Source organism: Bombina bombina, chromosome 5 (genome assembly GCF_027579735.1).
Source record: "Bombina bombina isolate aBomBom1 chromosome 5, aBomBom1.pri, whole genome shotgun sequence".
NCBI classification, from domain to species: Eukaryota; Metazoa; Chordata; class Amphibia; order Anura; family Bombinatoridae; genus Bombina; species Bombina bombina.
Window position 1 is genome coordinate 1,035,423,082 of NC_069503.1, and position 72,089 is coordinate 1,035,495,170.

Consider the following 72,089-nt stretch of genomic DNA (forward strand, 5'->3'; position numbering starts at 1 on the left):
TCAAACACCTAACACCTCATACGTTTGAGCCCTTACAACTCTTTTGTACAATATTATTTTGAATAATATTAGATGGTGTTATTATTAGTGTGTGTGCTTTGTAATGTATTTTTATGTGTTTTGTGAGGCTTTTTTGTTTATGAAACAGTAAACTAGAGCTCTGAGGTCACACTAACCCAATGCTCGTTAAAGGGACATGAAACTTAAATCTTTGCTGAATCAGATAGATTATAACTTTTTTAAACAACTTTCCAATTTACTTCTGTTATCAATTTTGCTTCATTCTCTTTGTATATTTTATTTAAAAAGCAGCAATGGGGGGAGGTAGCTGAACACATTTATAGGCCAATGAAAATGGTAATACAAGTTCAGCCACCAATCAGTAGCTAGCTCCAAGCTTCTATCTAGATATGTGTTTCAACAAAGAACACCAAGAGAATACAGCAAATGAGATAATAAAAGTAAATTGGAAAGTTATATAAAATTGTATGATCTATCTGAATCATGAAAGTAAAATTTTGGGTTTCAAGTCCCTTTAATTTCAATTGCGCACAAGTGATCATTAAAACCTGACGTGCGCAAACAGCCGCAATAAACCCCTTACTGGTCGCATGGAACTGTCAGTACTCTACTCATAATCTAGTTCTTTATATTTGGAAGAAATCAGTATATAAGTTGTAAACCTAATCACAATGACACTCAATAAGTCACAGAAATCACCAGTGAATTTCACTTTTTATATCAATTATTGGGTTTCATACCCTTATTGTATCTATAAGGTGTAACATTTTTGAAGAATCTTGGAAATCTTACCAGAAATGTATGTTGCAGTTTGATTTATAAATATAATGTATTAGCTCCAGAGTATCCATAAAAAATGCAAATGCAAGAGTTTCTAATTAAACCTAAATTGTAAAAAGCATGATCATTATAAACGTGCTAATAGGTAGCTTGGGCAGTAGCCAATAAAAAAAAAATCATTCTAGACTCTAGAAGAGAAAGTTTAACTTCTAAACTATTAAATGTAATATTACAGGTAGCTATATAAAAACTTCCCAAAGTGTCTAAATATAGACCTATGAGAATAGTATGAGGAAGTAATTGATTGTGCCAGGTTGTGTTAGAGATAACTACTGAGACAAAAGAGAAATACAAAAGTCTTTTTTGAGACTACTTTAAGAAGATATTTACATATAGTAGAGGGAAAACAAAGACAACATAATCAAGAAATCTGGTAAATGAACCGAAAATATTTTAGCTCTAAAGTAACTCTGCAAATGTGGGAAGTATGGCCTTGTAAAGCTCCCTTGTCAGAGAAGTGCCCCTAGGTAAGTGCTTTAAGGACAGTATAGTCAAAATTAAACTTTCATAATTCAGATAGGGCATGCAAATTTCAACAACTTTCAAATTTACTTTTAACACTCATTTTGCTTTGTTCTCTTGATATTCTATGTTGAAATCTAAACCTAGGTAGGCGCATATGCTAATTTCTAAGCCCTTGAAGGCCACCTCTTATCTCAGTGCATTTTTACAGTGTTTCACAGCTAGACAGAGCTTGTTCATGTGTGCCATATAGAAAACATTGTGCTCACTTCCGTGGAGTTATGAGTCAGCACTGATTAGTTAAAATGCAAGTCTGTCAAAAGAACTGAGATAAGGGGCAGTCTGCAGAGGCTTAAATACAAGATAATCACAGAAGTAAAAAGTTTATTAATATAATTCTATTGGTTATGCAAAACTGGGGAATGGGTAATAAAGGAATTATCTATCTTTTTAAACAATTAACATTTGCAAGTAGACCATTCCTTTAAAAAATAAAAAATAAAAATGAGTCTCAAGTGATAACATTGATAATAAAACAAAGATTTTTAAAAGAATAAAAGTATAAAATATCAAAATTTCATTGGCCACTAGTAAAAATAAGCACACCTATGATTAGATTACAAGTGTTGTACTAACGTTAGCTTGTACAATTACCATTACACTCACATAAACATTAGTTATAAGGGTTAAAATGCATATGGTATCTGGCCATGTATTTGACTGAAAATCAGAAAATGTCCAGCACTGAGGGTACCGCATGCATACCACAGGGGCACCACAAACCCCTCAATGTGTACAAAAATCCAAAAGCAGCACAACAGACTTTATTTTGAACACACAGGAAAAACAGCAGAGCAACGTTTCGGGAATATATCCCTTTGTCAAGCTGATTTTACAATGAACACAGTGTTAATTTATACAGAGCCCCCACTAGAGGGCACTCACGAGTATACAAAAAAGTTAAAGGGTCACTGAACCTAAAAATTTTCTTTTGTGATTCAGATAGAGCATGCAATTTTAATCAACTTTCTAATGTACTCCTATAATCAATTTTTCTTTGTTCTCTTGCTATATTTATTTGAAAAAGAAAGCATCTAAGTTTTTTTTTCAGACTCTGGACAGCACTTTTTTATTGGTGGATGAATTTATCCACCAATCAGCAAGGACAACCCAGGTTGTTCACCAAAAATGGGCCGGCATCTAAACTTACATTCTTGCAGTTTAAATAAAGATACCAAGAGAATGAAGAAAATTTGATAATAGGAATAAATTAGAAAGTTGCTTAAAATGTCATGCTCTATCTGAATCACGAAAGAAAAAATTTGGTGTATCTATAGTATCCAAAAAACATCAATTCAAATAGCAACACACAATTTGATGGATCTATTTACATAACTTATCCTAAGTAGACATTCCTTTTCCATATACAAAAAATACAATAGAGTACAATAATTCATTTCCTACAATACAATACAATACAATTACAGAAAGAAATTCAAGATATGTTTATACCCCTATATAAATAATCTCAAAAACATCTTAGCATAAAATTACATCTTAGCATAGAATTATACAATATATCAGACCAATGTCTTGAGCTGAGAAATTTATAAAGAAGTATTTTATAAAAACACAGATAAATCTAACTCTCTATTTAACCCAGAAGGTTCTAACGTGCCAAGCTTGTAAATCCAGAATGTTTCACGTTGTTTCAATAAACATTCTCTATCTCCACCACGACGTGGCTTTTGTGCACATTCAATAATCTGAAACCTAAGTTGGTTTATTGCATGACACATTTTAAGAAAATGGTGGGCAACCGGAGCAGTGACTTTTTTGTACGTATATTGCTCTTATGTTCAATTATCCTAACGCGGATACTACAGGTAGTCTCGCCCACGTAGCTCCGCTCACAAGGGCATTTAATTAAATAAATTACAAAAGTAGAGAGACATGTGCGGTATCCCTTAATATTATATTTATGGCCAGTTGTCGGATGATAAAATATTGATCCTTTTATAAGATTACCACAACAAGAGCAGCTTAAACATGAAAAACAATCATTGTTTTTCTTCGTAATATAACTTTGAGTATTTTCTAACCTTTTAGTACCAATATCAGCTCTTACCAAATGTTGTTGAAAATTTGGACTTCTCTTATAAGCAGGCATAGAAGTATTTTTAAACTCTGCAACTTCAGGATTACATTTACCTAACATGTCCCAGTGTTTCCTAATTATTTTTGGATTCTTCCATCATTCTTTTTATCTTTTGAATTCCCTTTCAATATCCCTGTTTTGGGATGTAACAATGACTCTCTAGGGATAGATAAAACAGATTGCTTCTCTTTATCAATAATGGACATGGGATAACCTCGTTCCAGGAACCTAACACTCATTTCATTTAATCTTTATTTAGAAACCATTTCATCAGAAACTATTTTCCGTACCCTCGGGAATTGACTCCTAGGAAGGGCTTTAAATAGGGATGGTGGATGGGCACTATTGTAACACAAAAGGCTGTTACAGTCTGTTTCTTTCCTATACAGATCTACTTGTAAACCAGACTTAGACTGAAAAATTCTTGTGTCCAAAAATGTTATACTTTCTTCACTCCATTCCAACTTAAATCTGATATGATTGGTAGTGGTATTCAAATCATTAACAAAAGCAACCAGGGACCCAACGTCTCCCAACCAAATGCCAAACAAATCGTCGATATAGCGCCACCAGCAGGTGCAATATCTAATAAACAAATCATGAGAAAAAACAAATTTCTCTTCATAAACATTCATAAAAATATTGGCATAATTGGGTGTGACGTTTGATCCCATGGCAGTCCCTTGAATTTGTAAGTAATAATCATCTTCCAACAGGAAGTAATTACAATATAAAATAATTTCAAGTAAATGAATGAAAAAATCTATTTGAATGGAACTATACTTATTGTCACTACTAAGCACCAATTTAACAGCACCCAAACCACTTTCATGGGTTATAGATGTGTACAAACTATCAACATCAAGACTAAAGAGTAAATATTTATCTGTAGGTATATCCAATGTGTCAATTATCTGTAAAAAATCACCTGTATCTTTTATAAATGAAGTGGATAATTCCACATAGGGCCTTAAGATCTTATCCAAAAAGATTGAGAAATTAGTGGTGACAGAGCCATTACTAGAAACAATAGGACGGCCTGGGGGCTTAATAACATCTTTATGAACTTTCGGCAGAGTATACAGAACTGGGGTCCGGGGATGTTCTATATTCACAAACTTAAATACCTTTTTGTCAATTATGTCATTAGATAAAGCTTTACTAGAATGCATTCAATTTCCTTTTTTATCTGAAATACTGGATTATAGGGAAGTGTTTTATAAACATGTGCAGCATTAAGCTGTTCCCTTATTTCATTAATTTAATATGCTCTATCTAAGGCCACAGTGGCTCCGCCCTTATCAGCTTTTTTCAAGATTATATTAGTTTTAGATTTCAGACTATTAAGGGCTTGATTAAAAAATTTTGTGAAGTTAGTACATTTTCTATGTTTCTTATATAGATTGCGCTGCAAAAGTTCAACATCATTGTTAAGAAGACTAATAAAAGTCTCAACACTATGGTTATTTTGTTGAGGGATATAGGATCTTTTGTTGCGCAACCCCAAATCCTTCAATTTAATATTAGATACAACATTAGCCATATTACTACTTTCCTTAATAAAACCCATAGTTTTCAATCTTATACTTCGAAAAAAACGATACAAGTCTTCCTGTAACTGAAAGAAATTACAATCTTTATCAGGGCAGAATGTTAAGCCCTTCTTAAGTATCTCAGTCTCTTCAACTGTGATTTCAGACCCCGAGATATTCAACAAGTTGTCAGTCTCAATGTTAAATGTCACTTTGTTAGTTATAAGTGTAACATGTTTGCAATGCTTCTTACCCCCTCTATGAACCTTCTGTGTCCTTAATGTTTGGACGACCGGAGCTGACGGCTGTTTTTCTCTTTTGCCGGCTTGGTTTTGGCTCCTTCTACACTCACGTCTGTATCCGAGTCCCCTAGGACTGCTCAGACGTTCCAGAGCTGCTACTGCTCTGTACTGGCCCCCGGACACGGTGTCGATGCTTACCGGAAGTGCCCTGTCTGAAGGATCCTTCCGGGTCATGCCGCCATCTGTACACTCTACCCTGAGTGTAATCTGTCTCGTCCCTGACGAATTTGGCTCTCTTCCGTGCCTCGATCACCTTCTTCAAATCAGCAACAGTGTTGTTTATATTCAGCAGCGTTTTATCTGAATCCTCCGGTGGTAAATTATTTTTGATGTCAGACTCCAACTCTGTTATTTTCTCCTTTTGTGCAGCTACCTCCTTATTGAGACAATCAACAGTCAGGACCATAAGGTCCATTGAGCACTTTTTTTAGCATCTGCTCAAATGTATCACAGTAGCCTTTATTTTCAGACATCAAGGTAGGGCGAGCACCTATCCGTAGCCTTCTAGGAATCCTTTTTATATGATGATACTCAACGAGAGTAGCTGCATGCAGGACATAAGCTAACTTTTTCTTGGCAAGTTACTCATACTCCTTGGAGAGCGATTCAGAGGGCACAATTTTCAGAAAATCTCTAGGTCCTTTTGTGAGAGTAGTAATTCTTGCTGCCTCCAAATCAGTGTAGGAAAAAGTTTTAAACCCCTGTGTGTTTTCCATTTTGTATACAGTGTAAATATACACTCCCATTCCCACACAATGCACAGGCAAGTGGTAAATTATATCCAATAATCAGAAAATGTCCAGCACTGAGGGTATATACATATATATATATATATATATATATATATATATATATATATATATATATATATATATATATATATATATATATATATATATATCTTTTACATGAATATTATCATATATATATAGAAATATATATTTAATAATAAAAATGAAAAAAAAATCTATGTGAAGAACATAGGAATGTAAAATATGCATAACACCCTTTAGGTTTTGTGCTTTCAGGCTAACGTGGTATCTGGTTAGCACACATAAAAATGTAGTTATCTTAAGGTGCAGTAATGTAATATTAAATAAAAAATATTATTAATAATTATTAAAATTATTATGGATACTGTAATATATATATATATATATATATATATATATATATATATATATATATATAAAGGCCAAAAAGAGCACTCGCCGTTGCCATGCCGAAGCCACAGGTCAGTGATTAGGATGGCAATAGACAAGAAACAATCGGACCAGCCGGTGGCCAGGCATTTCCTATCCAAAGGACACACAGTTAAAGATCTAAAATACACACTAATAGATCATGTACCCCCACTAACTAGGGGAGGGGATAGAGGAAACTCCTCCTCCATCGAGAAGCCAGATGGACATATGAACTTGGCACCTTAGTTCCAAAGGGACTTAATACACAACTAGATTGGCACTGTTATTTATAGTTGGCCAGCCTCTCTATATTTATTTTACATATAGATATACCACACGCTGATAGGATCCTATAGTCTTTTCTATATACTAACTATTCAAGTACACAGTCTGAATTATAAACCAGAGAGTCTTCTACAGATATAGCAAGTCTAGGTTTCCTCTTATCCATAGACAATGGATATATAATTTCCTTTCCAGTTCTTATAACCTCTAGGAATATTATCATCAGGATAGTGATAGCTGTTACATGTATTCTGTATCAATATACCCTATACAGTTTTTCTAAATTAAGGTTAATATGACTCCTTTCTTTGATAATAGATTTGTCATAGCCAAAAATGTTTTTCTTACTAGTTTTAGGGCTAGTCATATACTATACTATTTTTAGGGTCAGGTATATACTGTGTCTGTCCATCTGATATACTTTGGTTCTTATTTTTAATGTACACACTTACTGTAATTCACACACAAGATATACACAATAAGATTGTAATACACTAAGTTTACAGCAGACTTCACATACCGCATTAATTAAGGTCACTCCCCAAAAACGTTCACAAGGAATGACACGATAACAATGGTGAGTGCTCTCTTTGGCCCTTTTATGCATATTGAGTGGGACGCACCCCGGAGGAATTATGGTATAGCGAGTGCTGGACTTATATATACATATATATATATATATATATATATATTCTATGAATTATTTAGCAAAAAGTTTACTTCTAGCGGTTTATGCTCAAGCAGGATTGCTAAATACTGCTCCACTTGTAATCTAGCCCAATATTTTGATATGTTTTAATATCAATCCTCTGGCTTACTTAGGGACAGATTTGATAAGCAATATCACTTGACCGTGCAAACATTAGCGCACAACTTTGATATAAGTCCATGGTAAATTATGTTAATCAGAATAAGTTTAGCATGTCCAACTTTGCTCTAGCGCAGCCTATTGTTTCAAGCGATATTGCAACCATGCTAACTTGCACTAGTATTACAAGTGGAAAGTTTACACTTGAGCAAAAGTCAAAACTGCACTAGAATATTTAGAACAACTTTAAACCTTAAGTAAAGTGTAACGGTTAAAGTTGCACTAAGCAACAAAGTAGAGGAGGCACACACTGGTCTTTTTCAAAAGTGTGGTTTATTCTGTGTGACATTTCAGAGACACTCTTCCCTTCCTCAGTCTGAGGAAAGGGAGAGTGTCCCTGAAACATCACACGGATTAAACCACACTTTTGAAAAAGACCAGTGGGTGCCTCCTCCACTTTGTTGCATTTAATTGATAGCACCCTGGCAGATGGAAAATTGAGGTGAGAGTGCGCTTTTGGACTTTAAAAAAAAAAAAAAAAAAGTATGTGTACACTTGTGTTCCGTTCCTACTCAAATACCTTGAAACAAGCAATATAATGTTAATCCATTTTTATGTGGTTTAAATGTGTTTTGAATAAAAATGTTACTTTCCTATGTTCTTCACATAGAAAAAAAAATGTTCTTTTTATTTTTATATATATATATATATATATATATATATATATATATATATATATATATATATATATATATATATATATGTGTATACAAGGGTTGATACAGCGCCTATATATCCATTAAAATATGAGTAATGTATGGGAATATGAATAAAAGAGATAAATGATAGATTAAAAAATATTGATAATAAATAAAAAAGATATAAAAATATATAGTAAAATAAATAATACTAAAAAGTAAATAAATTGTGAAACAATGTTCATATAAGTCTTTAGAATGTATACAGTCCGTAATAAATCTTCACATAAAGTTGATATGCAGTAATATATGGTATATAATACCCTTACCAGATATTACCCCAATCTAATGAGGTAAGTATGCCGCACTGGGGGTATATATAGATAGTAGAATCTTCTCCTTGTATCCAGATGTGATGCCTCTTGGGTTTTCGTTAGCCTCCTGGAGTATGCAGGGATGTGTTTCTGGTTGTAAATAGATCCCTTGCACTTCCTTTGGGTTGGTAGTTAGCCTCTTGGAGTACCTTTTCTGTCTTGGTATAAACTTTCTCCAGCGTAAGGATACCCAGGGAGACAAGAAAGGATATATAGTGTAATACAGTTTATTTACAATTAGGCACAGAAATGTAATTCACTCAGCACTCACATTTAACATCCTCAAACTATATGAGGTATGTGTATGGCATATAGGACTCCAATGGGTCCTTCCACAGATAGATATGAGATACAGGTTCCCCAATCTTAGTATAAAACTTTGTAACAAAGTATTATGCAGCTGTTGCTGTTTCCCAAGTGAGGTAGTATTGTATAATACAAGTATCTCATGAAGTAATGCTAGCAAGCTAGCTACAAGGAGTGACAATGTTATTTAAAAACGTCCTCTGAGGAAGAAGGATTTATCTACACAAACCTTTGAAACGCGTCAGGGATACTAATTACTTATATTTTTTTACATGCTTAATTTTAACTGTGCTTTGTCTAAATTGTTTTTAAATAACATTGTCACTCCTTGTAGCTAGCTTGCTAGCATTACTTCATGAGATACTTGTATTATACAATACTACCTCACTTGGGAAACAGCAACAGCTGCATAATACTTCGTTACAAAGTTTTATACTAAGATTGGGGAACCTGTATCTCATATCTATCTGTGGAAGGACCCATTGGAGTCCTATATGCCATACACATACCTCATATAGTTTGAGGATGTTAAATGTGAGTGCTATGTGAATTACATTTCTGTGCCTAATTGTAAATAAACTGTATTACACTATATATCCATTCTTGTCTCCCTGGGTATCCTTACGCTGGAGAAAGTTTATACCAAGACAGAAAAGGTACTCCAAGAGGCTAACTACCAACCCAAAGGAAGTGCAAGGGATCTATTTACAACCAGAAACACATCCCTGCATACTCCAGGAGGCTAACGAAAACCCAAGAGGCATCACATCTGGATACAAGGAGAAGATTCTACTATCTATATATACCCCCAGTGCGGCATACTTACCTCATTAGATTGGGGTAATATCTGGTAAGGGTATTATATACCATCTATTACTGCATATCAACTTTATGTGAAGATTTATTACGGACTGTATACATTCTAAAGACTTATATGAACATTGTTTCACAATTTATTTACTTTTTAGTATTATTTATTTTACTATATATTTTTATATCTTTTTTATTTATTATCAATATTTTTTAATCTATTATTTATCTCTTTTATTCATATTCCCATACATTACCCATATTTTAATGGATATATAGGCGCTGTATTAACCCTTGTATACACATTTACACTTACTGATTGGGGTCATACATCTCAACCAGTACTTGTCTTATATAGCTGCCACTATACCCTACACAATATTGACTAGCGCCAATTATAGAGTATCACTTGTGTCTACCCAGTATACTGAGTGAACACATTTTACTTGCTTCTCTCTCTCTCTCTCTCTCTCTCTCTCTCTTTATATATATATATATATATATATATATATATATATATATGCATCGGGCTGCGGTGGTGCCAATCGTTGGTGGGTGAGAGGGTAAGAAGGGAGGCAGATGGCCGGCCCCTGGAGGGGGTGGGAGTTACATGCGTCTGAGAGGGGCAAGGAGGGGGAAGGCGGGAATGAGGAGGAGGGAGAGGGGGAATCCTGGTTATATTACTGAGGGATGGGATAAGAGGGTGGGAAGTCAATCTGGGATGGGGTGGGGGGTAGAGTATTATTTATGGGGGCAGCTACACTACAGAAGCCTAATTTACAGCAAATGAAACATATTTGATAAAAAATATATGCATATATGTAAAAAAACAATAGATATGAAGTGCTCAGGAGGAGCCATATATAGAAGGAGCACTAGATGTGATCAAACTCAGACATTGAAAAAAATTTGGACAAAAGGTGTGACATGTCATGATTTAGGCAAAAAAATATTATTGTATATGTGAAAAATTAGTCCTGAAATAATAGCCCCAAAAAGGTGAATATATATATATATATTTTTTTTTTCAAATGAATTGTATCCCAAGATGTGTGAATCCAAAGGTGAAGGAGAAGTGGAAAGTGTTTTAAGTCCAGAGTTTGCCGGAATAGCCTGCAAATACCTGTAAGAAGAAAAAATGAACAGATGCACCAAAAACTGTAAAGCTAACGGCGCTAAATACGACATGTGCTCACCACATATATAGAGAAACTCGGGCTGGTTAGTCAAAGGATCAGAGGGTTGACACGTTTCGGCCTTTAGCAAGGCCTTTAACAAGACAATACCAGCTGTTTACTGATTACTAGAATATTTAAAGGCTCCTTGAGCCTATCAGAAATGGGGGTTGTGGCAGAATTTTGGCGCCAGAAATACGTTACAATAAGTGTCAAGGGTAATATTTCCGGTTCAGACCTAGTGTGTACGGAATATGTGTATGTGTCAAAAGGATACTGTTTTCAATTTTGACTAAAGACGTGTGTGTCACTTCCGGAATTATCCCGTAGTGTATAATGTCATGTAACTTAGTGTTATGTGACTTATCACGTGAATGTATCGGTCTGCTCTGCTTCCATCTGGCTTAAGGGCAAATGTGGGGTATAGATGGCTTAACTGAGGAAGTTTATTTAACAGAGGTAATAATAGCAATTATACTATATGATATAAATTACTATATTTAAAAAAAAAAATGTAGTCAGGATGAAAATTAATGTGTGTAGTTATGAACTTGAGCAAATAGATGTTTCTGCTAAATGAAATTGTAATTTATACATAAAGATAAAACACAACATATAGGCAAGCATTGTTACCATAAAAACGAGACATGTATTACCAGATATTAACAGACAAAACATATATAGTGATGTCGCGAACCTAAAATTTTCGGTTCGCGAACGGCGGACTCAAACTTCCGGTATTGTTCGCGAACCCGCGCCATTGAATTCAATAGGCAGGCGAACTTTAAAACCTACAAGAACTCTTTCTGGCCACAATAGTGATGGAAAAGTTGTTTCAAGGGTACTAACAGCTGGACTGTCGCATGCTGGAGGGGGATCCCTGGCAAAACTCCTATGGAAAATTACATAGTTTATGCAGAGTCTGCTTTTAAGCCATAATGGGCCTAAATCAACTAACATTCCCAAAGTGGCTGTCTCAAAACATCCCGGACAGAAGATTGATAGATAGGATAGATAGATATACATAGATTGATAGTTAGATAGAATCGATAGAAGAGAAATAGATAGATTTGTTAGATATATAATTACCCTAATAAAGTCTAATAATTAAACATGCATTCTTGGACCCAACTAGCTTGTGTTAATTAGTACTTTTCTTAGTACTTTAATCCCTGTTCCCCCCCCCCCAATCGGGGGTGTTCTATATGGGCTGCCTGATTACCCTGAAAAAATATAATAATAAGACATGCGGTCTGGTACCTATTTTAACTAGGTTGTGTTTTAAGTACTACCATTCATAGCACTTTAATCTCTGTAACTCCCCCTATTTGGTGAGGTCTATACGGCCTGGATGATTACCCATACAAAATATAATAATAAGACATCTGCTCTTGGTCTGCGACCCATGGTAACTATGTTGTGTTAATTAGTAACGTCCTTCGCATTTTAATAGCTGTTACTCATACTCACCCTATCTGTGGAGGTCTATATGGCCTGCATGATTACCCTTACAAAATATAATAACCAAACATATGCTCTGGAACCCATGGTAAGTAGGTTGTGTTAAGTAGTACTGTTCTTTGCAGTTTAATACCTGTTACAACACCAAATGGTGGCAGGTCTATCTGGCCTTCATGATTAGCTGCACCCAAACCCAAAAAAAAGCCGAGTGGTCTTAGACTAACACCCATGGCTAACTCAGTTGTTTAAATTAGTACTATTCTTAGCACTTTCATCCCTGTCACGGGTGGTCTACATGGCCATCATGATTAGCCGAACAAAATACTACAATCCAACCTTTGCTCAGTCTTCATAGGCCCTTCATTGGCTGTATTTTGATAGTACAGTTCTTATTATTTTTATAGCTGATACAACACCGAATGGTGGCAGCTCTATATGGCCTGCATGATTAGCCGCACCCAATACAAAAATAAATCCAAGCGGTCTTGGATTAACACCCATGGCTAACTCTGTTGTTTCAAGTAGTACTATTCTTAGCACTTTCATCTCATCATCCCTGTTACTTCCAGGACTCTCGGTGGTGGTCTACATGGCCATCATGATTAGCCTAACCAAATACTACAATCCAACCTTGGCTCAGTCTTCCTAAGGCCCTTCATTGGCTGTATTTTGGTAGTACTGTTCTTATTAGTTTAATAGCTGATACAACACCGAATGGTGGCAGCTTTATATGGCCTGCATGAATAGCCGCACCCAAAGCCAAAAAAAAAGCCAAGCGGTTTTGCACTAACACCCATGGCTAACTCTGTTGTTTCAAGTTCTACTATTCTTAGCTCTTTCATCTCATCATCCCTGTTACTTCCAGGACTCTCGGTGGTGGTGGTCTACATGGCCATCATGATTACCCTCACCAAAAATATAACAACAATACGTGCGTGCAGGGAACCAAGTTGCAGGCAGAGATTCTGACCCTGCATTATGGCTGCACCTCTCCCTAAAAGAGGCATGCGTTACAGAGACTGTGGGCATGTATGCAAAGAGCTGGCCTGCCTAAAAAGAGGAGAAAGGCTGTACAGGTTGTTCTCCTTCAGCCGTTTTATACGCTGTCCCACGGCCACGACCCTCAACAACCACAACAGAATGAAAAACCACATATGCCATCCTTTTGAACAACAGAGTACAGGTATGGCATTGATTTTAGTTACACGGCGATATTTATTATGAACCGTGAAATTGAAAACAAAAACATGATTGGACACCAAGTACAGTACAGGTCATTCTCCTTCGGCCTTTTTAGAATAGTGTTCCGGACCCCCAACAAAAACAACAGCAGGAAAGAGGACATATGGCATCCTTTTGAACAATAGATGACAGGTAAGGCATAGATTTTACAAAGCCATAGATAATTTTTTTGCAACTGTGAAATTAAAAAAAACATTGATTGGACACCCAGAACACTTCTTTATCCTTTAGCCTTTTTATAAGAGGCTCCCGGAGCCTCAACTGAAACAACAGCATGAAAGAGGACATATGGCATACTTGTGAACAATTGATTACAGTTAAGGCATTTATTTTATAATCCCAGAGATCATTTATATGACCCGGGAAATAGAAAAAACATTGATTAGACACCCAGTACACTTATTTATCCTCAGGCCTTTTTAATAAGAGGGTCCCGGAGCCTCAACCGAAACAACAGCATGAAAGAGGAGATATGTCATCCTTTTGAATAATAGATTACAGGAAAGGCATTGATTTTAGAATCACAGAGATCATTTATATGACCCGGGAAATAGAAAAAATCATTGATTAGACACCCAGTACACTCATTTATTCTTAGGCCTTTTTAATAAGAGGGTCCAGGAGCCTCAACCGAAACAACAGCATGAAAGAGGAGATATGTCATCCTTTTGAATAATATTTTACAGGAAAGGCATTGATTTTAGAATCCCAGAGATCATTTATATGACCCGGGAAATAGAAAAAAACATTGATTAGACACCCAGTACACTTATTTATCCTCAGGCCTTTTTAATAAGAGGGTCCCGGAGCCTCAACCGAAACAACAGCATGAAAGAGGAGATATGTCATCCTTTTGAATAATAGATTACAGGAAAGGCATTGATTTTAAAATCCCAGAGATCATTTATATGACCCGGGAAATAGAAAAAAACATTGATTAGACACCCAGTACACTCATTTATTCTTAGGCCTTTTTAATAAGAGGGTCCCGGAGCCTCAACCGAAACAACAGCATGAAAGAGGAGATATGTCATCCTTTTTTGAATAATAGATTACAGGAAAGGCATTGTTTTTAGAATCCCAGACATTATTTATATGACCCGGGAAATAGAAAAAAACATTGATTAGACACTCAGTACACTTATTTGTCCTCAGGCCTTTTTAATAAGAGGGTCCCGGAGCCTCAACCGAAACAACAGCATGAAAGAGGAGATATGTCATCCTTTTGAATAATAGATTACAGGAAAGGCATTGATTTTAGAATCACAGAGATCATTTATATGACCCGGGAAATAGAAACAAACATTGATTAGACACCCAGTACACTCATTTATTCTTAGGCCTTTTTAATAAGAGGGTCCCGGAGCCTCAACCGAAACAACAGCATGAAAGAGGAGATATGTCATCCTTTTGAATAATAGATTACAGGAAAGGCATTGTTTTTAGAATCCCAGAGATTATTTATATGACCCGGGAAATAGAAAAAAACATTGATTAGACACTCAGTACACTTATTTTTCCTCAGGCCTTTTTAATAAGAGGGTCCCGGAGCCTCAACCGAAACAACAGCATGAAAGAGGAGATATGTCATCCTTTTGAATAATAGATTACAGGAAAGGCATTGATTTTAGAATCCCAGAGATCATTAGTTGCAACCGTGAAATCTAAAAAAACATAGATTATACACCCAGTACACTTCTTTATCCTTAGGCCTTTTTAGCAGAGGCTCCAGGACCCTCCACAAAACCAGCAGCACGAAAGAGGACATATGGCATCCTTTTGAAAATTAGATTACATGAAAGGCATTGATTTTAGAAACACAGAGATCATTAGTTGCAACCGTGAAATCTAAAAAAACATTGATTAGACACCCAGTACACTTATTTATCCTTAGGCCTTTTTAATAAGAGGCTCCCAGAGCCTCAACAGAAACAACAGCATGAAAGAGTACATATGGCATCCTTGTGAAAAATAGATTACAGGAAAGGCATTGATTTTAGAAACCCGGGGATAATTTGTTTCAACTGTGAAATCTAAAAAAACATAGATTAGACACCCAGTACACTTCTTTATCCTTAGGCCTTTTTAGCAGAGGCTCCAGGACCCTCAACAAAACCAGCAGCAGGAAAGAGGACATATTGCATACTTTTGTGAATTAGATTACAGGAAAGGCATTGATTTTAGAAACACAGAGATCATTTATATTACCCGGGAAATAGAAAAAAAAACATTGATTGGACACCCAGTACACTTCTTTATCCTTAGGCCTTTTTATAAGAGGGTCCCGGAGCCTCAACTGAAACAACAGCATGAAAGAGGACATATGGCATCCTTTTGAAAATAGATTACAGGAAAGGCATTGATTTTAGAAACACAGAGATAATTTGTTACAACCGGGAAATCTAAAAAAACATTGAATAGACACCCAGTACACTTATTTATCCTTAGGCCTTTTTAGCAGAGGCTCCAGGACACTCAACAAAACCAGCAGAAGGAAAGAGGACATATGGCATCCTTTTGAAAAAAAGATTATAGGAAAGGCATTGATTTTAGAAACCCGGAGATAATTTGTTGCAACCGGGAATTTGAATCAAAAAAATGATTCGATGGACACCCAGTACAATTCTTTCTCCTTAGGCCTTTTTATAAGAGGGTCCAGGACCCTCAAACAAAACACCAGCAGGAAAGAGGACATATGGCATCCTTTTGAACAATAGAGTACAGGAAAGGCATTGATTTTAGAAACCCAGAGATAATTTTTTGCAAATGGAAATTTGAATCAAAAAAATGATTTGATGGACACCCAGTGCACTTCTTTCTCCTTAGGCCTTTTTATAAGAGGGTCCAGGACCCTCAAAAAAAAACACCAGCAGGAAAGAGGACGTATGGCATCCTTTAGAACAATAGAGTACAGGTACAGCATTGATTTTACAAACCCAGAGATCATTTTTGTCAAATGTTAAATAGAAAAAAAAATGAGTGGACACCCAGTACACCTCTTTCTCCTTAGGCCTTTTTATAAGAGGGTCCAGGACCCTCAAAAAAAACACCAGCAGGAAAGAGGACGTATGGCATCCTTTTGAACAATAGAGTACAGGAAAGGCATTGATTTTAGAAACCCAGAGATAATTTGTTGCAAATGGAAATTTGAATTAAAAAAAATTATTCGATGGACACCCAGTACACTTCTTTCTCCTTAGGCCTTTTTATAAGAGGGTCCAGGACCCTCAAAAAAAACACCAGCAGGAAAGAGGACGTATGGCATCCTTTTGAACAATAGAGTACAGGAAAGGCATTGATTTTAGAAACCCAGAGATAATTTGTTGCAAATGGAAATTTGAATTAAAAAAAATTATTCGATGGACACCCAGTACACTTCTTTCTCCTTAGGCCTTTTTATAAGAGGGTCCAGGGCCCTCAAAAAAACACCAGCAGGAAAGAGGACGTATGGCATCCTTTTGAACAATAGAGTACAGGTACAGCTTTAATTTTACAAACCCAGAGATAATTTTGGTCAAATGTGAAATAGAAAAAAAAAATGAGTGGACACCCAGTACACCTCTTTCTCCTTAGGCCTTTTTATAAGAGGGTCCAGGACCCTCAAACAAAATACCAGCAGGAAAGAGAACATATGGCATACTTTTGAGCAATAGAGTACTGGTACGGCATTGATTTTAGAAACCCACAGATAATTGTTTGGAAAAGTGAAATAGCCCCAAAAACCATGCTTGGACTCCCACTCCAGGTCATTTTCCTTCAGCTTTTTTATAAGAGGGTCCAGCACCCTCAACATAAACAACTGCAGGAAACAACACCACATATGCCATCCTTTTGCACAAGCGAGTACAGGTATTGCATCCATTTTAGAAACCCAGAGATAATTGAGAGGAACCAGGAACATTTTTCAAAAAATTTGCTGGGGCACCCATTACAGGTCGTTCTCCTTCAGCCTTTTTATACCATGGGCCATGACCCGCAACATCCACAACAGCATGAAACACCACATATGCCACCCTTTTGCACAATAGAGTACAGGTATGGCATAGATGGAACACAGAGATAATTTAGAGCAACCAAGAGACGGATAAAGATGCTTGGTTGGTCCTACTCTTTCAAATTTGTGGCATTTTGCGTTCAATTTAATGGTCCACCAGATATGAGTGGTGTGCTAAGTTGTACAATTCGTAACAGTTTAATCACTAGTGTTATGTGCCTTATTTTTTTTATTTGAGTTTTGTACCCACAGAGCTGCAGCAGAGGCCAGAAAAAATCGGAATGTACAAATGACTGAAAAATTGGGGTATTGTTGTAGCAACTGCTGTAGCAGCGGCCAGAAAAATTGATGTTTGTAAATCATTTATAAAGTGCCCTAAAAGCTTGTGGCTTGAACACTAGTTGTTGGCGGATAAGTCAAGCAAGTCCTCCGGCTTTATAAAAAAAAAAAAAAAGGCCAGCCTGTGTACCAGTTGTAGCCCAAGCCAGCTCATCTCATCATCAGGCCTTTTTAATTCAAATGTATCGCCCAATGTCAGTCCCTTCGGGATCCAGCCCTCATTCATTTTTATCAAAGTGAGATAGTCAAGGCTTTTTTGACCTAGGCGACTTCTATTCTCAGTGACAAATCCTCCTGCTGCACTAAAAGTCCTTTCGGACAGGACACTTGAAGCGGGGCAGGCCAGAAGTTCCATTGCAAATTGGGATAGCTCAGGCCACAAGTCCAGCCTGCACACCCAGTAGTCAAGGGGTCCATCGCTCCTGAGAGTGTCGAGATCCGCAGTTAAAGCTAGGTAGTCTGCTACCTGTCGGTTGAGTCTTTCTCTAAGGCTGGATCCCGAAAGGCTCTGATGGTGCATGGGAGTGAAAAAGGTACGCATGTCCTCCATCAACAAGACGTCAGGAAAGCGTCCGGTCCTTGCCGCCATGGTCGTGGGAGGAGGAGGAGGATTAATCAATTCATCTCTTCCCCTGTTACATTCCCGTGGTGCTGTGACATCACCCTTATACGCTGTGTAAAGCATAGTTTTTAATTTATTATGAAAATGCTCCATCCTTTCCGACTTGCGGGAATTTGGTAACATTTCAGGCACTTTATGCTTATACCGGGGGTCGAGGAGCGTGGACACCCAGTACAGGTCGTTCTCCTTCAGCTTTTTTATACGAGGGTCCCACAACAGGCACGACAGCATGAAAGAACCCATTTGAACAAGGTTGGATGCTGAGCTAATCATGTCGCGTTCCTCCTCCTCACTGATCTCACTGATGGTATCTTCTTCCCCCCAGCCACGTACAACACCACGGGTACCAGAGAGGTGACAACAACGAGCACCCTGGGATGCCTGTTGTGCTCGGTCTTCCTCCTCCTCCTCCTCAAAGCCACATTCCTCCTCTGACTGCTCTTCCTCACAATCCTCTTCCTGCATTTCCGCAGGTCCAGCAAGCGATGCTGATTCGGCTGTTTGTGGGGGTGATGGACACCACAACTCTCCCGCTTCCTCTTCACGCTCATCTACTGCCTGATCCAGCACTCTTCGCAGGGCACGCTCCATGAAGAAAACAAATGGTATGATGTCGCTGATGGTGCCTTCAGTGCGGCTGAAAAGGTTTGTCACCTCCTCAAAAGGACGCATGAGCCTACAGGCATTGCTCATGAGCATCCAGTAATTTGGAAAAAATATCCCCAGCTCCCCAGAGGCTGGCCTAGCACCCCGGTCATACAAATACTCATTAACAGCTTTTTCTTGTTGGAGCAGGCGGTCAAACATTAGGAGTGTTGAATTCCACCATGTCGGGCTGTCGCAAATCAAGCTCCTCACTGGCAGGTTGTTTCGACGCTGGATATTGGACAAGTGCGCAATGGCCGTGTAGGAACGCCTGAAATGGCCACACACCTTCCTGGCCTGCTTCAGGATGTCCTGTAAGCCTGGGTACTTATGGACAAATCGTTATACAATTAGATTACACACATGTGCCATGCACGGCACATGTGTCAACTTGCCCAATTTCAATGCCGCCACCAAATTACTTCCATTGTCAGAAACAACCTTGCCAATCTCCAGTTGGTGCGGAGTCAGCCACTGATCCACCTGTGCGTTCAGGGCGGTCAGGAGTGCTGGTGTGGTGTGACTCTCCGCTTTCAGGCAAGTCAACCCCAAGACGGCGTGACACTGCCGTACCTGGGATGTAGCATAGTACCTGGGGAGCTGGGGGGGTGCAATAGATATGGAGCAAGACGCAGAAGTTGAAGAGGAATCAGCCAAGGAAGAGGTTATGGAAGAGGATGGAGTAGGAGGAGTAGAGGAGGTAGCAGCAGGCCTGCCTGCAAGTTGTGGCGGTGTCACCAACTCTTCTGCAGAGCCACGCATTCCATGCTTGTCAGAAGTCAGCAGGTTTACCCAATGCGCAGTGTAGGTGATATACCTGCCCTGACCATGCTTTGCAGACCAGCTATCCGTGGTCATATGGACCCTTGCCCCAACGCTGTGTGCCAGACATGCCATAACTTCCTTTCTCACAACAGAGTACAGGTTTGGGATTGCCTTTTGTGAAAATAAATTTTTGCCAGGTACCTTCCACTGCGGTGTCCCAATAGATACAAATTTTTTTGAAAGCATCAGACTCCACCAGCTTGTATGGTAAAAGCTGGCGGGCTAAGAGTTCAGACAAGCCAGCTGTCAGACGCCGGGCAAGGGGGTGACTTTGAGAAATTGGCTTCTTGCGCTCAAACATGTCCTTGACAGACACCTGACTGTGGGCAGATGACCAGGAACTGCTACGTAAGAGAGACTGAGTGGAGGATGGTTGAGAGGGGGCAAGGAGGACAGCACTGGTTGACGTGGCTGAAGATGCTGGAGCAGGAGGAGGAGGGCGGCTTTCACTTTGTGTGCTGCTTCTACTCATGTGTTCTTCCCATTGGCCTTTGTGATGGGAGACCATGTGCCTTTGCAAAGCAGTTGTACCTAGGTGGCTCTTGGACTTCTCACGACTCAGTTTCTTTTGGCACAGGTTGCAAATGGCATCGCTGTTGTCAGAGGCAGACACACAAAAAAATGCCAGACTGCTGAGCACTGCGATGACGGCATTCTGGTGGTGGCAACAGCATGCGTTGATGTGCATCGGCGTGCTGTCTGGCTGACCCCTGGTGACGATGCATGCTGTCTGACTGTGCCACTAGCTCCTTGAGACGACCTCCCCATGCTTCCAAATTGTCTCCTCCTCCTCCTCCTCTCTGTCTCCCCATCTGAACTTTCCCCCTCTTCTTCTTCTCTTCTAGCAGGCACCCACGTGACATCCACCGACACATCATCATCAACCGCTTCACTTGTATCTGAAACATCAAGAAAGGAAGCAGCAGCGGGTACAACATCATCATCATCATCACACCGTACCTGATGCTGCCTGACTGAGACTGATCACTATTATCTACATCCTATGTCAATGATGGTTGCGCATCACTCATTTCTTCCAAATGATGTGTCAATAACTCCTGTGACAGATCAAGTGAAGCGGCTATGGTGCTAGTGTTGGTGGTGGCGACAGGCGGGGGAGTGGCACTGGTCACTTGAGACCTGCCCAAAGCATAGCTGGACTTAGATGGTGCGTCAAGGTTAGGAGGACTAGCAGCGGAAGCTGAAGAAGATTGGGTGTCCTGTGTTAGCCATTCAACTAGGTCCTCCTCAGAAGTTTTTGCGTCCCCCCTGGCACCCGGCGTCTGAACAATGTGCATATTTGTAGGGTCTAAAGGAATCACAGCACCACGACCACGGAACCTGCGGGGTGGCCTGCCTCTGCCTGTCATTTTTTTTTAAATGGACACTAACAATACTATTACACCAATTGAGTGGTGGCACTGTGAAAGTGGGCACAGTATACACTGTGAGACTGACAACAACAAAAAAGACAGATGTTTTAAAAATCACAAATTGTTAATTTTTTAAAATATTACAAGTAGTGTGGCAACAAATATGATTGTTTGGCACTAGTTGGCAAATGGGCCTGTCTGGCACACACGCTGGGAGAAAGGAAACTGCAATTCAATGGCACTAGGAGACTGAAGAATCACAGTCAAAACAGTTATGATTAACAAAAATTCCAATCCTGTTACAATAAATATGAGTGGTGGCACTAATTGGCTAGTTGGGACTGGCACACAGGCAGGCAGGCAGGAGGAAAATTCAATTCAAGGGCACTAGTAGACTGCAGATTGACAGTCAAAACAGTCATGATTGACAAATTTTGCAATACTGTTAAAAGAAATATGATTGCTGGCACTAATTGGATAGTTGGGCCTGGCACACAGGCTGGCAAGCAGTAGAAAAGTGCAATTCAATGGCACGAGCAAACTGAGGATTAAGATCATCAACAATCAAGAATTTTTTAATTTTAATTAGTAACTATACTGTGACCAATAATTATGATTGGTGTAAATAGTTGGCAAGACGGCCTGGCACAAAAGGCTGGCAGGCAGGAGGTAGATGCAATTCAAGGACACTAGGAGACTGATTACTGACAGTCAAAACAGTGATGATTGACAATTTTTGCAATACTGTTAAAAGAAATATGATTGCTGGCAACAATTGGCTAGGTGGGCCTGGCTCACAGCAGGCTGCAAGGCAGCAGGGAAGTGCTATTCAATGGCACCAGCAAACTGAGGATTCTCAACAACTATTAACAACAATTTTAATATTTAATTATTAAGAATACTGTCACTACAAATATGATTGGTGTAAATATTTTTCAAGTAGGCCTGGCACACAGGCTTGGAAGGCTGTAGAAAAGTGCAATTCTAGAGCACGAGCAAACTGAGGATTAAGATCATCAACAATCAAGATTTTTTAAATTATAATTAGCAACTATACTGTGACCAAAAATTATGATTGGTGTAAATAGTTGGCAAGACGGCCTGGCACAAAAGGCTGGCAGGCAGGAGGTAGATGCAATTCAAGGACACTAGGAGACTGATTACTGACAGTCAAAACAGTGATGATTGACAATTTTTGCAATACTGTTAAAAGAAATATGATTGCTGGCAACAATTGGCTAGGTGGGCCTGGCTCACAGCAGGCTGCAAGGCAGCAGGAAAGTGCTATTCAATGGCACCAGCAAACTGAGGATTCACAACAACTATTACCACAAATTTAAAAATTTTTTTTTTTTGAAAAATATTTTTTTATTGAGGTAAAAGTAAAAGGTAACAAACAATAAGCCAGCAGCACAGGTTAAGTACAAAATACAGAGCAGTATTAGAGCTTAATACATCAGACAAAGCTTGTAGAATCCATGTACCTGTGGTAAATATTAACAAAAGGGTGATGGAATCTATAGCAACCAACCTGTGCAGGGGTAGGAATGACCTCTAATTTTTTCATGGACCAACCACTACCAAAATAACAAGGTACATTATAAAATAAGTATGCATATTTAGGAATCCTAATGATAAGGCGAGTGATGTGTATGGGAGTAGAGGGTTATAAAAAGTTGAACATCCCTTAGTAGAAAGAGCCAATAGATTCAATTATACAACAAAGAAAGTCAGCAGTATTCACTGGTAGTGGTATGGTTTAAGTGGGGGGGAGCAGTGGGCCAGAGCCACTTTTAGTTTGGGGGGAGGCGGGCCATAGTGAAATTTAGGAAAATATAGGCATCTTAAGGGCTAGGAAACTTCTGAGGGTCCAATAGTAAGGTTACTCAGTCAAATGCTCGGATTCTTATGCAAGTAGGTCTAATATAGGTGACATCAGAAAGAGGAGCTATATGGGGTAGAAACACAAATTTTAATTTTTAATTATTAGAATAATGTCACAACAAATATGATTGGTGTAAATATTTTTCAAGAAGGCCTGGCACACAGACTTGGAAGGCTGTAGAAAAGTGCAATTCTAGGGCACGAGCAAACTGAGGATTAAGATCATCAACAATCAAGAATTTTTTAATTTTAATTAGTAACTATACTGTGACCAATAATTATGATTTGTGTAAATAGTTGGCAAGACGGCCTGGCACAAAAGGCTGGCAGGCAGGAGGTAGATGCAATTCAAGGACACTAGGAGACTGATTACTGACAGTCAAAACAGTGATGATTGACAATTTTTGCAATACTGTTAAAAGAAATATAATTGCTGGCAACAATTGTCTAGGTGGGCCTGGCTCACAGCAGTCTGCAAGGCAGGAGGAAAGTGCTATTCAATGGCACCAGCAAACTGACGATTCACAACTATTACCAAAAATTTTAATTTTTAATTATTAGAATACTGTCACAACAAATATGATTGGTGTAAATATTTTTCGAGTAGGCCTGGCACACAGACTTGCAAGGAAGTAAAAAAGTGCAATTCTAGGGCACGAGCAAACTGAGGATTAAGATCATCAACAATCAAGAATTTTTTAATTTTAATTAGTAACTATACTGTGACAACAATTATGATTGGTGTAAATAGTTGGCAAGACAGCCTGGCATAAAAGGCTGGCAGGCAGGAGGTAGATGCAATTCAAGGACACTAGGAGACTGATTACTGACAGTCAAAACAGTGATGATTGAGAATTTTTGCAATACTGTTAAAAGAAATATGATTGCTGCCAACAATTGGCTAGGTGGGCCTGGCTCATAGCAGGCTGCAAGGCAGGAGGAAAGTGCTATTCAATGGCACCAGCAAACTGAGGATTCACAACAACTATTACCAACAAATTTAATTTTTAATTATTAGAATACTGTCACAACAAATATGATTGGTGTAAATATTTTTCAAGTAGGCCTGGCACCCAGGCTTGGAAGGCTGTAGAAAAGTGCAATTCTAGGGCACGAGCAAACTGAGGATTAAGATCATCAACAATCAATAATTTTTTAATTTTAATTAGTAACTATACTGTGACCAATAATTATGATTGGTGTAAATAGTTCGCAAGACGGCCTGGCACAAAAAGCTGGCAGGCAGGAGGTAGATGCAATTCAAGGACACTAGGAGACTGATTACTGACAGTCAAAACAGTGATGATTGACAATTTTTGCAATACTGTTAAAAGAAATATGATTGCTGGCAACAAATGACTAGGTGGGCCTGGCTCACAGCATGCTGCAAGGCAGGAGGAAAGTGCTATTCAATGGCACCAGCAAACTGAGGATTCACAACAAATATTAACAACAATTTTAATTTTTAATTAGTAAGAATACTGTCACAACAAATATGATTGGTGTAAATATTTTTCAAGTAGGCCTGGCACACAGACTTGCAAGGAAGTAAAAATGTGCAATTCTAGGGCACGAGCAAACTGAGGATTAAGATCATCAACAATCAAGAATTTTTTAATTTTAATTAGTAACTATACTGTGACAACAATTATGATGGCAGGCAGGAGGTAAATGCAATTCAAGGACACTAGGAGACTGATTACTGACAGTCAAAACAGTGATGATTGGCAATTTTTGCAATACTGTTAAAAGAAATATGATTGCTGGCAATAATTGGCTAGGTGGGCCGGGCACACAGCAGGCTGCAAGGCAGGAGGAAAGTGCTATTCACTGGCACCAGCAAACTGAGGATTCACAACAACTATTAACAAAAATTTTAATTTTTAATTACTAAGAATACTGTCACAACATATATGATTGGTGTAAATATTTTTCAAGTAGGCCTGGCACACAGACTTGCAAGGAAGTAAAAAAGTGCAATTCTAGGGCACGAGCAAACTGAGGATTAAGATCATCAACAATCAAGAATTTTTTAATTTTAATTAGTAACTATACTGTGACAACAATTATGATGGCAGGCAGGAGGTAAATGCAATTCAAGGACACTAGGAGACTGATTACTGACAGTCAAAACAGTGATGATTGACAATTTTTGCAATACTGTTAAAAGAAATATGATTGCTGACAATTATTGGCTAGGTGGGCCGGGCACACAGCAGGCTGCAAGGCAGGAGGAAAGTGCTATTCACTGGCACCAGCAAACTGAGGATTCACAACAACTATTAACAAACATTTTAATTTTTAATTACTAAGAATACTGTCACAACAAATATGATTGGTGTAAATATTTTTCAAGTAGGCCTGGCACACAGGCTTGGAAGGCAGTAGAAAAGTGCAATTCTAGGGCACGAGCAAACTGAGGATTAAGATCATCAACAATCAAAAAAATTGCTGGCAACAATTGTGCAATTCTAGGGCACGAGCAAACTAAATTAAGATCAACAATCAATTTTTTTTTAATTTTAATTAGTAACTATACTGTCTGTGACAACAATTATGATTGGTTTAAATAGTTGGCTAGACGGCCTGGCACAAAAGGCTGGCAGTGGCAGGCAGGAGGTAAATGCAATTCAATGGCACTAGGAGACTGAATATTTGCAGTCCAAAAAATTATGATTTTTATTTTTTTATATACTGTTACAAGAATTGTGATTGGTGCCACTAATTGGCTAGTTGGGCCTGGCACACAGGCTGGCAGATATGAGTCGTGGATGGTAGGTAGGGCAGCAATTTAACACAGTATGCTGTGTAAGTGACAAAAACACAGGCCTAGCAAAATATTTTAAAATTTATAGATTTTAATATTAAAATTATGTTAAGAAGTGCAATGCACATATGACTCTATGAGTGGTCGCACTGGTTTGCTGCTATGTAGGGCAGCAATTAACAACAGTATGCTGTGTAAGTCAGATAGACAGTTAGACACAGGACTGATAGAAAATGCAATTAGATTACACTAGCATAATGATTTAAAGACTTTTTTTTGGAAATTTTAAGAAAAAGGTTAAGCACATACATATGAGTCGTGGCTGATAGCCTTGGAAGGGCAGCTATTAAAAACAGTAGGCTCTGTAAGTCGGATACACACACGCCTGATAGAAAATACTATTAGATTACACTAGAAAAATGATTGAAATTATTTTTTTGGGGGGGGGGATTAAAAAAAGGTTAAACACATATGAGTCGTGGCTCATAGACTAGGGAGGGCAGAAAGTAAACACAGTAGGCTCTGTATGTCAGCAAAACACACAGGCCGGATAGAAAATTATATTAGATTACACTAGCAAACAAATTTTAACTTTTTTTTTATATATTAAAATGAAGGTGAAGAAGAATAGATATGAGTGCTGGGTGGCTGCCTGGCACAGACCAATTAACCAAAAGACTGAAAAGAAATGAGGTATATTAATGCTGAGTGAGCCTGACAGACACAGGCCTGATAGTAAATGTAATGAGATTACACTTGCAAAATATTTTTTATTTTTTATTTAAATTTAAAATAATGTTATAAATGGATATCAACACTGGTGGCTGCTGGCTGGCACAGAGCAATGAACCAGAGTATATGCTGTGTGACACTGGCCTAATAGAAAATGAAAAAAAATTACACTAGAAAAATAATTAAATTTTTTGGTTAGTTAAATTTAAACTAATATTGTTAGGGAGATATCAGTGGTGGCAGTAGTCACAGCATATGCTGTGAGCCTTAAACACACAGCTGAAAGCCAGGCAAATGCTAATTAAAAAAAAAAAAAAATGGCACGAAATATAGCCCTAAAAAGGGCTTTTTGGGGTGCTGTGCTTGCAGCAGAGATGAGTGGAGTCCTTCTGGACTGTAAATACACTAGCCTAGCTATGTTTTTCCTATTAATGTCAGGGTCAAAAACACAACACGTCCTCTCATTAAGAAAGCAAGGTCGTTATGAGTCTAAAATGGCGGATTCCGAGTAGCTGGGAGGGTCTGTGAGGGAGTGTCTGATGTTGATTGGCTCTAATGTGTCAGTCGGCTGTGACATAAAGGGTCAAAGTTTCCACAATGATGACACATAGGGGCGGATCGAACATCGCCATGTGTTCGCCCACAAACGCGAACGCGAACAAGCTATGTTCGCTGTGAATCGTTCGCGGGCGAACAGTTCGGGACATCACTAAACATATATAACAAAATTATGTCCTAAAAACTTTAACAGAATATTAGCTTTTCTGAATGCGATATATTCATGAAATAAAATCACATAACAATAGGAGCGCAACATAAAGATCAGAAGTTATTACAGTGAAAACTAAACATATATGAAACATATATGAATAAAAAATTAGTATATTTACGGTGACCTATAAATTGGCACATAAAATACCCAACATTTTATGGTTTAAAACATAAATTAGAAACATATATGGATCAAATGGATATTAAAAAAATAGATATTTAAAACAATATATTAAAAAACTTTTTCCAAAGCATATAAATGAGAAGTTATGTATATAAAACAACAGCCTGAGTTTTAGGTGAAGCACATTCAAGAACCTATCAGGTGCCACAGAGAACTTGAACATCATAGGACACATACAATTGAAATATATGAAGGAGGGAGTCTATGGCTGTAGCTGTAGAAGCAACATCTTAAAGGTCAAAGATGGATTTGTTTCTATAGACAACTCTAGTAGACATATGGTTACCTAACTAACATGACTACATGGTTGAAATTTAGTTAGAGAATATACTGTATATCAATAGTCCATAGTTATGAGTGGAATACATATACCACATAAACTGGGAGTGTTAGAGAAAAAGGGTTCTATGACGGCAGCTATAGACATTACAACATTGAGGCAATAATAGATGTCAAATATAGGAGTATTTTGAGTAAACATATATAGGAGTATTTCTAGTAAAACATGTAGCAACCTCCTAGCAAACTCCCATAACTAAATAGCTAGACATTTGTATGAAAATAATTATCAATAGTTCAGAGTTATGCATAGGGTTACTATATCAAAACTGTTAAAGGTATTGAGACATGAGGAGTATATGGGGATATAGGCTAAGAGTGAGTATAGGGAGAGGTTTACAAAAGATTTACTACTTCGAAGTCTGCATTTAGACCCTTTGGGTAAATGCAGTCTATTTAAAAAAATCCATCTACATTTGGTAAGAAGTAGCCTTTTTTAAAAATTGCCACCTCTCCAAACTTTGTGTACTTTGCATAGTCCCATATATTTTAAAGCCTTAGTGTCCCCATTGTGTTCGTGTCCCCATTGTGTTTCTCTTTGAAATGCTTTGTATAAGGGAACATCATCTTTATTCCTTTCTATTTGTAGAAGGTGTTCCCTTATATGGTCCCTAATGGGTGTTTGACCCACATATTGACCCACATATTGTAGTCTGCAGTCGCATTCTAGTAGGTATACTATGCCTTTATCTTTGCAGTGTATCATCCGATTCATTCTAAATTTCTCTTTGGGGATGTACAATTCAAAGGTGTTCTTTTTGAGGCCATGTTTTAAGCTTTGCACTTATGGCATGGAAAGAAGCCTTTAAGCAAATCTCTCTGTATAACTTTTACTTCACCAGTCTTTTACTTTTTCATAACAGTAGGGGCCAAAATGGTTTTAAGTTTTCGAGTTTTTTTTAAATAAAGTGGAGTTTATCACTTAGGGTTTTTCCTATAATATTGTCTTCCTTTAGAATACTCCAATGTCTTCTGATTATTCTTTCTATTTTATATTTATTATGACTTACTCTGTGATAAAGGGAACATCCAAGATGTCTTTATTTGTCTTCACATCTTTAATTTTGTAGCTAAGAAGGTATTTCTATCCATTTTATCTACTTCTTAAACAGTTTTATAGATAGCTGCCAGGTTGTATCCTCTATTTTGGAAACATTCCAAAAGGATTTGTGACTGTTTTTGCCAGTCATTTTGGTTGGAGCAGTTTTTCTTGACTCTCATTAACTGTCCCTTAGGGATGTTTTTGATCCAATTAGCATGATGGCAACTGGTTTGGTTTAGATAGTTGCTACAATCCACTGGTTTAAAATAAGTGGATGTATTGATCTTCCCATGTGTGGAGTTGATGTTTAGATCTAGAAATATGATCTGATCATAGGAGTAATTATATGTAAATTGTAAGTTAACCATGTTGTTATTCATAACATTAAGGGTATGTTCTAGATCTTCCACACTACCCTTCCATATCATCAAGATGTCATCAATGTACCTGCGATGTACCAAGTCCGCACTTCCCGGGCAGGAGTCCCAAAAAATGGACTCCCATTTGCCCATGTAAAAATGGACTCCAGAGGGGCTACCATGAGAAACATATTGATCAACATCTGGGACGATTTGTCTCGATGACACAGGATACAGCCATACAGGCTACAACATCAAAGAATAAAAACATAAGAATGATTCTCTCTACCACGTATACTACAGATAAACATGATCTACAACAGCTGGTAAAGAAGAACTGGAATATAGTGGAGAGTGACAAGAGCCTACCGTTGAAAGGTGTTGCTCACCCTCTCAGGTGAAATCCAGAAGATCCAGATCATTACGAGACATTTTAGTCAAAGTGGATCCTGTTCAGAGTTACAACAAAATGAACTGGTTGCAAACAACTAAACCTGGGTGTTATAAGTGTGTCGGGTGCACTACGTGCAACGGCCTTTCCAATGCTGTTTTTTACCCACCCCGCTACTAACCACAGATATACTATCCGACATAGAGTAACCTGCACGACCACACATATTGTGTATTTGTTGCATTGTCCGTGTGGGTTATTCTATGTCGGAAAGACTATTGATGATATCCGCACCCGTATGGCCAACCATCGCGCAGCCATTCGGTCAGCCATAAAGAATAAGGGTTCTGAACACCCCGTAGCAAGGCATTTTGCGTTGATGGGCCATACGGTGGCGGACCTGAGATATGTGATCATAGACCACATTTGGCTCCTATTACAGTGTGAGTCTAGATGGATCTTTAATTTGGGCACTCTCGTGCCTGGTGGGTTGAATACCCACTTAGACTGGCACTGTTTTTTATAGTGTTAACTTGCAGACTAATGAGGTTGCTTAGAGAATAGCTATTTTCTGATTATGGCGACTTAACTAATATAGGCCTAGATTTGGAGTTTGGCGTTAGCCATGAAAACCAGCGTTAGAGGCTCCTAACGCTGGTTTTAGGCTACCTCCGGTATTTGGAGTCACTCAAAATAGGGTCTAAAGCTCACTTTTCAGCCGCGACTTTTCCATACCGCAGATCCCCTTACGTCAATTGCGTATCCTATCTTTTCAATGGGATCTTTCTAACTCCGGTATTTAGAGTCGTGTCTGAAGTGAGCGTTAGACATCTAACGACAAAACTCCAGCCGCAGGAAAAAAGTCAGTAGTTAAGAGCTTTCTGGGCTAACGCCGGTTTATAAAGCTCTTAACTACTGTGCTCTAAAGTACACTAACACCCATAAACTACCTATGTACCCCTAAACCGAGGTCCCCCCACATCGCCGCCACTCGATTAAATTTTTTTAACCCCTAATCTGCCGACCGCCACCTACGTTATCCTTATGTACCCCTAATCTGCTGCCCCTAACACCGCCGACCCCTATATTATATTTATTAACCCCTAATCTGCCCCCCACAACGTCGCCTCCACCTGCCTACACTTATTAACCCCTAATCTGCCGAGCGGACCTGAGCGCTACTATAATAAAGTTATTAACCCCTAATCTGCCTCACTAACCCTATAATAAATAGTATTAACCCCTAATCTGCCCTCCCTAACATCGGCGACACCTAACTTCAATTATTAACCCCTGATCTGCCGACCGGAGCTCACCGCTATTCTAATAAATGTATTAACCCCTAAAGCTAAGTCTAACCCTAACACTAACACCCCCCTAAGTTAAAAATAATTTACATCTAACGAAATTAATTAACTCTTATTAAATAAATTATTCCTATTTAAAGCTAAATACTTACCTGTAAAATAAATCCTAATATAGCTACAATATAAATTATAATTACATTGTAGCTATTTAAGGATTAATATTTATTTTACAGGCAACTTTGTAATTATTTTAACCAGGTACAATAGCTATTAAATAGTTAAGAACTATTTAATAGTTACCTAGTTAAAATAATTACAAAATTACCTGTCAAATAAATCCTAACCTAAGTTACAATTAAACCTAACACTATACTATCATTAAATTAATTAAATAAAATACCTACAATTACCTACAATTAAACCTAACACTACACTATCAATACATTAATTAAATACAATACCTACAAATAACTACAATGAAATAAACTAACTAAAGTACAAAAAATAAAAAAGAACTAAGTTACAAAAAATAAAAAAATATCTACAAACATAAGAAAAATATTACAACAATTTTAAACTAATTACACCTACTCTAAGCCCCCTAATAAAACAACAAAGCCCCCCAAAATAAAAAATGCCCTACCCTAATCTAAATTACTAAAGTTAAAAGCTCTTTTACCTTACCAGCCTGAACAGGGCCCTTTGCAGGGCATGCCCCAAGAAGTTCAGCTCTTTTGCCTGTAAAAAAAACATACAATACCCCCCCAACATTACAACCCACCACCTACATACCCCTAATCTAACCCAAACCCCCCTTAAATAAACCTAACACTAAGCCCCTGAAGATCTTCCTACCTTGTCTTCACCATACCAGGTTCACCGATCGGTCCTGAAGAGCTCCTCCGATGTCCTGATCCAAGCCCAAGCGGGGGGCTGAAGATGTCCATGATTCGGTAGAAGTCTTCATCCAAGCGGGGCAGAAGAGGTCTTCCATCCGATTGAAGTCTTCATCCAGGCGGCATCTTCTATCGACATCCATCTGGAACGGAGCGGCAGCATCCTGAAGACCTCCGACACGGAACATCCATCCTGGCCGACGACTGAACGACGAATGACGGTTCCTTTAAATGACGTCATCCAAGATGGCGTCCCTCGAATTCCGATTGGCTGATAGGATTCTATCAGCCAATCGGAATTAAGGTAGGAATATTCTGATTGGCTGATGGAATCAGCCAATCAGATTTAGCTCGCATTCTTTTGGCTGATTGGAACAGCCAATAGAATGCAAGCTCAATCTGATTGGCTGATTGGATCAGCCAATCGGATTGAACTTGATTCTGATTGGCTGATTCCATCAGCCAATCAGAATATTCCTACCTTAATTCCGATTGGCTGATAGAATCCTATCAGCCAATCGGAATTCGAGGGACGCCATCTTGGATGACGTCATTTAAAGGAACCGTCGTTCAGTCGTCGGCCAGGATGGATGTTCCGCGTCGGAGGTCTTCAGGATGCTGCCGCTCCGTTCCAGGTGGATGTCGATAGAAGATGCCGCCTGGATGAAGACTTCAATCGGATGGAAGACCTCTTCTGCCCTGCTTGGATGAAGACTTCTACCGGATCATGGACATCTTCAGCCCCCCGCTTGGGCTTGGATCAGGACATCGGAGGAGCTCTTCAGGACCGATCGGTGAACCTGGTATGGTGAAGACAAGGTAGGAAGATCTTCAGGGGCTTAGTGTTAGGTTTATTTAAGGGGGTTTGGGTTAGATTAGGGGTATGTGGGTGGTGGGTTGTAATGTTGGGGGGGGGTATTGTATGTTTTTTTTACAGGCAAAAGAGCTGAACTTCTTGGAGCATGCCCTGCAAAGGGCCCTGTTCAGGGCTGGTAAGGTAAAAGAGCTTTTAACTTTAGTAATTTAGAATAGGGTAGGGCATTTTTTATTTTGGGGGGCTTTGTTGTTTTATTAGGGGGCTTAGAGTAGATGTAATTAGTTTAAAATTGTTGTAATATTTTTCTTATGTTTGTAGATATTTTTTTATTTTTTGTAACTTAGTTCTTTTTTATTTTTTGTACTTTAGTTAGTTTATTTCATTGTAGTTATTTGTAGGTATTGTATTTAATTAATGTATTGATAGTGTAGTGTTAGGTTTAATTGTAGGTAATTGTAGGTATTTTATTTAATTAATTTAATGATAGTATAGTGTTAGGTTTAATTGTAACTTAGGTTAGGATTTATTTGACAGGTAATTTTGTAATTATTTTAACTAGGTAACTATTAAATAGTTCTTAACTATTTAATAGCTATTGTACCTGGTTAAAATAATTACAAAGTTGCCTGTAAAATAAATATTAATCCTAAAATAGCTACAATGTAATTATAATTTATATTGTAGCTATATTAGGATTTATTTTACAGGTAAGTATTTAGCTTTAAATAGGAATAATTTATTTAATAAGAGTTAATTAATTTCGTTAGATGTAAATTATATTTAACTTAGGGGGGTGTTAGTGTTAGGGTTAGACTTAGCTTTAGGGGTTAATACATTTATTAGAATAGCGGTGAGCTCCGGTCGGCAGATTAGGGGTTAAAATTGAAGTTAGGTGTTGGCGATGTTAGGGAGGGCAGATTAGGGGTTAATACTATTTATTATAGGGTTAGTGAGGCGGATTAGGGGTTAATAACTTTATTATAGTAGCGCTCAGGTCCGCTCAGCAGATTAGGGGTTAATAAGTGTAGGCAGGTGGAGGCGACGTTGTGGGGGGCAGATTAGGGGTTAATAAATATAATATAGGGGTCGGAGATGTTAGGGCAGCAGATTAGGGGTACATAGGGATAATGTAAGTAGCGGCGGTTTACGGAGCGGCAGATTAGGGGTTAATAATAATATGCAGGGGTCAGCGATAGTGGGGGCAGCAGATTAGGGGTTAATAAGTGTAAGGTTAGGGGTGTTTAGACTCGGGGTACATGTTAGGGTGTTAGGTGCAGACGTAGGAAGTGTTTCCCCATAGCAAACAATGGGGCTGCGTTAGGAGCTGAACACGGCTTTTTTGCAGGTGTTAGGTTTTTTTCAGCTCAAACAGCCCCATTGTTTTCTATGGGAGAATCGTGCACGAGCACGTTTTTGAGGCTGGCCGCTTGCGTAAGCAACTCTGGTATCGAGAGTTGAAGCTGCGTTAAAAATGCTCTACGCTCTTTTTTTGGAGCCTAACGCAGCCTTTATGTGGACTCTCAATACCAGAGTTATTTTTATGGTGCGGCCAGAAAAAAGCCGGCGTTAGCTACGCGGGTCGTTACCGACAAAACTCCAAATCTAGGCCATAGTGAATATAGGAAACACTGTGAGAGTAAGTGAATATATGCCAGTGAGGTACAATTAACTTTGTTTTTTTTGTAAGACTAGGTGGTTAAATAGTAAACAATTAGGATTTGTTTTACTATGTCTGGGTAACATTAAGGTACACAAATGGTTAAGGGGTATTTTTGTAATACAAGCAATAAAAGTGCTGTAAAGTCTAAGAGGTATTTTGAAATACAAACAATAGTAATATCGCAAAGTTTAGGATACGGCTTGTTGCTAATATACATACGATTGCTATTTAGGCATATAACTTAGGCGTTCTATGTTAGTAACATAGTAACATAGTAACATAGTAGATAAGGTTGAAAAAAGACTGAAGTCCATCGAGTTCAACCTATACAAATCTAAAATACTTACAAAAAGCTCCAGTTAAGCTTAAATAACCCCATTAAAATGTGACCCATTTAATACTAGCAATCATATCCATGAATTTTGTTTATATACAGAAATTTATCCAGACTGTTTTTAAATGTATCTATGGTATTGGCATTCACTACCTCCTTTGGTAATGAGTTCCACAATTTTATTGCTCTTACAGTGAAAAAACGTTTCCGTTGCAGGAGATTAAATCTCCTTTCCTCCAACCTTAAATTATGACCTCTTGTCAGAACCAATTTTCTTGGAATAAAAAGAGCTTCTGCCATCTCTGTATATGGGCCTTGAATATATTTATATAAAGTAATCATGTCACCTCTCAAGCGCCTTTTTTCTAAAGAGAACAGACCCAGTTTGGCTAGCCTCTCCTCATAGGTTAATTTCTCCAATCCCCTTATTAGCTTTGTGGCCCTTCTCTGAACTTTTTCTAGTTCTGCAATATCTTTTTTAGCAATCGGTCCCCAGAACTGCACTCCAAACTCAAGGTGAGGTCTTACCAGGGCTTTATATAATGACAGAATTATGCTTTCCTCCCTTGAATCAATGCCTCTTTTAATACATGCTAGTATCTTATTAGCCTTTGAAGCCGCTGCTCTGCATTGTGCACTCATCTTTAGCTTGTTATCTATTACTACTCCCAAATCCCTTTCCTCCTGTGTTTGGCTAAGTCTTGTCCCATTTAAAAAATACATAGCCTGCTTATTTTTACTTCCAAAATGTAGAACCTTACATTTTTCCGTATTAAATCTCATTTTCCATTCACTTGCCCATAGTTCTAATTTTAGCAAATCCCTTTGCAAAGAGAGTTCATCCTGCTCTGACCTAATGACCTTACTTAACTTAGTATCATCTGCAAAAATAGAGATGTCGCTATTTAATCCTTGCTCCAAGTCATTTATAAAAATATTAAAAAGAACAGGGCCCAGTACTGATCCCTGGGGGACGCCACTGATTACCTTTGTCCAATCTGAGTATGATCCATTTACTGCTACTCGTTGCTCCCTATCTTTTATCCAGTTATTTATCCATGAGCTAACATTTTCAGCTATTCCCAGTCCCTTAATTTTGTGCATTAATCTCTCATGTGGCACTGTATCAAATGCCTTTGCAAAATCTAAGTATATCACATCAACTGATTCCCCTTTATCTATATTTTTACTTACTTCCTCGTAGAATCTAATTAGATTAGTTTGACATGATCTATTTCTCCTAAAGCCATGCTGATTAGAACTCATAATCTTGTTTACACGAATATGCTCATCAATATAATCCCTTATAATCCCTTCAAATATCTTCCCCACTATTGATGTCAGACTAACTGGTCTATAGCTTCCTGGATCATCCCTGCTTCCCTTTTTGAAGAGTGGCACCACATCAGCTTTACGCCAATCCTGGGGTACCATGCCTGAGGATAATGAGTCTTGAAAAATTAAGAGTAGAGGTTTGTCTATAACAGTGCTAAGTTCACTTAACACCCTTGGGTGTATTCCATCTGGGCCTGGAGTTTTATTTACCTTAATATTTTTTAGTTTTTTCCTGATATCCTCTAAACAAAACCCAGTTAGTGGTATGGACTGGCATGTTCTATTCTGTTCCAAAGTATCATTCAATGGTTCCTCTCTTGTGTATACTGAAGAAAAAAACTGGTTTAGTACCTCAGCCTTTTCCCTGTCATTATTTATCATGCTACCCTCCACACATTTTAATGTACCTATATTATGCTTCTTAGATTTTTTGCTATTTATGTACTTAAAGAACCTTTTAGGGTTAGACTTAGAATCCTTGGCAATTAATTTTTCATTTTCAATTTTGGCTAATTTGATTGCTTTTTTGCATGCTTTGTTACATTCCTTATAAATATTGTATGCTGAGTCTGTACTATTTTCTTTTAATAATTTAAATGCCCTACGTTTTTTCCTAATTTCTTTTAACACATTTTTATTTAGCCATAACGGCTTATTTTTTTTATTTTTATTTTTATAACCATATGGTATGTATTGATATGTATATTTATTTAACAAATTTTTAAATATTATCCATTTATCCTCTGTATTTTTATTAGAAAATACATTGTCCCAATTTATATTATTTAATGATTTCCTTAAATCGTTGAATTTTGCTTTCTTGAAATTAAAAGTCTTAGTTAAGCCTTTAAAACACTGCATATGAAAAGAAATTTCAAATGTGACCATGTTATGATCACTGTTACCCAAATGTTCTTTAACTTCTATGTTTGATATTATATCTGTATTGTTTGATAGCACTAAATCCAATATAGCTTTACTCCTAGTTGGCTCCTCTATTAATTGTGACAAGAAGTTATCCCTGAGAACATTTAAAAATCTATCCCCCTTAGCTGAATTACTAGTTTCATTGGCCCAGTTTATATCAGGGTAGTTAAAATCTCCCATAATTACAGCACTGTTATTAGCAGCCTTACCTATTTGGATAAGTAGTTGAGTTTCCTCCGGGTCACTAATGTTGGGAGGCTTGTAGCATGTTCCTAGTAATATTTTTTTAGGATTTTTCCCCCCACTCTTTATTTCAACCCACAGGGTCTCTACATTGTCACTTGTATCATAAATATCTTCCCTTATTGTAGGTTTAAGGTCAGGTTTAATATACATGCAGATTCCTCCACCCCTTTTATTATTCCTGTCCCTCCTAAATAATGTATACCCCTCTAAGTTAACTGCCCAGTCATGTGAATCATCCCACCAAGTTTCAGTTATACTGATAACATCATAGTCCTCTTCTGCAACTAAGAGCGTCAGCTCCCCCATTTTACCTGTCATGCTTCTTGCATTTGTTGTCATACATTTAATTTTCATGTGCTTTCTGCTGCTACTTGGTGTACTTTCCTCTATACTTTCTAATGTGACATTTCTTAAGTCATCCCTTCCTTGAGATATTAATGGAGTGACATATTCAGACACTGATCTCTCTGTTCTATTTTGTTCAAATTGACCCTCCCCCCCTTTGCCTAGTTTAAAAGGTTCTCTAAACGTGCTACCATCCTTTCCCCCAACACACCTGCACCCATGTCATTCAGGTGCAATCCATCCTTACTGTACAATTTGTACCCTAGTGAAAAATCAGCCCAGTGTTCTAAAAAGTCAAACCCCTCATTTTTACACCATGTTTTTAGCCATGAATTAACAGACCTTAGCTCCTTCTGCCTTACTGAGTTAACACACGGCACAGGTAATATCTCAGAAAATATTACTTTGGATGTCCTTGCTTTAAGCTTGCTACCTAACTCCCTGAAGTCATTTTTTAGGACTCTCCATCTCCCACTGATTTCTTCATTAGTACCAATATGCACCATGACTGCAGGATCAGACCCGCATCCCTCTAACAATCTATCAATACGCTCCACAATATGCCTAACACGAGCCCCTGGAAGACAGCAAACTGTTCTATGTAAAGGGTCTGGATGACAAATTACCCTATCAACCTTCCTTATAATAGAGTCTCCTACCACCAACATCTGCCTCTGGCCCTGACTTGTATGCTCCTCTTCCATGACTGAAGGACTGCCCACCATAGTATGCTCCTCTTCCACAGCTAAAGGACTGTTCACTATACTAGGCAACACGGCCCTCTCTGACACTGCCACCCCTGAACTGATATCCCCAACATCTTCACTTAATCTTGCAAATCTATTGGGGTGTACCAGCTCAGAACTGGCCTGTCTCTTCCGCTTACTTCGCCCTCTAACTGTGACCCAGCTACATCCTGGAGTCTCCTCATCTGAATCCTCCCTATTCCCACTGCTGGAACCATTAACAACCAGCTCAGTCCTATCCATTTCCCTTTCAAGTGTCTGAATTTCATGTAGTGTTGCAATTCGTTCCTCCAGATCCCCAATACGAGTTTCTAAAGAGACAATATGCTCGCACTTGCCACAAACATATAATCCCAGAAGCGGCTGCTCCAGTGATGCAAACATGTGGCAAGCTGTACACTGAATGAGATTCTCACACATTCTTAATAAAAGGTTTAACTTAAAAGTATAAAATAAATATATTTCCCATGCTAAAATGTTTTAATCACATTACATGTTTGTTTTAATAGACGCTGCGGCCGGTTGTCATGCCGACGCTCTGGATATGCACAGTGGTGCGAACTAGTGATGTCTAGTTCATGAACGAATCGTTCATTTGAACTGGTTCTTTTCAGTGAACTGTGTGAATCAGTTCACCATACTGAACTGATTCGTTTGAAACAGTTCACTTCCTGAGTCTGCAGCAGCACTGGTAATAGGATCCTAGAGTGAGTTCTGCTTCTGCTAACTCCTCCTTTGCAATGAATCACTCAGCAGAATCAGACATCCTCACTCTAGGATCATATTACCAGTGCTGCTACTGACTCAAGAAGTGAACTGTTTGCAAATGAATCAGTGAACTGTTAACTGAACGATCCATTGCAAAGGAGTTAGTTAACTCCATTGCAATGGATTGTTCAGTTAACAGTTCACTGATTCAAATATAAAGTAACAGCAGTTCTCAATAGACAGCAGCAGTTTCCATAGATGTCTAGTTAAGAAAACTAGAATTATAAATTAAACAATATATATTTTCAAATAAAATATTTTACATCAATATGCATTTATGAATGCCACTTTTTGTCTTCAAAGATCTATTATAAATTTAATATGGGTTTTTAATTTATTGTAATTAATTATGTGTATGATCATGGATAATATGTTTTTTGTTAGGTATGCAAATTTTAGACAAATACAGATACAGTACATAGAACATATGCTGCTTGTTGTGTGTATGTAGTATTTGCCTAAGAATTGTATATCTAACAAAAGACTTATCTAAGTAACACTGTGTGGTCAGGAGGAGTGGGACTGTGAATCACACTGAGGGAGTCCAGGAGTCAGACCAACACGCAGTCAGTGACTCAGGACTCATCTAATGATTCGGAATCGGTGTGTCTGTATAGAATCTGCGGCTCTGCCTCTCACACACATCATGTGACCAGTAGGTGAACTGATGAATCAGTTCATGAACCGGTTCAGTTAATCGAACCGTCCGAAATGAACCGATTCATCAGGATGAACCGAACTTCACATCACTAGTGCGAACAGAACGCCGGGTGACTTCCGGTACAGCGGCGAGAATAGTCGGTGGAGAGTATATAAGGTAAGATTGTATAGACACTGGTGTAAGGTCTGTGGACGGGGTTAAAATCCCAGAAACGTCACTTTTTTCAATAAAAGCTCTGAATGCTGTATATAACAAGCCCTGGTGAGTGCTCTTTATTTTTTAGATTTTGTGTGTATATTGGTTGCACCCTGGGCAGCTGCTTAACAAAGTGAGTGCAGAGTTCACTTAAGACTGTTGTGTATATATATATATATATATATATATATATATATATATATAACTTCAAATTATTTAGAAAGGAGAGAAATAGCCACAGTAGAGCTATATGAGATACTGTGTAAAGATGGGGGATTTCAGCACTCAATAGAACTCCATTTAACCCAAACTGGTGCTTGACTGGGAGCTAACAAGAGACATAAATACACGGATGCACATAAGTTCAGATAACACGACAGATTTATTTACAAAGTAACAAAAACATGCTGGAAAGACATATGCATATTGTTTAGGTACTAAAGAAAGTATAATACTACCACTGCAGTGGGATAACTATCTATCATAATACTTTCCTAGAACAGCTTTTTATGCAACATTGTATTGATTTATATATAGCAAGGAAAGGATATATATAACTGTAGCCAAACAGATTATCTTATGATCATATATACGACCTGTTCTAAGTCCTCCTTATAATTAAGGAATAGGAAGAAAACACAGGTAGATTGAAAATCCGTTTCTACCTGGGCCCAGGTTCTGTGTGAAAAGAGGTAGATAAACGGGATAATCCTTTCTTTTTCAAAGGCTAATTTTTTGCTTTTCATCAGGAGCTATATAAAAAGACTTATATGCTAGAACTCCGAGGTAAGAGCGTCCTCTCTGTCTAGCATAGTAATACAATACTTGTTTAGAAGTGCCGTTATTGCTTTTAAGTCCAAACAAATGCAGCTTTCCAGGAAACTGCGGTATGTAGCGGTCCCAAGTGTTTGCCTCAACACATACCTCCGGACCTCCGTATTTGAATATCAGTCCGGATATCTGTATGGCTGTGTTAGTGCTCACCTCCGGGTTCACCTTGTATCCGCAGATATAGAGATTACAGTCACTCGTTCGGGTCTGGATACTGAAGTTACGTGCAGGGTCGGGACAAGTGCTTCCGACATCAAACTGCTTTCTATCTCCACTTTGGGGTCATATCACCTTCGCTTTTGGGGATCTTGACCATAACGGATGGCAGATAGAAATCTTCATGGAAAACTTCCGAACTTGTGTGAGCTGTAACTAGGTGTCTGTCTGTCGACGCGCGTTTCGCCCACAATGCTCAGCGAAAGCTTGGGCCTCATCAGGACTACCTGACACCTGTGTCTCTCACTTCTTATTCGATTTCTCCCTACAAGGAGGTGTGTTTGGTTTCAGCAAATAAACAAATGTGATTGGTTTTAACCACACAAGCCTCCAGGGAGACTGTCCAATTATTATGAGAGTGAAATTTGATACAAATGTATCCAAACCTGCCGTGGTTACACAGAACTCATGTGCTCCGCTACATAAACATCGCCATCATTTATAACACTAGGTTAGACAGAGGGAAAGGAAGTAGAGAATTCAGATAGAAATTACATTTTTAGTCAAAATCATTACTTATATTGATAGATTATTTTTATTATTATTAAATTAAAAGAAATTTTTCTAATGAGAGGCATTTATCCTTAGATCCAAAATTGCTAAAACAAAGAATTATTGTTTAGCCCAGAAAAGAAGCATATTCTATTCTTTCGTTTAACCCATTCGGAGTCATCGTTTTTAATGTGTATGTCCACCTGGCTTCCATTCTAAGTAGGCATTTGTCTTCATCCCCTCCTCTTCCATTTGTAATACCTATATCAATTGCTATAAATTTCAGGGATACTGTGCTACTTTTATGTACCTCTTTGAAGTGACGAGCTACACTTGTATCTCTTTCATAGAGAATGTCATCCCTGTGCTCCTGCACTCTGTCCTTGAACATTATTTTCGTTTTTCCAACATAGAACAGAGGGCAGGAGCACTGTAAGAGATAGACAACCCCTACTGTATTGCAATTTGCAAAATGTCTTATGTCAAAATTTTTACCTGTGTTTGTACAAAATGTTTTGCTTTTTAGGATATATGGACAGTAGACACAATGTCCACAGGGATAAGTGCCTTTGATCTGTTGATGTTTATTTAGCCAAGTGGTCTCTGTCTGTGTTCTGACAAACCTACTTTTCACCAATTTATCTTTAAGATTTGGTGATTTTTTGGCTGTCATTAAAGGGTATTGTCCTACTTTTTCTGCTATTTTCTCATCTAGAGTTAGAATATGCCATTTCTGTGCCAATATGGACCTAATATTATGCCACTGGCAATTGAAGGTTGTAACAAATCTTAAGTTAGTGTCCACTTTTTTCTCTTTTTTCGAATACAGGAGGTCATCCCTATTCAATTTTCTTACTTTGTTAAGGGTGTATCTAATTAGCTTCCGTGAATATCCCCTTTCTATGAATCTTTGACACATCAGATCAGCATGATAGTTAAACTTTGTCTTGGAAGAACAGTTTCTTTTTAATCTCAGTAGTTGACTATATGGTATACCTTTTTTCAAAGGTTCTGGGTGACTACTGGATGCCTCCAGAATACTGTTTGTTGCTGTACTTTTTCGGTAGTTCTCAGTAGAGATTTTATTACCTTCTTTCTTAACTACTATATCTAGGAACGGCAGTTCTTTTGTACTTAAGGCATATGTTAGTAGTATATTGCGATTGTTTTTATTCAAGTTAGAGACAAATTCATGAAGACAGGCCAGGGGGCCATCCCACAGCATGAGTATGTCATCCACATACCTAATCCACAAGGAAACATGAGAGTCAAATACCTCTCCATATTTTTCAAATATGTCCAACTCCCATGCTCCCAAGTGGAGACATGCATATGTTGGAGCACAGACTGCTCCCATGGCTGTCCCCCTGACCTGTCTATAGATGGAACCGTCAAATTGGAAGACATTATTGTTCAAAATAAATTGTAATAGCTCAACTACAAATGCTGTGTGTCTATCACATTCTGGTCCCCTTGTTTTAAGGAATTGTTTTGATGCTTCTATCCCTATTGTGTGTGGTATTGAGGAGTAGAGACTCTCTACATCTAGAGATACCAAGATTGTCTCTTTTTTTACAGATATATCATCTAGCTTCCTTAGGAGGTCAGGGGTATCTTTTACATAGGAGGGTAGGGAGAGAAGGAAAGGTCTGAGAAAAATATCAACATATTCACCAATATGCTCACCAATGCCACCAATCCCTGAGACAATTGGTCTCCCAGGGGGACTGGTGGGATTCTTGTGTATTTTTGGAATTACATAAAAGGTGGGCATAACAGGGTGAGTTGGGCTGAGAAATTTAAATTCCTTTACAGATATGAGACCCTCCATTTTAGCATCCTGTAAAATTCTATTGAGTTTTGACTTCATTAGTGTCATGGGATTTCTTGAAAGTTTTTCATATTGTAATCTGTCATTTAATTGTCTCTTTACCTCTTTCAGATAATAGGACTCGTCTAAGAGGACTATATTCCCGCCCTTATCAGCTGGCTTAAAGATCACTCCTTTTGCTGTACTTAGTTCATTTAAAGCTTGTCTTTCTTTGAAACTTAAATTATCAAACTGAATCCAGTTGTCAGGTAATTTTTCTATTTCCTTTTCAACCGCTTTAACAAACATAGAGACAATGGGAACTTGTGCTAACGAAGGCATATATGTTGATTTTGGTTGCAGATTTGTTTTCAAATCAGTGCAACTTTTCACAAATCTTTCCCTGTCTACATTTTCATTTAGGAGGGATTCCAGAACCATTAAAGTTTCCTCATCTTTTTTCTGTTCAGATTTATTCTGATGCAAGGTATAATGTAAAACTATTTTTCTCGCAAAAAGATGAAGATCTTTTACTAGTTCGAATTTGTTTAGTTTGTTTGATGGGCAATAGGTTAGTCCTTTTCTTAGAACCTCAATGTGTGTTAAGTTTAGCTTAAAAGAGGAGAGATTAATAATTTGTAGATTACTTTCAACCTCAGTTTTTAATATCCCTGATATGGCCTCCTTCGTGGTCTCCCCCTGTTTCTCATCCCTTGTTTTTGGTTCTCCCCTCTCCCTCTCTGATTTCGTTGGGGGTATCTTCTCTCTTGTTGATTCATATTCCGTATTCCACCTCCTCCTTCTCCCCCTTCTCCTCCTAAAGCTGTTGTTTGTAGCCCAGAACCTCCATCGTTTTTTGACTGTCTTTCATTATCTGTTTCTAGATCTGAAGCATCAGTACCTGAGTCATAAGAACCCTTATCAAACTTATAGACGTAAACTTTTTTATTTTGATAGTCTTCCTGATCTCTATGCAATTTTCTACATTTCCTCACTTTTATTTCTGCTTGTAACCTAGAGATGTGTGTTTTGGTTTCTTTATTTAATTTTGCAAAGTTTGGATCATTCTCAAATTTATTTACAACCTGTAATGCTTGTTCTACATCATCTTTGATTTTATCTAGCCTCTTGTGATTTCTTTTAATCAACATATCAATCATATCAAGTGCACATGTAGATAGTTTCCCATTCCATTCTTCTAGAAAGTCAAGACCACCCTCTTCTTAAGAGAAAAAATGGCAGGCACTACTCAGGGGTGAAATTCAAAAAGCGGTTTATTAATTTAAGCCACACATAAACAAGAACAGGCTTAAAATAAATCCAGCAACATACAGACAGAAGGGTAGACACAGAGGGACTGACTGCCTGACGCGTTTCGCGCCCCCTAGTGGCGCTTAATCATAGGCCTATGATTAAGCACCACTAGGGGGCGCGAAAACGCGTCAGGCAGTCAGTCCCTCTGTGTCTACCCTTCTGTCTGTATGTTGCTGGATTTATTTTAAGCCTGTTCTTGTTTATGTGTGGCTTAAATTAATAAACCGCTTTTTGAATTTCACCCCTGAGTAGTGCCTGACATTTTTTCTCTTTGGATTACATACCTTGGGCCTGATCTCCCTGGCTACGGCACTCCGGACTAGCTGATTCATTATTGGAGGACCACGTGACCTTGTGGTCCACCCGCAGTTCCGGTTCCGGATTAGTGCAGCCGCACGCCGAACTTCTCTCCTACCACCCTCTTCTTCTCTGGCATTAAATCCAGGATCCAAGAATAGTCTTAACCCTCTAGGAACGATTTTTTTCTCCACATAGTTGACAAAACTTGAATTCTCTGCTCTAAGTTTTACTTGCTTAACTATACATCCTTTATACTTCTTGAAAGCATTGAACACATTTGTTTCTAAGTCACTGCTTTCCAAATTAGTATTAGTCAGTGATTCCTTTAGCTCTGCCTCCCATTGCTCATCGGATAGTGTGAAGGCCATATTTATGTGTCTCAAGACAGGTCCCCGTCAAATACCAAAGTGGAGTTCTATAAACACACTAGTGAAATTGTGTGTTCAATAAACATGTATTATCCATCAATCCCTAAAGAAAGAGCACTGTGGGAATCCTCCCTATTGCTCCTAATATTTTCTTTGTAAATTTTATATATATATATATATATATATATATATATATATATATATATATATATATATATATATATATATAAATAAATATTTAAATATATATATATATAATAGTTATACTTTACCATCAATTTAATGGTAACATTTACCGCAACTTAACCTAACTGCTGTTCCTCCTGCCCTTCCAAATAAATAATGCTAGCAAAAGTCTACCTACTACAACTTAACCTACAATCACTGTCCTGAATCCCCCATAAACTACACAAATGGATATAAATCACAAGGCAATTAACCTCTTTAGCTTTTAAGAATAATAACTGAGCTCAACAACCAAAAGAATTAACCTTCACAACCTCCTTAACTCTAAACCCTTTATGAGACCCCCATCTCAAACATTTCCCTTTATGACCCCGAGTCATATCTCCCACCACTAAATGTAACCTCAACACAACCGATCAGTTACCCACCATAAAACCTCATATATAAACCCTGTAAGATCTGTAAAAACCCTAACAACTAATACCAGAAGTTAGAAAAAGGTTAAGATTCCTTAAGTAATTGGGGGTCTTCTGGCTTTTCTGCCCATGTGCAACAGGGTCCTGATATTTAAATACATTAAAAAAAAGCTGAAAAATGTTTCTGCAATGGGGTTGTAAGAGTGAGCAAGATGCTTGTTAGGTTTCTGAGGAGCCATTTTGCTAAAGCAAGGTTATACTCAATAATCATTTGAGATTTCAACTATCTTTTATAACATTAGTGGGCATTCCTGTTATTAACATATATAGCTGTGTTACGTACCCCATACATTATGGGCTAGATTACAAGTGGAGTGCTAAATTATCACGCTCCCGCATACTGGCAAATTTGCCGTTTGCGGGAACTAGATAATTAACCAGCCATTACAAGTGGCTGCTAATTTCTACCGCAAGTTCACTGTAGCAATTAGTGCACTGAAAATTAATCCGATCTCTGGTTAATTTTCTAAAAGTGCCCCAAATGCCCATTATAGCTTTTTAAACTATATAAAAAAAAACTGCACTGGGAAGTTTTGGGGCTTTAAAGTTGGTGGGAGTAGAGTGTTAGAAAAAAAACAGCACTGAAAAGTACCATTATACTATATACATATATATTTATGTGTTAATGTGTATATGCTTATATAAACACATAAATATAAGTATATAGTTATATACATATATATTTAAAAATGCTGCCAATTATTGAGCTACTAATCCTCTTTACTGCACGAGGTTCTAACGCATTCTCTGAGCACAATGCTTCCTAGCAATGCAAACGTGAGCTTGTGTTCGCTTTGTGATTTACTTATAATACCAGCGCACGTTATCGTGGTATTACAAAATGGAGCACTAATATTTCTTGCATACAAGTGATATTTAGCTCTCCACTTGTAATCTAGCCCTATATCTTCCACATCAAAGGGAACTGCCAGCAAAGTAGAAAAACAATAATTGCAATCACAATGCTTAGGAAACATAGGATATCCTGATTGGATGCTTAAAGTCACTTTACAAAAGAATGAGGCGGCCGAGGAAATTTTGAGGTAAAATATTTTCTTTTTTACAAAGAGATGTTCATGTGATATTTTCAAGGCAGATTTTTAACACTTTTCAAGTGACTCAGCCAGGGACGGACTGGGAATAAATTGCATCCCTAGAATATTTGGAGACCAGCCCTATTTTTCATTGAGCCAGTGGAATGCACATGCTCAATTTTGTTCAAAAGGGATTACTGGAATACTCCATCCCCCAATTTTTTTTTCATACATAAATGATATTAGTTTGTATTAAACAAAAGTGCCAGATTGTTGATATATAGGCACCCTACAACACAGTTGCATCTATTAATTACCCCTTTAAATAGTAGCTTTCCAGCCCCAGCTTCTGCAGCCCACCGAGAAATCTTCTGGTATCCTGGTAGGCCAATCCAGCCTTGGACTCAGCACTTGAGTAACAGATCGCTTTAAATAAAACATTGCTCACTTTGCTATCAGAACAAAACACATATACTGTATGTAAAGGAAATTAAAACATAATATCAAACTAGTTAAAGTAATTATTGAAAATATAACTAAAATGTATTAATATTTTAAATATGGAATTGATCACCTAAATATTGATCACACTAAAAGCCTTGTGCAGCTGGACTGCAAAAATAAATTAACTTTCAAAGATTTTTATGACTCTGAATTTTAAGTAATCTTGATCTCACTGGTTCAACTTGATAGTAATATGAAATGGCAAGAACTTTTCATATGAATAACTTAATGATTGTAATTCAGTTATGGAATTATTTAAATGATACACAACTATTGCTGTTCAATTTTTCTTTTTACTTTTTGTGATAACTGTTTTGCATTTAATATTAATTTAATACTTATTGATTTTAATAAATAATTGATTAAAAAAAACTGATTCAAAATTACATAATTGTCACAAAGTTGAAACATTATAAACCTTTATCCTCTTAACTTAACCACAGACAGGGATTGCCATCTATCCATCCACATAAATAAAAAAAACAGCCCAGCCACTAGATTCACATAGTTCTGACCCGCATTCCCGCTTATCAGGGTCTTCAGTAAAATGGCAATGGAATTATATCAATTAACATGGTTAAGGGTCAATTGATGGTTTGAAGTATTATCATTGTACTGAGGATCCTGATGGGGGGAATACACCTTTTATGTGAAATCAGCGGCTGGATTGGTTTATTTATTTATGCTAAATTATATAACCAAACTCCCAAAGAAACAGATAGTGAGAAACATAGAAACATAGATATTGATGGCAGATAAGAGCCATAAGCCCAGCAAGTCTGCCGATATTATCTAACAGTATAAACGTATCTAGTTCGTAGGATAGCCTTATGCTTGTCCCAGAAACGAGCCGGAATCAGAAACAAGGAGAACAGCAGAGTCGGGAACCAGGAGGGACGTCAGACAGCCAGGTCATACACAGGAGCTCTCACAAACAGGTCTGAGACAAGGGCAAAGCATACTGAACAGAGGCCCTTTAAATAATAAGTGTTGACATCACAATTCTGAGACTGCATCCTGTCTCACATGGATGATATTCACCAGTCTGGCCATAAAAGGAAGTGCAGGAAATGAGCAGCATCACACAGTATGCACCAGAGTCATCAAGAGAGGTGAGTAAAATGGCTGCCAGCAGCACATGGCAAACAAAACAGGGAAAAAACCCTGTCAGTACCCTTCCCTCAATGACCCCTCCCCCACGGGAGGACAAGAGGCTTATTATGGAAACGGACATGGAAGGCACAGAGCAGGGCGGGAACATGAACATCAGAGGAGGGAACCCATGAACGCTCCTCTGGACCGTAGCCCCTCCAGTTAACCAAATACTGTACGTGGCCCCTGGACATACGAGAGTCAATAAACTGCTGACCTCATACTTTTCATGGTTGTCAACAAAGATAGGATGGGGACGAAGCAACACAGTGGTAAACCAATTACAAACCAATGGTTTCAAAAGGGAGACATGAAAAACATTGGAGATGCGCATTGCAGGAGGAAGGTCAAGAGCATAAGCCACAGGATTGACCCGTCAGAGTATTCAAAAAGGACCAACATAATGGGGAGCCAGTTTATTGGAAGGCACACGAAGATTCAAGTTGCAGGAGGACAGCCAGACTCTCTCACCAACCTCATAGGAAGGCGTGGGCAGACGCCTACTATCAGCCTGGAACTTTTGGCACTGCATTGAATGATGAAGGCAATCCTGAATCTGCACCCACGTGGAATGGAGTTGCCGGAGATGCTCCTCCAAAGTCGGAATACCCTGAGACATGAATGAATCGGGCAACAAGGATGGTTGAAACCCATAATTCGCCATGAACAGGGATAACTTGGAGGAAGCATTAATAGCACTATTACAAGCAAACTCTGCCCAAGGTAACAGTTCAGACCAATTATTGTGGTGATCTGAGACATAGCAACTGAAGAACTGTTCCAGAGCTTGATTAGACCGTTCCGCAGCCCCATTGGATTGAGGATGATATGCCGAGGAGAAGGAAAGCTGGATCCCCATTTGAGTACAAAAGGAACGGCAAAATCTGGAGACAAACTTGCTACCCCGGTCCGACACTATCTCCTTGGGTAACCCATGTAAATGGAAGACCTCCCAGGCAAAAATTGAAGCAAGCTCCTGAGTAGTAGGCAACTTCTTCAAGGGAATGCAATGTGACATTTTAGAAAAACGGTCAACCACCATAAGGATAACAGTATTGCCATTGGAAACAGGGAGCTTGACAATGAAGTCCATGGAAATATGTGTCCAAGGATGCTCAACATTAGCAATAGGTTGAAGAAGACCCACAGGAAGATGTCGAGGAGTCTTATTCTGTGCACAAACTGAGCAGGAGGCAACATACGCAGCAACATCAGAACGAAGACCTGGCCACCAGAATTTTCTTGCCTGGGTGACCTGCGGCTTTAGGTGGAGCCCTAGGACCCTCTGAGGTCAGTTTGGCGCCAATGATTGAGTATATAAGTAGTATGGAGTGGTTGTATCATTAGCATGACTAAGGGGTTAAACCCCTGAAACATTGCTGTTTTTATTATTCCTATTAAAGATTAAAGAATTTCTCAAGTGCTGGTGACTTGAAGTTTGTGTGGCTTTAGGATAGTGGTAAATGTGCAAAAGTTTAGTTTGAAGAGGTGCATTGGTTTGTGCAGCCAGGATCTCCTCCCCCAAGGGAGAAGTCAAACGAGTACGTATGGTAGCCAAAATATGGTCAGGAGGTATAACTGGAGTAGGTACAGACTCCTCCTTGGACAGAGGGGAAAATTGTCGAGAGAGGGCATCAGCCCTAACATTCTTACTACCAGGTAGGTAGGAGACCACATAATTAAACCGAGACAAAAATAGCGCCCATCTGACCTGTCGGGGCGACAAACGTTTTGCTTCAGATAGATAAGTTAAATTCTTATGGTCAGTAAGAATGAGCACTGGCAAGCTAGTACCCTCAAGAAGATGCCTCCATTCATTGAGTGCCAAAATTATGGCCAGTAATTCCCTGTTGCCAATTTCATAATTGCACTCCGCTGGAGACAATTTCTTAGAGAAGAAACCACACGGATGTAAGGAACCATTAGGCGTAGGACGTTGAGACAAGAGGGCACCTACTCCAGTCTCAGACGCATCAACCTCAAGAATGAAAGGCAGGACAGGGTTAGGATGAGCCAGAACTGGAGCGGCAGCAAAGGCAGTCTTAAGGCTATCAAAGGCCTTAATGGCAGTAGGTGACCAATGGAGTGGATCATTCTCTTTACGGGTCATGTCTGTGATAGGTATGACCAAGGAAGAAAAGTTTATAATAAACTTTCTATAGTAACCCCAAAAAATGTTGAATAGACCAGAGACCAACTGGGCGAGGCCACTGCAGAACTGCAGATAACTTATCAGGAATCAGGATCCATGGAGAACCCTGCAACGGAGATAACATAACCTAGGAAGGTTACTTGAGTCTGATGCAACTCACATTTCTCAAGTTTACAAAACAGGCCGTTCTCACGTAGTCTCTGAATAACCCGTGTAACATCAGAATGATGAGCCTCAAGTGTGGGTGAGTGTATGAGGATGTCGTCCAAGTACACCACAACACACTGTTGCAACATATCTCGTAGGACATCATTAATAAATTCCTGGAAAACAGCAGGAGCATTACATAGTCCAAAGGGCATTACAAGATACTCATAATGCCTGCTCCTGGTGTTAAATGCTGTTTTCCATTTGTGGCCCTCCTTGATCCTAACGAGATTATACGATCCTCTCAAATCAAGTTTAGTAAAGATCATAGCTCCCTTGAGGCGGTCAAAGAATTCCGTAATGGTAAGATGATTAAGACTCCTATAATCAATGCATGGTCTTAACTCGCCACCCTTTTTGTTCACAAAGAAGAAGCCAGCCCCTGCAGGAGAGCAGGATTTGCAGATGATCCCCCACGACAGAGCATCGGCAATATACTCCTCCATCGCACAATTCTCCGCAAGAGACAGAGGGTAAACCCGGCCCAGAGGAGGAATGGCTTCGGGTTGCAGGTCTATGGCAGAATCGTAAGACCGGTGAGGAGGCAACATACCGGCACGCACCTTGTCAAAAATGTCTTGGAACTCTCGGTACTCCTCTGGCAATTGAGATACTGAAGAAGTGCACAAGACTTTAACTGGTTTCCGAAGACAAGTGGAAATACATTGCGGAGACCACGACAAAATTTCGGACCTGGCCAAGTCGAGACTGGGATTGTGCTTTTGGAGCCAGGGATAACCCAGAACAACCGGAAAATGCGGAGAGTTTATCCCCCATTTTAGCATGACGGGTAAAATGGGGGGGCTAACGCTCTTAGTTGTAGAAGAGGACTATGATGTTATCAGTATAACTGAAACTTGGTGGGATGATTCACATGACTGGGCAGTTAACTTAGAGGGGTATACTTTATTTAGAAGGGACAGAAATATTAAAAGGGGTGGAGGAATCTGCATGTATAGTAAACCTAATCTTAAACCTACAATAAGGGAAGATATTTCTGATACAGGCGACAATGTAGAGACCCTGTGGCTGGAAATAAAGAGTGGGGGAGATCCTAAAAAAATATTACTAGGAACATGCTACAAGCCCCCCAACATTAGTGACCTGGATGAAACTCAACTACTAATACAAATAGGTAAGGCTGCTAATAACAGTGCTGTAATTATGGGATATTTTAACTACCCTGATATAAACTGGGCCAATGAAACTAGCAATTCAGCTAATTCGGTATAGATTTATAAATGTTCTCAGGGATAACTTCTTGTCACAATTAATAGAGGTGCCAACTAGGAGTAACGCTATATTGGATTTAGTGCTATCAAATAATACAGATATAATATCAAACATAGAAGTCAAAGAACATTTGGGTAACAGTGATCATAACATGGTCACATTTGAAATTTCTTTTCATAAGCAGTTTCTTAAAGGTTTAACCAAGACTTTTAATTTTAAGAAAGCAAAATTCAATGATATAAGGAAATCATTAAATAACAAAAATTGGGACAAAGTATTCTCTAATAAAAATACAGAGGATAAATGGATAACATTTAAAACTTTGTTAAATAAATATGCATATCAACAAATACCATATGGTTATAAAAATAAAAATAAAAAATCCAAGCCAATGTGGCTGAATATAAATGTGTTAAGAGATATTAGGAAAAAATGTAGGGCATTTAAATTATTCAAAGAAAATAGTACAGACTCAAAATTCCATATTTATAAGGAATGTAACAAAGCATGCAAAAAAGCAATCAAATTAGCCAAAATTGAAAATGAAAAATGAATTGCAAAGGATTCTAAATCTAACCCTAAAAGATTCTTTAAGTACATAAATAGCAAAAAATCTATGAATGACAATGTAGGTACATTAAAATGCGGGGAGGGTAGCATAATTAACAGTGACAGGGAGAAGGCTGAGATACTAAACCAGTTTTTTTCTTCAGTATACACAAGAGATGAACCATTGGATGATACTTTGGAACAAAAAGGAAAATGCCAGCCCATACCATTAATTGGGTTATGTATAGAGGATATCAGGAACAAATTGGATAATATTAAGGTAAATAAAACTCCAGGCCCAGATGGAATACACCCAAGGATGTTGAGGGAACTTAGCAGTGTTATAGACAAACCTCTACTCATTATCCTCAGGCATGGTACCCAAGGATTGGTGTAAAGCTGATGTGGTGCCACTCTTCAAAAAGGGAAGTAGGGATGATCTAGGAAGCTATAGACCAGTTAGTCTGACATCAATAGTGGGGAAGATATTTGAAGGGATTATAAGGGATTATATTGATGACCATATTCGTGTAAGCAAGATTATGAGTTCTAATCAGCATGGTTTTATGAGAAATAGATCATGTCAAACTAATCTAATTAGATTCTATGAGGAAGGAAGTAAAAATATAGATAAAGGGGAATCAGTTGATGTGATATACTTAGATTTTGCAAAGGCGTTTGAGATAGTGCCACATGAGAGATTAATGCACAAAACTAAGGGACTGGGAATAGCTGAAAATGTTAGTTTGTGGATAAATAACTGGATTAAAGATAGGGAGCTACGAGTAGTAGTAAATGGATCATACTCAGATATTGGACAAAGTTAATCAGTGGAGTACCCCAGGGATTAGTGCTGGGCCCTATTCTTTTTAATATTTTTATAAATGACTTGGAGCTAGGATTAAATAGCGACATCTCAATTTTTGCAGATGATACTAAGTTAAGTAAAGTCATTAGGTCAGAGCAGGATGAACTTTCGTTACAAAGGGACCTGCAAAAATTAGAAGTATGGGCAGGTAAATGGAAAATGAGATTTAATACGGGAAAATGCAAGGTTCTACATTTTGGAAGTAAAAATAAGCAGGCAACGTATTATTTAAATGAGACAAGACTTAGCCTAACACAGGAGGAAAGGGATTTGGGAGTAGTAATAGATAACAAGCTAAAGATGGGTGCACAATGCAGGGCAGCAGCTTCAAAGGCTAATAAGATACTAGCATGTATTAAAAGAGGCATTGACTCAAGGGAGGAAAGCATTATTCTGTCACTATATAAAGCACTGGTAAGACCTCACCTTGAGTATGGAGTGAAGTTCTGGGGACCGATCGCAAAAAAAGATATTGCAGAACTAGAAAATGTTCCTAGAAGGGCCACAAAGCTAATAAGGGGATTGGAAAATATAACCTATGAGGAGAGGTTAGCCAAACTGGGTCTTTTTTCTTTAGAAAAAGGGCGCTTAAGAGGGGACATGATTACTTTATATAAATATATTCAAGGCCCATATACAGAGATGGCAGAAGCGTTGTTTATTTCAAGAAAATTGTTTGTGACCGGAGGTCACAATTTAAGATTGGAGGAAAGGAGATTTAATCTCCTGCAACCGAAATGTTTTTTCACTGTAAGAGCAATAACATTTTGGAACTCATTACCAAAGGAGGTAGTGAATGCCAATACCCTAGATACATTTAAAAATTATTTGGATACATTTCTGTCTATAAACAAAATTCATGGATATGATTGCTAGTATTAAATGGTGAATCAATCACTAGAGGGCGCTATAGTACAATACGTGATAAAGGTACAACCTAAAAAGTAAATTAAAATGTCTGCTGTATTGCAATGAGTGTCTAGTTGCTAAAAATATAGAACAAATAGGGGACAATATGTAAACCGGACACCCCTATTATACAGTTAATCTAATATATAAATTAGTAGTGGTGTAGTAACACAAAACATATGTGAGATATATTTGTACAGTTGAAAATTAATAAAATTAAATATAAAGCAGCACCTCCCAACACATAAACTATGGAATCTATGTGTAAAAAATAGAAACAGACAAGTGCACAAGGACACCGGAGGGCACTAATAAATCCTAAAAAGACCATATAATATATGATACATATAATACTGAAATATATGGTACAAAACTAAAAAATGATAAAAAGAATGAAAAATGGCACCTCATTAAATGTTAAGCAACCCAGTATGAGAGTCCACCAAGTGAGAGCTGAACAAACAGTCTGTTGGATCAATGTGGAGTCCAATGTAATATCAGCCGACTGCAACAGCCTCCAAATAGCCGCAGGGATGAATCCTCTCTTCAGATGATGGCAGATGTATCTGTGTGGATTAAAAATAGAGAAGGACGACCATTGTGTGCATCCACAGCCCAAAGAAGCCCACACATACAGCAACACTCTATTTCCAGGGTACTCACACTTTGGCCGAGCACACCAATGTGCTTGTGGACACAGACTGGCTATCAGAGCAAACCAGCTTGCTCTCTCTGGCAGCACTCTCCCCACAGACGCCAGACAACAGCAGACTCACTGGAACTCCAGACAACAGCAGACTCACAGCCCTCTGTGTTGGAGCTTGTGCTAATTCCTCCAACACAGAGGGCTGTGAGTCTGCTGTTGTCTGGAGACCCAGTGAGTCTGCTGTTGTCTGGCGTCTGTGGGGAGAGTGCTGCCGGAGAGAGCAAGCTAGTTTGCTCTGATAGCCAGTCTGTATATATATATATATATATATATATATATATATATATTTGTATAGGTTGAACTCGACGGTCTTTTTTCAACCTCATCTACTATGTTACTATGTTACTTGGAACTGGAGGGTTTCAAAATGTAGAGCCCAAACAGCCATGGATAATGGAGCAGTTTCGTGAGTAACGAGTGCAGGCTGAAGGGGCCTGCCATCAATGGCCTCAATAGCAAGCGGAACGGACCGAGGCAAAACAGGAATGGAGTGCTTTGATACAAAAGCACGGTCAATTAAATAGCCCGCAGCAACGGAGTCAACAAGTGCCTGGGTGACTATGGAGGAGTCCACCCAGGAAAGGACAACTGTGACCTAAAGGTTTCTCTTTTAGCGGTTCCGGGGACGAGGATAAACCACCCAAGGTCTGCCCCTAACAGGACCTTAGGTGTGAGCGTTTCCCAGCCGTGTAGGACAAGACTTCAAAAGGTGGCCCTGTAACCCACAATAAAGGCAAAGCCCCTCCCTCCTTCTAAAGGCCCTCTCCGCCGCGGAGAGATGCGTGAATCCCAACTGCATCGGCTCAGCAGTACCTGGTGACTCGGGACCAGGAGGCATGGGAGGAGAGGGAGACATGGGTGGGAATGAACATGTAGGAGACAACGGAACAGGAGGCTTCCGCAAGCGCTCCTTGAAAGAGGGCCTCTCACTTAGTCTGATGTCAATTAGGATAAAAAAAAACACCAATGCCTCGAGATCTTCTGGTAAATCTCTGGCAGCAACTTTGTCTTTAATCGCATCAGAGAGCCAATGAAAGAAGGTGGCAACAAGGGCTTCATTGTTCCAACCTACCTCTGCGGCAAGCGTACAGAACTCAATGGCATACTGAGCAACAGATCTTGTACCTTGCTGAATGGACATGAGTCGCTTAGCAGCAGAGGAGGAGCGAGCCGGAACATCAAATACCCTTCGAAAGGAGGACACAAATTACAGGGTAATTTGAAATCACAGGTTTATTAGTCTCCCCCAAGGGATTAGCCCTGGCAAGAGCTGTGTCAGAGAGTAACGAGATGAGAAATCCCACTTTAGTTCTGTCAGAGGGAAACGCCTGAGGTAACATCTCAAAGTAAATGCCCACCTGGTTAAAAAACCCTCTACACTTATTAGGATCACCTCCATAACACCGAGGTAGAGGTGCAGAACCAGACATGATGCTCCTGGTAGGACTAGGTGCAGCAGCGGAAACAGAAGCAGCCATAACTTGTGGGACACTATTGTCCAAATGTGCAGTGCAAGTCAGCAGGGTTTGCAGGGCTAGTGCAAATTGATCCAAGCAGTAATCCTGTTCATCCATCCTGGAAATTATGGCAGGTAAAGGTGGATTATTAGCACCATCAGGATTCATGACCCTTGCGTAATGTCAGGGTGCCAGGAATCAGACTGAGATGAGAAGTGCAAAAATAATCACACCTTTATTAATAGCAAAAAATAATAAAAAGTCCACAAGTCAAATAACAAGCCAGGAAACAAAACCAGAGCTGGTAGTTAGACGAGCCAAGTCAGGAGCCAAAGTGAGTAGTCAGAAGAGCCGGAATCGGAAACAAGGAGAACAGCAGAGTTGGGAACAAGCCAGGGATCAGGAACCATGAGGGACGTCAGACAGCCAGGTAATACACAGGAGCTCTCACAAACAGGTCTGAGACAACGCAAGGGCAAAGCATACTGAACAGATGCCTTTTATATAATAAGTGATGACATCACAATTCTGAGACTGCATCCTGTCTCACACGGATGATGTACACCAGTCTGGCCATAAAAGGAAGTGCAGGAAATGAGCAGCATCACACAGAATGCACCAGAGTCAGCAAGAGAGGTGAGTAAAATGGCTGCCAGCAGCACATGGCAAACAAAACAGGGAAAAAACCCTGACAACTACCCTTCAGCATGAGATCTTGACCCCTTGTTCTTGAATTTTCCATTTTATGTAAAATACCCACAGCCTCAGTTTTACTAAGCCCTTTAACGTACTTGAAAGTTGCTATCATATCACCTCTTTTCCTTCTCTCCTCTAAGCTATACATATTTAGGTCATTGAGCCTATCCTGGTAAGTTTTATTTTTTAGACCATGTACCATTTTGGTAGCCCTCCATTGCACGGATTCAAGTTTGTTAATATCCTTCTGAAGATATGGCCTCCAGAACTGCACACAATACTCAAGATGAGGCCTAACTAATGATCTATAAAGTGGCATAAGAACCTTACTATTTCTGCTGCAAATACCTTTACCAATACATCCAAGCACTCTGCTAACCTGACTCGCTGCATTACTACATTGTTTACTAAGCTTTAATTCATCTGAAATAATAATTCCCAAGTCCTGTTCCTCATCTGTAACAGTCAGTAAGGTGTCATTGAGTCTGTAATTAACATTTGGATTTTTCTTCCCTAAATGCATTATTTTACACTTTGCTGTGTTAAACTTTAGATCCCAGTCATTTGTCCAATCATCCAATTGAATGAAGTTAGAATTATCATTAATTAAATGTAAAGCACTAAAAGCATTGCAACCTGGTATTACAATCATGTAGAAATTCATTGTAACTTGACCTATGGCAGTGCACACTACTTTTCATTATATTATATTTTTGCTTTGGTGTTGTAAATGGGACCAGAGTGACAAGGAGTTATGATGGGTTAATTGTCATGGGGTTTACTTGAATAAACATAGATCAGATATATATAACCCTGTAACTGATATCAAATAGTCATGTATTGTAAGGTCAGCAATAAAAGCCTTCGCCTCCTTTAAGCCCCCTTTATGACCTCCAGCACTGAAGGGATTAGTTTAGTATAAATTATTATTATTATCAGGTATTTGTAGAGCGCCAACAGATTCCGCAGCACTGACTCCTTTCTATGATTTCCTCAGCAACCAATAGACTCGTCAAAGTGAATATTACCTTACATATTCCTAATTCCTCTTAACAGAAGTATCAATGTGTATTTATTTATTCAGTTTTAAGTCCTTCACTTAGCCATCAGCATCTTATAACCACTCTAGAGAGGCTCATTTAGTTACTTCTAGAGAGAAACCACTTTGTTTGAAGATTTTTTGAAGAGCTCCTGTTGGTTAATATCTTAAGACTTTGATTTGCTGTCAATTCTGAAATGTTGATACACCTGGAGCTCTATAAATAGCTAACTCGGAAAATATGCATTTTATACTAAACTTCTGTATTTTAAGTGAAAATGCAGTCATATTATTAAATTATTATAACAGCAGAATTTACAAAGCATTTTACAACACAAGTTAAATTGTCAAAAAACAAACTTCTACATTATTACAATATTCAATAAAACTTGTGGCTCTGGTGATATCTGTCCAGAGAAAAGTTTACATTCAAAAATTCATAAAGATGATAGGATGGATGTGACCTCATAGGAGTTGCATGTTAAAACTAAGAAACTTTGCTACTCTTATAGGAATCTCACACTTGCTTTCACCCTTCAAGCTGAGGGCACCTAACATCCTTTTAAACATTATTTAAAAATAGTTAGACATAATATTTTTTTTAAATATATTACCTATATTTTCATATACAGGAGCTTTATTGCAAAGTAAATAAAAAAAAATATTAATGAAAGATGTCAGCTTTGAACAGACAAAAAAAAAGTTAAATCACAATTGTTTTTTGTGTGTGAATATTTTTGCATTTCTCTCTCTTCTGTGTAAAGTCTTAAACACGCCCAGCAAATGTCTCGTTCCACCTCCTCCTTAGCACTACAAGATACATTTACATACGAGTGGCTGCAAGTTCTTAAGCTAATTACTCATCATGTTTTTGCAGTGGACCTGAAATATTTATGAAAGACATAAAAGACCTGGCAAGGAAACGTTAATTTGGCTCTATTTTGCTAAAATATATGGATCATAATATTGTATTGAAATATTTTAAAGCTATTGATAGTAACATAACCTACAAAATATTTTGTAAATTGTCATTTTTTTAATTATTCATGTATTTATTGCAGTTACTGAAATATTAGACCAATGGTATGTGTCCTCCTACAAGCCCTTTGGCCAAAAGAAAATGTTATTCCATGAATTTTCCTCTTTTTTTCTCTTCTTTTTTAGTAGTCAGTATATCACAGATTGTACAATGTGACTAGTGTGCCACAAGAATGTGCCAGATAATTCCCACAGGGAAATGAGCCACATAGACAGTGCCATAGTAAGGTGCCATTTAATGTTCTAATCAAATATATTGCAGATGAAATACATCTTGATATCATGTGCCATGTAAAGAATGCCCTACTGAAATGCTAATGGAAATACTAATAGAATCGTTTGCCAAAGGAATAAGCCAAGTGTATTGTGCCATACTAAGGTGCACAAATACATTTTTCAACTCAGAAATGTCACGTAAACTGAGTATAATATGAAATTAAATGATGGGAGATCATATCAGTAATAATATTTTCCTTATTCTATGTTAAATGTAAGAAGTTCCATATATATGTGGGTATCTTCTCTGATGTGAAATTAAGGGGCATCACTATTATGACTCTATTACTAAAGTAGATGATTGTATTTACAATTTATTTACATTTCAATACGTATATGGCTTCAGTTAGAATGAGGCTACTAAGCTGTTTGTTTTTTTTGACTAGCGTGGTTTTATCAAATTCGTGTTGCCAGACGTGCAATCTTTCAGTGTGGCGTGATTTTTTCAAAAGTGTGTTATGTTTTGATATACTGAGATTATTTTGATGTATATTTTTCATATATAGATATGATGCAAATAAATATTATTTTCCAAATAAAATGAAGAAAATATTTGCTTGAAAATTCTAAGAAAGCAAAAAAATACAGGGATGCCACATGGTCAAAGTAAGAGTAAAAAGTACATGATATATGCACTTACTATTGTATTGCACAGTCATCCAGCAGACTGAACATCCCACAAATTACCAGCAGCGAGTCTTCAGTATTCCATCTGGCTCCCAGTTTAGTATAAGGAATAATCCAGAAAGCAGCAAATGTTGTAATAAAAAATGTGTTTATTAAAAACAATTTAAAAATACGTTTGCACAGCAGCGCGTTTCTCCACTGCAGAGGCAGTTCCCTCAGGCTAATGCCTTTTATGTGGGTTTGTTTGAGGAATGTATATCAATGGTATGTGACTGGAAAGGGCTCCAAAGTATATAAAATATTAGATCTAAGCACAGGAAAAAAAGTAGTTTCGTCCCCCAAATTTTTTTTGTTAAATTTAAAATTTTTGTTTTAGTTTGTTTTTGTTCATGGTCGTGTTTGTTTCTGACAAATTTTCTTTGAGCTTAAGTCCAGTAAGTAGGTTATTGCAGTAGTCAAGTCGGGAAATAACAAGGGAGTGGATTATTTGCTTTGTGGTGTTAGCGCTTAGAAAAGGGCGAATCTTGGAAATATTACGTAGGTGGTTGCGGCAAGTTGAAGAAAGCGATTGGATGTAGAGGATAAAGGATAGATTTGTGTCAAGTGTAACTCTGAGGCAAAGGACTTGGGCCGATGGGGTAATAATGGTGATATATTTGTAGAGACAAAGTGAGGGAGCCAGGCGGCAAAGTTGTCAAGGAATTGGGAGCTCGGTCCAGGAGGGCGATAGATGACTGCCACTCTGAGGGAGAGGGGTGAGAACAGGACTTCAAAGGAGGAGAAGGAGAGAGATGGGATTGGAGGTAGGTAAGTACTGATAAGTGCATGAGTGGGAGAGCAGGATCCAAACACCGCCGCTATGTTCCTCACCCTATTAAGTGCAAAGCTAACAGCCGCTTAGCTATGCAACAAAAGGGTTAATATATATATTAATATATATATATATATATATATATATATATATATATATATATATATATATATATATATATAAATCCAGTGAGTGCAAGTCTCTTTTATGCTGTTTATAATTATTCACTAGCACCCTGGTAGATGTTTTCAAGGTGAGAGTGCACATCCCTGCTACGTTGTATGTATATATATATATATATATATATATATATATATATATATATATATATATATTAATACATATATAAATGTAAAACTACTAACTTGTTTTGAACTCAGACTAAAGTATTATAAAAACTACGATACTATATTTAAGTCCAATAAGTAAGTAAAAAAATGTTTAAATAGTACTAATAAAACTGACTGCTGCTTCACAACTCTCAGTAAACAATGGGTTAATATCTATGAAAAAGTAGTAGTATAATGAAACTTAATGTATACTAAGTGCAAAGTCAGCAGCTGCTTAGCTAAACAACAAAAGGGTTAAAAAGGGACATGAAACCCACATTTCTTTCATGTAATTAGCAAGAGTCCATGAGCTAGTGACGTATGGGATATACATTCCTACCAGGAGGGGCAAAGTTTCCCAAACCTCAAAATGCCTATAAATACTCCCCTCACTACACCCACAAATCAGTTTTACAAACTTTGCCTCCTATGGAGGTGGTGAAGTAAGTTTGTGCTAGATTCTACGTTGATATGCGCTCCGCAGCAGGTTGGAGCCCGGTTTTCCTCTCAGCGTGCAGTGAATGTCAGAGGGATGTGAGGAGAGTATTGCCTATTTGAATGCAGTGATCTCCTTCTACGGGGTCTATTTCATAGGTTCTCTGTTATCGGTCGTAGAGATTCATCTCTTACCTCCCTTTTCAGATCGACGATATACTCTTATATATACCATTTCCTCTACTGATTCTCGTTTCAGTACTGGTTTGGCTTTCTACTACATGTAGATGAGTGTCCTGGGGTAAGTAAGTCTTATTTTCTGTGACACTCTAAGCTATGGTTGGGCACTTTTTATATAAAGTTCTAAATATATGTATTCAAACATTTATTTGCCTTGACTCAGGATGTTCAACATTCCTTATTTCAGACAGTCAGTTTCATATTTGGGATAATGCATATGAATAATTCATTTTTTTCTTACCTTAAAAATTTGACTTTCCCTGTGGGCTGTTAGGCTCGCGGGGGCTGAAAATGCTTCATTTTATTGCAACATTCTTGGCGCGGACTTTTTTGGCGCAAAAATTATTTTCTGTTTCCGGCGTCATACGTGTCGCCGGAAGTTGCGTCATTTTTGACGTTCTTTTGCGCCAAAAGTGTCGGCGTTCTGGATGTGGCGTCATTTTTGGCGTCACTTTTGTCTCCACATTATTTAAGTCTCATTAATTTTTGCTTCTGGTTGCTAGAAGCTTATTCACTGGCATTTTTTTCCCATTCCTGAAACTGTCATTTAAGGAATTTGATCAATTTTGCTTTATATGTTGTTTTTTCTATTACATATTGCAAGATGTCCCACGTTGAAGCTGAGTCAGAAGATACTTCTGGAAAATAGCTGCCGGGTGCTGGAGCTACCAAAGCTAAGTGTATCTGCTGTAAACTTTTGGTATCTGTTCCTCCAGCTGTTGTTTGTACTGTTTGTCATGACAAACTTGTTAATGCAGATAATATTTCCTTTAGTACTGTTACATTACCTGTTGCTGTTCCATCAACATCTAATATTCAGAGTGTTCCTGATAACATAAGAGATTTTGTTTCTAAATCCATTAAGAAGGCTATGTCTGTTATTCCTCCTTCTAGTAAACGTAAAAAGTCTTTTAAAACTTCTCATTTTTCAGATGAATTTTTAAATGAACATCATCATTCTGATACTGATATTGGTTCTTCTGATTCAGAGGATTCTGTCTCAGAGGTTGATGCTGATAAATCTTCATATTTATTTAAAATGGAATTTATTCGTTCTTTACTCAAAGAAGTCCTAATTGCATTAGAAATTGAGGATTCTAGTCCTCCTGATACTAAATCTAAACGTTTAGATAAGGTTTTTAAATCTCCTGTAGTTATTCCAGAAGTATTTCCTGTCCCTGGTGCTATTTCTGAAGTAATTTCCAGGGAATGGAATAATTTGGGTAATTCTTTTACTCCTTCTAAACGTTTTAAGCAATTATATCCTGTGCCATCTGACAGATTAGAGTTTTGGGACAAAATCCCTAAGGTTGATGGGGCTGTCTCTACTCTTGCTAAGCGTACTACTATTCCTACGGCAGATGGTACTTCCTTTAAGGATCCTTTAGATAGGAAAATTGATTCCTTTCTAAGAAAAGCTTACTTGTGTTCAGGTAATCTTCTTAGACCTGCTATATCTTTAGCGGATGTTGCTGCAGCTTCAACTTTTTGGTTAGAAGCTTTAGCGCAACAAGTAACAGATCATAATTCTCATAGCATTATTATTCTTCTTCAACATGCTAATAATTTTATTTGTGATGCCATCATTGATATCATTAGAGTTGATGTCAGGTATATGTCTCTAGCTATCTTAGCTAGAAGAGCTTTATGGCTTAAAACTTGGAATGCTGATATGTCTTCTAAGTCTACTCTGCTTTCCCTTTCTTTCCAGGGTAATAAATTATTTGGTTCTCAGTTGGATTCTATTATCTCAACTGTTACTGGAGGGAAAGGAACTTTTTTACCACAGGATAAAAAATCTAAAGGTAAATTTAGGTCTAATAATCGTTTTCGTTCCTTTCGTCACAACAAGGAACAAAAGCCTGATCCTTCATCCTCAGGAGCGGTATCAGTTTGGAAACCATCTCCAGTCTGGAATAAATCCAAGCCTTTTAGAAAACCAAAGCCAGCTCCCAAGTCCACATGAAGGTGCGGCCCTCATTCCAGCTCAGCTGGTAGGGGGCAGATTACGTTTTTTCAAAGAAATTTGGATCAATTCCATTCACAATCTTTGGATTCAGAACATTGTTTCAGAAGGGTACAGAATTGGCTTCAAGATAAGGCCTCCTGCAAAGAGATTTTTTCTTTCCCGTGTCCCAGTAAACCCAGCGAAGGCTCAAGCATTTCTGAAATGTGTTTCAGATCTAGAGTTGGCTGGAGTAATTATGCCAGTTCCAGTTCTAGAACAGGGACTGGGGTTTTATTCAAATCTCTTCATTGTACCAAAGAAGGAGAATTCCTTCAGACCAGTTCTGGATCTAAAAATATTGAATCGTTATGTAAGGATACCAACATTCAAGATGGTAACTATAAGGACTATCCTGCCTTTTGTTCAGCAAGAGCATTATATGTCCACAATAGATTTACAGGATGCATATCTGCATATTCCGATTCATCCAGATCACTTTCAGTTTCTGAGATTCTCTTTCCTAGACAAGCATTACCAGTTTGTGGCTCTGCCGTTTGGCCTAGCTACAGCTCCAAGAATTTTTACAAAGGTTCTCGGTGCCCTTCTGTCTGTAATCAGAGAACAGGGTATTGTGGTATTTCCTTATTTGGACGATATCTTGGTACTTGCTCAGTCTTCACATTTAGCAGAATCTCATACGAATCGACTTGTATTGTTTCTTCAAGATCATGGTTGGAGGATCAATTTACCAAAAAGTTTATTGATTCCTCAGACAAGGGTAACCTTTTTAGGTTTCCAGATAGATTCAGTGTCCATGACTCTGTCACTAACGGACAAGAGACGTCTAAAATTGATATCAGCTTGTCGAAACCTTCAGTCACGATCATTCCCTTCGGTAGCTTTATGCATGGAAATTCTAGGTCTTATGACTGCAGCATCGGACGCGATCCCCTTTGCTCGTTTTTACATGCGACCTCTTCAGCTCTGTATGCTGAACCAGTGGTGCAGGGATTACACAAAGATATCTCAATTAATATCTTTAACACCGATTGTACGACACTCTCTGAGGTGGTGGACAGATCACCATCGTTTAGTTCAGGGGGCTTCTTTTGTTCTTCCGACCTGGACTGTAATTTCAACAGATGCAAGTCTGACAGGTTGGGGAGCTGTTTGGGGGTATCTAACAGAACAAGGGGTTTGGGAATCTCAGGAGGTGAGATTACCGATCAATATTTTGGAACTCCGTGCAATTTTCAGAGCTCTTCAGTCATGGCCTCTTCTAAAGAGAGAATCGTTCATTTGTTTTCAGACAGACAATGTCACAGCTGTGGCATACATCAATCATCAAGGAGGGACTCACAATCCTCTGGCTATGAAGGAAGTATCTCGAATTCTGGTATGGGCAGAATCCAGCTCCTGTCTAGTTTCTGCGGTTCATATCCCAGGTATAGACAATTGGGAAGCGGATTATCTCAGCCGCCAAACGTTACATCCGGGCGAATGGTCTCTTCACCCAGTTGATTTTCTTCAGATTGTTCAAATGTGCTGACTTCCAGATATAGATCTTATGGCCTCTCATCTAAACAAGAAACTTCCCAGGTATCTGTCCAGATCCAGGGATCCTCAAGCGGAAGCAGTGGATGCATTGTCACTTCCTTGGAAGTATCATCCTGCCTATATCTTTCCGCCTCTAGTTCTTCTTCCAAGAGTAATCTCCAAGATTCTGAAGGAATGCTCGTTTGTTCTGCTGGTAGCTCCAGCATGGCCTCACAGGTTTTGGTATGCGGATCTTGTCCGGATGGCCTCTTGCCAACTGTGGACTCTTCCATTAAGACCAGACCTTTTGTCGCAAGGTCCTTTTTTCCATCAGGATCTCAAATCCTTAAATTTAAAGGTATGGAGATTGAACGCTTGATTCTTAGTCAAAGAGGTTTCTCTGACTCTGTGATTAATACTATGTTACAGGCTCGTAAATCCGTATCTAGGGAGATATATTATACAGTCTGGAAGACTTATATTTCTTGGTGTCTTTCTCATCATTTTTCCTGGCATTCTTTTAGAATTCCGAGAATTTTACAGTTTCTTCAGGATGGTTTGGATAAAGGTTTGTCTGCAAGTTCCTTGAAAGGACAAATCTCTGCTCTTTCTGTTCTTTTTCACAGAAAGATTGCTAATCTTCCTGATATTCATTGTTTTGTACAAGCTTTGGTTCGTATAAAACCTGTCATTAAGTCAATTTCTCCTCCTTGGAGTTTGAATTTGGTTCTGGGGGCTCTTCAAGCTCCTCCGTTTGAACCTCTGCATTCGTTGGACATCAAATTACTTTCTTGGAAAGTTTTGTTCCTTTTGGCCATCTCTTCTGCCAGAAGAGTTTCTGAGTTATCTGCTCTTTCTTGTGAGTCTCCTTTTCTGATTTTTCATTAGAATAAGGCGGTGTTGCGAACTTCTTTTAAATTTTTACCTAAGGTTGTGAATTCTAACAACATTAGTAGAGAAATTGTAGTTCCTTCATTATGTCCTAATCCTAAGAATTATAAGGAGAAATCATTGCATTCTTTGGATGTAGTTAGAGCTTTGAAATATTATGTTGAAGCTACTAAGAATTTCCGAAAGACTTCTAGTCTATTTGTTATCTTTTCCGGTTCTAGGAAAGGTCAGAAGGCTTCTGCCATTTCTTTGGCATCTTGGTCTTTAATTCATCATGCTTATGTCGAGTCGGGTAAAACTCCGCCTTAAAGGATTACAGCTCATTCTACTAGGTCAGTTTCTACTTCCTGGGTGTTTAGGAATGAAGCTTCGGTTGATCAGATTTGCAAAGCAGCAACTTGGTCTTCTTTGCATACTTTTACTAAATTCTACCATTTTGATGTGTTTTCTTCTTCTGAAGCTGTTTTTGGTAGAAAAGTACTTCAGGCAGCTGTTTCAGTTTGAATCTTCTGCTTATAATTTCAACTTTTTATTTTGGGTGTGGATTATTTTTCAGCGGAATTGGCTGTCTTTATTTTATTTCTCCCTCTCTAGTGACTCTTGCGTGGAAAGATCCACATCTTGGGTAGTCATTATCCCATACGTCACTAGCTCATGGACTCTTGCTAATTACATGAAAGAAAACATAATTTATGTAAGAACTTACCTGATAAATTCATTTCTTTCATATTAGCAAGAGTCCATGAGGCCCACCCTTTTTTGTGGTGGTTATGATTTTTTTGTATAAAGCACAATTATTCCAATTCCTTATTTTTTATGCTTTCGCACTTTTTTCTTATCACCCCACTTCTTGGCTATTCGTTAAACTGATTTGTGGGTGTGGTGAGGGGTGTATTTATAGGCATTTTGAGGTTTGGGAAACTTTGCCCCTCCTGGTAGGAATGTATATCCCATACGTCACTAGCTCATGGACTCTTGCTAATATGAAAGAAATGAATTTATCAGGTAAGTTCTTACATAAATTATGTTTTTTTCTTTCATGATTTAGAAAGAGAAATCAATTTTAAACATATTTCTAATTTTCTTCTATTATCTAATTTGTTTTATTATCTTGATATTCTTTGCTGAAAAGCATATCTAGATATGCTCAGTAGCTGCTGATTGGTTTCTGCACATAGAAGCCTCGTATGATTGGCTCACCCATGTGCATTGCTTTTTCTTCAACTAAGGTTATCTAAAAAAATGAAGCAAAATAAATAATAGAAGTAAATTGTAATCTTGTTTAAAATTGTATTCTCTATCTGAATCAGGAAAGAAAGATTTTGGGTTTAGTGGCCCTTTATCCCTTTAATGACCACAGCACTTTTACATTTTCTAACCGTTTGGCACCAAGGCTATTTTTAAATTTTTGCTGTGTTTGTGTTTAGCTGTAATTTTCCTCTTACTCATTTACTGTACCCACACATATTATATACCGTTTTTCTCGTCATTAAATGGACTTTCTAAAGATACCATTATTTTCATCATATCTTATAATTTACTATAATTTTTTTTATAAAATATGAGGAAAAAATGGAAAAAATCACTTTTTCTAACTTTGACCCCCAAAATCTGTTACATATCTACTACCACCAAAAAATACCCATGCTAAAAAGTTTCTAAATTTTGTCCTGAGTTTAGAAATACCCAATGTTTACATCTTCTTTGCTTTTTTGTAAGTTATAGGGCCATAAATACAAGTAGCACTTTGCTATTTCCAAACCATTTTTTTTTTCTCAAAACTAGCGCTAGTTACATTAGAACACTAATATCTTTCAGGAATCTCTGAATATCCATTGACATGTAAATATTTTTTTAGAAGACATCCCAAAGTATTGATCTAGGCCCATTTTAGTATATTTCATGCCACCATTTCACCGCCAAATGCTATCAAATACAAAAAATCGTTCACTTTTTCACAATTTTTTTCACAAACTTTTGGTTTCTCACTGAAATTATTTACAAACAGCTTGTGCAATTATGGCATAAATGGTTGTAAATTCTTCTCTGGGATCCCCTTTGTTCAGAAATAGCAGACATATATGGCTTTGGCGTTGCTTTTTGGTAATTAGAAGGCCACTAAATGCCACTGCGCACCACACGTGTATTATGCCCAGCAGTGAAGGGGTTAATTAGGGAGCATATAGGTGACCTTTTTGGGGTAATTTTAGCTTTAGTGTAGTGTAGTAGACAACTCCAAGTATTGATATAGGCCCATTTTGGTATATTTCATGCCACCATTTCACCGTAAATGCGATCAAATAAAAAAAAAAAGTTAAATTTTTCACAATTTTAGGTTTCTCACTGAAATCATTTACAAACAGGTTGTGCAATTATGTCACAAATGGTTGTAAATGCTTCTCTGGGATCCCCTTTGTTCAGAAATAGCAGACATATATGGCTTTGGCTTTGCTTTTTGGTAATTAGAAGGCCACTAAATGCCGCTGCACATCACACGTGTATTATGGCTAGCAGTGAAGGGGTTAATTATGTAGCTTGTAGGGAGTTTACAGGGTTAATTTTAGCTTTAGTGTAGAGCTCAGCCTCCCACCTGAAACATCAGACCCCCTGATCCCTCCCAAACAGCTCTCTTCCCTCCCCCACCCCACAATTGTCCCCACCATCTTAAGTACTGTCAGAAACTCTGCCAGTACTAAAATAAAAGGTATATTTGTTTTTTTTTAGTTTGTTTTTTTTTTTAGCATATTTACATATGCTGCTTTGTAGGATCCTCCTTAGCCCCCAACCTCACTGATCCCCCACCAAACAGCTCTCTAACCCTCCCCCTCTGCCTTAGTGGGTGCCATCTTGGTTTAGTAAAAAAAAGTAATTTTTTTTTGTAGTGTAGCTTCCCCCGACCAACCTCCCACCACTTGCAGATCACTTAGATACTTTACAATATTTTTTTTCATATTTATTATAGTTATTTTCAGATTTTTTTTCTGTAGTGTAGGTGTTCCCTCCCGCTCCCGCCCCATGCACTCGCCCGCCCGCCGCCCCCCATGCACGCGCGCGCTCCCATGCACGCCCCCATTGGTCCTGCCCCCGATCCCGCCCCCCTGCACATTACACTGCGCATCGATGGCCGCCCACCCGCCTCCCAAGTCCGCTCCCACCCACCAACGATACCGGCCATCGATGTCCGGTGCAGAGAGGGCCACAGAGTGGCTGTCTCTGCATCGGATGGCCATTTAAGGTTATTGCAGGATGCCTCCATATCGAGGCATCACTGCAATAACCAGAAAGCAGCTGGAAGCGAGCAGGATCGCTTCCAGCTGCTTTCCACACCGAGGACGTGCAGGGTACGTCCTCAGGCGTTAACTGCCTTTTTTTTAGGACGTACCCTGCACGTCCTCGGTCGTTAAGGGGTTAATTAATAAATAAATAAATAAATAAATAAATAATATATTGCAATCTCTTTCTCAGAAGCAGACAGGATCCAAAAAGCAAGCTATTGCAATGCCGATTACTAATGAAGCTAATGCTATATCTATATATTCTATAATATGTCTCTCAGTGAGGGGGCAAAGACACAAAGTAACTGGCAACTGCTATGCTGCTAACACAGTGAAGAATAAAGCAGTTGGAGCCTCTGGGCAGCTGTGCAATAAGTTACATTTGCCTTTTGACTTCTCTACCTCCCCTGAAAATGCTGGTTGGCTAGAAAACATTACAGGCTTCCAACTGTCACTCTATTCTGCTGCTCTTTACTGGTTGACATTCATTGGATAATGCTTGCTTGCATCATAAACAGCATCAACCATTTTCTTTTGCTTTCGTTCATGCAAGTTTTCCGTAATGCAAAGAAAATAACGAAAATGTAATTTTCATTACTTTCTTTGGTTCTTCCGAAAACAAATGCACATGTCCAATATATATATATATGATTCCAGAAAAAGACTGCACTCACTGGTCTTTAAGGCAAAAAATAATTTTTAATACTCCATGTTAAAATGGGGAAATTAGCATGACGTTTCGGTGCTGTTCCCAAAAAGAAAAGAAAAGTCTCAGTGCAGATGCATCCTCAGCGTGATGCCCCAAAGGAAATCAGAGAAGTCTACCTAAGGGACTACATGTGTATCCTGCCTTGTGAACTGCTGGTGCAATGCCGCCCCCTGCAGATTATCCGCTAGCAGGGGGTGTCAATCAACCCGATCGTATTTGATCGGGATGATTTCTGTCCGCCGCCTCAGAGCAGGCAGATAAGTTATGGACTTCTGTAGAGATGAGATAAAAACAAACACAGAGGCGCCACATGTGTAGGTCAATAAAACCAAAGAAATCCAAACAGCGACAGAATAAGGGTACTCACAAACAGGGCGGCACTCTGTTGTGCCAGCAGAGACAGGCTGGTATTTGCAGCAAACCAGCTGGCTGTGTGACAGGTCTGTACCGGATGTAGTCAGCACTGGAGTTCGCTGCTTGTGTAGCCTCTATCCAATGTTCCCAGAGTGTTGTTCTAACAACATTATTTAGTGAAATTCTAAATAATGTAATAAAGTGGAGCGTATGTTATGTGTGAATAAGTATTTGGGAGCGTGTATATAACTGTATGTGGTGATATGAAGTATAAATATATAAGTGTCTATTATTTTTTACCACATATTACTTCATATCACCACATACAGTTATATACACGCTCCCAAATACTTATTCACACATAACATACGCTCCACTTTATTACATTATTTAGAATTTCACTTAAAGTATTCTAATTCCTCACAGTCACATTTTTTATCACTACTATCACATTTTATTTAAGATAGGACCATATTTCACTATACACTAGGTGTCCTGAGAGGCACATTTAATCACATCCTTTCATTATATTCAGGCACCTTAACAATTATTCAAGGGATGACATTTTAAATTACCGTGTCATCTGAGTATAATAACTACAGTATTTAGATTATTATAGGCATTTAGGTCACCATACGGATTTGCAAAATTCATTACACTATATACTGTAATGGCAGTTAGTGTTTTTAACTTTAGCACCAATTGCACTATGTTTAGATTTTTACGTAGGTAGATATCTCCATAGTTACAACTTTCCACTGTCTTTTTGTACCTGCCTTGCAATATGCATAGGCGGTCTGACACATAGCTTTTGTTTATTGATGACACATAGTCTTTGTTTATTGCTCGTCTCCAATTGGATTTTTAAAAATTGGGGGCGGTGTCGGATCGACGCTACACACTCACATACATAACCCTGAATTACATACGGGTCCAATTGGCCATGTTACTATATGCCA